At 48.1% G+C, this 64,964-nt stretch overlaps 1 protein-coding gene across 1 annotated transcript; it reads left to right on the top strand.

Annotated features, from left to right (window-relative positions):
- The first annotated feature begins 32,035 nt into the window (after nt 1-32,035).
- Nucleotides 32,036-33,115, top strand: LOC119436423 (WAS/WASL-interacting protein family member 1-like). Its single transcript, XM_037703303.1, has one exon. It carries the CDS (start codon nt 32,036-32,038, stop codon nt 33,113-33,115), a length of 1,080 nt encoding a protein of 359 aa, XP_037559231.1.
- Nucleotides 33,116-64,964: the final 31,849 nt, after the last annotated feature.

Raw genomic sequence — 64,964 nt, 5'->3', positions numbered from 1 at the left:
CCTGGCATCGCGCACGGCCTTTGCAGGGAAGTGCTGCTCGAGCGGCACCGGCAACGCATGCACACGGTAATCGCTCGCCCGACCACCTAGTCCGCGAAGGCGCACCTCCACGCGCACACTGTCCTCGGACTGTCCTGCGACCAGACCATGTAGCCGAGACCCCCTGCTCGGCGGGCAGCCAGCGGCGCACGGCCGCCGAAATCGGGTGAAGGGCGCAGAGCGGCACACGCCAGCCTGTCACCGCGGTGCGCCGGTGCTCCGCTGTCGTGCAGCACCATCGAGCGCTGCAGCACGCTGTTTGGGCCCGACAGCGGCAGGTGCAGGTCCGTGTAAAAGAAGTGTTTGGCGCCCGCCAGCTTGGCTCCCTTCGCCGTCAGGGCGCCCACGGGACATAGCAGAGGGTGCGGGCACGGCCCCGATCCCACCTTGAGCGGGTCGAACACGTCGCCGGTGCTCACGCAGCGTGCCGTCCAGTTGTAAAAGTCGCGGCCCGGTCGGCGCTCGTGCACCTTCAGCTTGTACTGAGTGGTGTCGTTGAAGCCGTACGGGTCGACTTGACGAGCACGGCAGTCTCCGACTGTTGGTCGTTCGCGTCCTGCCGCAGAAACACCTGACCGAGACGGGGTAATGGAGGTGGCCTTGCCCACCACAGTGGGTCCGGGAAAACCGACGCGTGCGCACTCGCCTGGCTGCCATCGGCGCGCGTCACGGATATCAACGCCGATGATGCGACGGGGTCCGAAGAGAACGAGCTGCGGCTCCAGTGACACCGGGGCCAACAGCTGAACGGCCGGCGCCCCACGCAGCGGTCCCTCGCAGTAAGGGGCCGGTGCACGGAGAAGCTGGCGCCCAGCAGCCCCTGGGCGCGCACCAGCGTCGGCTGGAAGGGCTCTGCTGGGTGAAGCTGAGCTGGCCGCCGTCCCGGAACTTGGCGTGGACCGTGCGTGCCTCGAGCACGCGCAGCGGTGCGCACGCTGCAAACGCCATGGTGGCCTCATCGCGGAGTGCCAAGAAGAGCCGCCGGTGGCCGAGAGGCAAGTGCGTGTCGAGCAGGGCGCGTCGCGACCCGCGAGGCGAACCCACGTTCAGGGCCCGTGTTTGGCGGTCAGGTCTCCCGCACGACAACGTTCGTGCGCGCTGCGTTCGCAGCCTTCACCGTCGGCACGGTCCGGGTCGTAGAGCATCTGCAGGAAGCGGCAGCCGGGCGCCGCGTCCAGCACGTCGGCCTCGAGCAGCTCCCACGTGTAGCGCGACGAGCGGCCACCCTGGAAGAGCAGCACGGCCAGCAGCGACGCGCTGGGCGACGCGAGGAAGAGCACGCGTCCGGCGACGCGCGGACCAGCGAACAGCGCTTCGGCCCAGTGGAGCGAGCCCTCTTCGAGCAGCAGGTTGGCGCAGGCCTGCTCTTGCCCTGCTGCAGCAGTAGCGCGCGGCCCCACACGCTGCCGGAGCCCTGCAGCTGCAGCTGGTCGTCCTCGAAACTCAGTTCGGTGCCGTTCAGCTCGAGCGGCCCGTGACGCCGGGACAGGTCGTGGCGTGCGCGGCCCAAGTCCGCACACGGCGACGCCGCGTCGAACAGCGCCGGCATCTCGCGCACGCTCCAGCTGAACTCGCCCGGGGGCCCGACGAGACGCACCGTTATGTTGACGCCGGACGAATCGGATGGGGTCAGCCGAACCTCGCCTTGCACTCCTGCCATGTTGAACGGGGCATGCAAGTCCCGGTGGTCGCTGGTGCCCGCCGCCGAGCACAGCTCGAGTCAGCAGCAAACAGCAGCATCGTGTTCGTCAACACAGTGGGTCACCTGCACTGCCTGGTCGTCGTTCGCGGGCTTCTCTCAGAAACGTCAGTCGCCGACATGGCTTCGCCGGGCCGCGTCATGCCTCTGGAGCGCACGATCTCGCGCTCGGCCGCAGCGCGCCGAGAGAAACCGGTGCGGCAAGGGGGACAAAAGAGGTCTGTCCCCCCCTCTCCGCGCGTCGGCCTCGGCGGCGCGGGAGATCCGAAGCTCAGGAATCCCGAGAAAGCGTGCCAGCAGCCTTTTTTTCTTGCCACCTCCGGCCCCAAAGTTCTCGGCACTGAGGTGGGCGCGCGCCCCCTTCTTTGATGGGCCACTGCCCTTCTGGTGGTCGGCCACTGCCTTTCATCGCAAAGACTCAAGGTGTGGGGTGGGGGCCGCTTCGTGCGTGAGAAATTTCCATTCACGCATCTCGTCGGCAAAGGTGCCCGCAGTTAAGTCGTCACGGGCACCGTGTGGAATGTCTAATTGTGCAATATCTGTTCTACCCTCGTTTCCTAGAACTTTCTAATGAAGCACAGCTTACCTATCCTTTTTTTTTCGCATTATAATTGAATGCAGTTGGAAAAAATTCGTCCGCCCGCTTCAAGGCGTCCCAAAAGCAGACAATGCGAATCTATAAAACGTATAGCAGTTGACAGTTGACAAGAACATTATAGAAAGGTTCTGAGGGAAAAGATTGGGGGGAGCCAAGGCACCCCAATCAAGTTGGTGGCTCCGCCCATGACGGAACCGGGAGGTGGTGGCTCTCGGCGACGTCGCGGGCCCTCTGGACGGCCTGTCGTTGATGCGACATGTCGTATAGCAGAACTCAGGAATAAGTTGTCATATGTAATGAAAAAAAGAAATAAATTTCTCGGTCATTTGGACAAGTACACGTAAACGCTTCGTGACTGTCTCGTTTGTGCTACCAAGAGTCGGCGAGCAGGCCGCACGATACAGCTCTATCATCGCGTCGCGCAAATGATATCGTCCCGCACCGCACATCGACTCCCGCTTGTGGCCGCCTCTGTTCAACGTGCGGTTTCCTTTTCGCGGATGAGCTATACTACTGGAGTGTGAGTTCCGCTGCCTCATTTGCGGTCATCATTCGCTATAATGTCCCTTCAGCAGCCAAATGAAGAGACCTCTGCATTACCTTAAGTTCTTCATGCACACACGCGCACATGCACACATATGAATGCTATCGGAAAATTTCAGTAAAATCGAAGCATCTAGATTGTTACTCTACAACTCCGAAGCAAAAACAGTAGGGGTGGGCGAATATACCAAGTTTTGATTACTAATGGAATAATACACACTAACTATTCGTATTAAAAAAAACTATTCTGCATTTTCGAACACTAAAAGCTAGCCAAATACTCCGCCACTACCAAATGTTAAAATCTTCTTTTCTTGTCTGCTAAGCAAAGTATCCGAAATTCTCAGAAGTGAGACAACGACAAAAGTTATCGAATCTATGCAGGAACGAAATGGGTAATGTAAGCTTTGTTTTCGGTTTTGCGGCGGAAGCCTACACGACGACCTGTGATTTTTGTTTGTAGTCTGTCATTTAGGGTTCTTGGCGGTATAGTCACGTAGCAGTTTCATTTTTAAACTACAACCATTACTGTTTTCCTTGCAACGGGCGCGCTTTATATGTGTCTGTGGCACACAAGTCCTTCAGCAGCTCCCCCCTACACACAAACACACAACGTCCGATCGTATTCCCACAGACACTTATTTAGCGCTTTCGGAAAGCTAATCATACAGAAGCCGTTCTTTCTTGGAAATCTTGTTTCGAGATTTCCACCAGAGGCCTCAGAGCGTCGAAGTGCTTGCTGAGCGTTTTTATTCAAGATAAGAAATAAATGGACGCAGCGCGTAAGCAAACCATCCTGTATGGAAATGCGCCGTGCCGCCATCAGCGCGCTCGCGCGTGAACGTCCGCGTGCCCGTTGCAACACGTCGTTTAAGCGGCCGATCGTCACACGTCGGCAACGAGTCGGCCAGGCAGACGGTTGGGTCGGTTTTCGGAACCGACTCTCCCTTCGATATGTCATCGCTTCTCGTCCGCCCGTCGGCGACTCGCAGGCCCATTCTTCTCCGGTTCGGTGACTGCCGCCACCACACAGACGCTGTTAGATGAGAAAATCTGTAGCTCGCAGAACATCCGGGCCCCTTGCTACTCACGTGTCATCCTGCGAGAACGAATGAAACGAATGAAACTGTGGGCCATCGATGACGCACCGCAATTGGTGTGCGCCCGTGGCGTGCAGTGCTTTGTTAAATACAAACTGTAATGTAAAAATCAGTCCAAGTAAGGGTTGGGGTCGGATTCGTTATGGCCGCCTCGCGGAACCCTAAAACGCCGTTCACGGAAACCCTTGGTCAACAAGCTAGAAGACCCGGCGGCGCTGACATCTCCAGTTCGGCATGCCGGGAAAAGATCCGAGTGTCACCGACGCTTCCTTGTGGAATGCGTGTCGGACCGGAAGGCCTTTCGCGTTCTTGAAGCAGCGCGGCGATCTGCTCTTGCCGTTAACCAACGGCCGCAGTTTGCACGAGACATCCATATTTGCAGCGAGCTAACTGAGACACGCGCCTTGCTAATCTTTCCTCCATATATCATGCACTACCCTTCAGATTCAATCTCTTGTGTGACACTGCCAAAACAGTGTCATTTCGTCGGCATTTAATATTTCCGGCGGCGGGGGAAGTGATCGTGGGCCCGTTGGGAGAAGCGCACTTGCAGGGGTGCGGTGATCTGCGATCGATATATCGAATGTGAACGGGAGTTGTATACACGAGTAGTACAGTCCTATACTTCTGCATGGGATGTTCAAGGGGACAACTGTTGGATATAGACAATAATTTTATATATCCGGCTAATATATATATGGGATCTGCCGATGTCCCAAAGGTAAAATGGGCAAGTATACCTCCTATTTTGAAGCGCAATTAATACAAAGCCTACCACTACAAGTGTCCTAAACATGCAGTGGTTTCTTTCGAAAGCGAGTAGAAATTTTAAAACACATTTTTTCCATGTGCGTAGTCTCTTCATGGACGCGATGACAATGTCATCGCGGTAAAAGTGAGAAACTGTAAGCGCACAGGGCTTCTACAGGAATATGGTTATTTTGTAGTAAAAAACGCTGCAGTTATGGCCCTACATATGATAGCCGTCCTCAGAACGTAATTGGTTGCATAAGTCATTAGTGCATTTTCTTTTTCTCAGTCACATATCATCTCACATGCTTCCTACACGTGCATCTGTGTAGTCTGTGTCTTTCTGTTGGCGCTACTGCCGGAATACAAGCCTTTTGTGCGACGGTCTATATTGGGCACATCGTGGTAAAAAATGCCTACACAGGTGTTTTGACGACGCCGGCACACAGCTGAGGTGACGGTACACACTGTTTCACCGTCGAGCGACGCCACATCTTATTTTACGCAACTTTCAGAGCCAAATTAAAATATGATTCCTTGCTTATGGAATAAAATCATGCTCGCGATTCCGTCAATGTGACACACGATCTTCAATTACCCAACCACAATCCAAAGACATGTTCCGAGCGGTAAACAGTCTCTTTAAAAACACAGCCAGCCATGGGTAACAAAACGCACTAAAACTTACAGGCGTTTAAGAAAACAAAGTCAGCTCCTCACTTTAAAAAAAAGTAAACTTGAATTACTACGCGAGAACATAAGCCAATAAAAGAAAAGGCTAACAATGTCTATTTCGCATATCTAAACAACAGAACGAAATCAAATCCCAAAGCGTTCTGGAGGTCTACCTTAAGCAGCGTGGTACAAATTCTTTGCTAATACAAGAGTAACTATAAATGGTTAGGTACTTTGAGATGAATGAGCTAAACTACGTGTCTGAACATTTTTTCTTTTTTCGGTCAGTATCTTTCAACCTATGCATAACTGCAACAGGATTTTACCTATAAGAAATATTCCGCCCATGCAGTCTATGGAATCTAATGGCACTGAAAACCTATTAAAGGCCATCCATGAAAGAAACGCTATTGGCCCGTATGTAATTTCGCGACGTGAATTGAAGCGTTGCACAGGACCGCGTTCCCTATATTTCACTTAATTTTGAAAAGTATTTCTCTAGAGGTATTTTACCATATGAATGGAAAACCGCTCACTTTGTTTAGTGGTGGCTCGAAAAAAGATATTTGGTAACCACAGGTCCATATCACTGACATCAGTCACATGCAAACTACTTGAGAATATTTTATATAAAGAAATAATGAAACATCTAATTGAACATAATGTACTGATCAATCACAACAACAATTTCGTAAGGGACTGTCTTGTAGAAGTTACAACACAACTAATTGAATTCTATCATGACTTGGTATTGAGCGTTGATGCCATGTGGACAAGTAGGCGGTAATATCTTAGATTTCCGTAAAAGCGTTCTATATGGTATCGCACTCACTCACTAAACATTGATGTCACTGTATTTAAATGGAAATAAAATTACTTATCTCAAAGAATTGTCAATTTGTTGTTTCGAATGGACAATGTACTGCATGGAATAAGAATTTAAATATAGAAAGTGTGCACACCTTTTCTTTACCCACCTTTCCTTTACCAATGCATAAATCCCAGTACTGCATAAATAACGTATTAACAGAGTCCTTTAATACTTCTCTCAAAAAGTATCAAATGAGTCCGGTACTATAAGGACAATAATGTAGATATAAATATCAAGGCATAAAATGTCACCGGACTGCTTGAGGAAGCCACATGTCAGTAACGTCATATAGCTAAACCTGGTAAAGCACTGAACTTCATTTAGCGGAACTTGCGATTTTTGCGTGTGTATCTAAAGGAACATTAACACTTATGTGGCTCGTATTCGGCCAATTTTGGCGTACAGCTATGTCGTGTGGAACTCCGCCGCAGTGATACTCATTACCACTCTGCAGCAAATGCAAAACCGAGCTGACAGGTTCGGCTCGTGGCGGTATGGAAGGAGAGATATTTGCACCGCATTGAAAGGTGAGCGTTGTTGGGAATCGCTTCCTGCCCGGCGTTGAAAACTGATGCTGAATTTTCTATATTTAATATGCAATCCCTACTGAAACGTTCCGTATGCCATTCAAACAATCACATGTTTTCTGTTTAATTCCTGCGGAAAGATTGGACTGCATATGACAGGTTTCAGTAGGGATAATAAGACAGTGGCGCACCGACTTGGGGGGGGGGGGGGGGGGGTTCGGGTGTTGGAACCCCAACCCTGAGGCCGAGTTAGCATCCCCCCCCCCCCCCCCCCCCCCCCCCACGCTTCCAGCCCCACCAGTCCAACGTGTACCTTCAGTGCTCTGTTCACATTGTAATTACAATTCAGGAGGTGGCTTGAGGTCGAATTGTCCTGATTAGCCAAAACACTCTATCACTGCCGTGTATTAATTTATTCCCTCTTAAATTACTTAGAGTAAACTGCTGAAGAAATAAACATCGCCATCATCCTTGGTGTCATTCTAGTATTATAATTATTAGGCATTTTATTTGCTGTTGGATTCCTCTGGCTAAAGCAAGGAAATTGCATATTATGCAAAGTGCTTGCTTCACCCCCCCCCCCCCCCCCCCCCCCCCCTGGAAGATCCTGGGTGCGCTACTGTAATAAGACATGGAATTAACAGGCACTTGTCTAAAGGAACCTCATTATATGTCAAACCGTAAGGATCATAAGCGAAAAATCTTAAAGTATATATAATGCCATACCAAGACGCACATGTATGCTAACTCATTTTTCGTAAACCTGTGGAACAGACTGACGAAAGAGCAAGTGTAGTGCGCAAACGAAGATATATTATTCTGTTCGTTGCTGTAAGCACCCTGCTGTAACGCCCTTGGGCACTGCGAGGTAATCTTTAACTAAAGAATAAAGAAAGAATTTGCAAGTGCGGACCTGAGCTAAAGCTCGAGTCTCAACCTATATATAGATTCGGCACTCATGTCTTGAAGCGACTATGCATATATAACGACAGGCGGAAGAAAAGTGCGAAATGAAAGAACCTCGTTAATAAACACGTTCCTCGCTGATTCGTTTTCGCGGTCGTAATGTTACTGAAGACCGGTCTCCGTTAGCATGTTCGCGTAAAGCATTTTTTGGAAACCGTGAATACAGCGGGGTTCTGTGGTATACGCATAATTGTGCCCGTTGAGAAGCAACCGCAGTGCCCTAAGCGAGAGCAACGCCGATTCGCTGGCCTCTGAAAGCAAGCGGCCCGAAGCTTTCGCTGAGTGCACAGAAAGTTGTGACTGGCTCGATGACACCTAGACCATATACCAGGCAACGAGGCGTCGATGGAGGTCAGGAGGGCGGCGCTATAGTGAAGTCCGGCTCACACCACCCACCCACGGTATGCGCATTTCCGCACATTTGCAGTTCGTACGGCGTCGTCTCGAAGGGCAGACGAGTACGCAACGGGGACAGGCGTTACTATCCTCCCCGCGAATCGAGTCGGGGACCTTTGGCGATGCGCCGGTGTATCCGGTGTCGCCGCGGCCCCACGGCCGATGATTGAGCCTGAAGTTGCGAGTGGGCGCACTGCCTCCGATTGCCGGCCGCGGCTGCACATATCAGGTGGCGCGGTGCAATTGCACAGTGTGTGATGGATTCGCCGAGGTTGTGGAGGTGGGTGATTGCGCCTCGGGCTGATTAGTTGGCACACCTATTTCTCCTTTGCTTTCGGGCGCTTCTCTTTTCGTTCTCGAGCTCATCGAGAAGCACTTTACAGGCGTCACCGGCAGGGACGGAGAGCTTGCATAAAATGCTGCCCTGCACGTGGCACGCTGTTGAATTGAAAAGTTCGCTGTGCCGGCGTGCGCGCGCTTTAATAAGCCTTGCCGCGACGAGCGATATGTTTGTGGAGCTCGGCCGCGGCATGGGAGGCGCGGGTGCGTGGGAGGCACGTATATAACGGCCGAGGCGGTCAGTGTGGCCGGTGATCGTGATGATGCGACGGTGAACTTGTTATACGCGGCACGTCCTCGTTGTCCGAAGCCCGTGGGACGGCGTATAACGCGGACAATAACGAGCGCGTATACGCAGACCGGGCGACTTGCGGCGCCCAGTGCAGTAACGAAGGCACAAACGTGACAACGACGGGGAAACAAAACATAACAACGTCATTGGTGTCAGAGGTCACGCCAAATAGGAGCCCAGGATGACATTATCCGCCCGCAGAGATTTTGGAGCTTTTCGACGTGATGGCGGGGCAGCGGAAGGCTCGGCAGCTGAAATGAGCAATCAGCCACGGCATATTGCGCCCTGTGTCCTGTCTGCTGCTGCATCGAATGTGTGGCACACGGTTCGGTATGTGTGTTCATCAAAGCGTCAATAAGGTCACTTGATATATAAACGATTTTGACACCTGCCGGAATGGGCGTGCATGCCCCCTCGCAAGAGAGCCTTCATCAGGTAGCCGCGCGTCGCTGTCCTTCCTAGCTTGGCTGCCTATCAAGCATCACCTTGTATACGCGTGCCTCGCACTTTGCGCTTGTGCTGCGTTTTCCTGGCTCAAGGACGTTGTTCGGTCCTTCTTCCGCGGGGACCCTTTTTATTGTGTCTGTTGGGCGTGTCTGCTCGCGGTGGCTCATTTCGGATCGCTCGCACGCCCCGTGGCTTCACCCTCTGAACCTCAGATGTTTCTGAGTCGTGCTGCAACTCAGGCCAACAGGCCGCAACCTTCGGACGTGCACGGCCCGCAGTGGCTATGATTAGCAGGCTCTCGGGAGATCAGGAAGTGCAAGTCAGCTCGCGCCGTCATAGCCTTGATTCTACGGAAGTGAGATCTAATACGTGCAACTGCCTGGAAAGTGTTTTCTGGATGTACGTACGTACAAACCACCAAAAAAAAATAATAATAATTTGAGGTCTAAGAAATGAGCTTGGGATAGCGAGCACGGATCATTTCACCCGCGGTTAAATAGATATAATGTTTTGAATGGAATGCGGAGAATTCTGCCCGCATATGTATCGCCGCCTACATGCGGTGAAAGAGCTGTGCCGAAGTATAGCATATATGCTATACTTCGGCATGTCACTTGACGTTCGCAGGTCCGCCGCGAGGCCCGCACGCCCTAAGCCGCACAACGCATCCGCATTGCAAAAGGTGCCAAATAAACGGCTACATTTTTTAGTGGTATACCTGCATGCGTTCCAGCTGCTTCGAAGGTCACGGTTTCTTTATTGAAACGCCGACATGTTTCAAGCGTGTATGTCATCGAATCTGCAGTGATTCCCAGGGCGCGAGTCGCGTTCCTTGAAGCGCACGCTGGCGAATAGTCCCCGACCAAGTGCGCTGGGATGCTTGGAGTGGTACGTCCAGCATCGGATTTGCCTTTCCCCCCGAATCCACAGCGAGTGTTGAAATAACGTAATCGGTTAGATAGCGCCTTAACCTAGCTACGGAAATGAAATATTGTTGTAGGAAGCGATCGAAACGAACGCGCGGCTAGGACACCAGCGTCGCGCATGTCTAGAGAGTATTAAAGTTTTGATGCGAAAGCATGAAATGGCCCATTGAGCGAAAAAGCCGGCGGCTGTCGTCTGGAAAAGCGAAAAACGGCACCTAAATTCCCATTGGCTGCGACGCCACGTCACGTGCGCGCCTCGACGGAGCAGAGTGGGCGAAAGGGACCACTTGCTGCAGCCACAGCGCGCCAGGTGTTGCGTGAGGGGAGAGGGCATCGCCGCGACGCCACGTCACCCTCGCGCTTGCCATCCGCGCGTTCTTTGTCCTCATAAGCTCTCGCTTGCGTTCTAACTGCGCCTCGGCAATCACTATAGAGAAATTAATCTATAAAAACAATTAATTCGAAAGGAAAAAATTTGGCGCAAATCACTTCCGAAACTACGACCCCACGCTCAGAAGCCGAGTGCCTGAGTCACTGGGCTAAGCCAATTTTTTTTTTTTAATTTCCAGCTTGGCTACAAGCAAGCCTAAAAAGGTGTTTGTGATCACAGATCACACTCGTTTTATCTGCTATAAAGCATCCAGCATTTACATCACAGTCAATTGTCTTATACACATCCGTACTTTGACAACCATTTCCACAAAGTATTCATGCACAGATCGACTTTGAACATCAGAGTGTCTTTATGCCAACAAACTACGCCATATATAGCATGCACCCCGAGTAAACCAACGCCTCCTAGATGGCAGACCTGTGCACTCTGCCTAATGACATAGTGCTACTACAGTGGCTAGAATAGGGAAGTGTGATTACCGCCCGGCGGCTCCTATGGCAACCACCGTCGCCGCTTGTGATGCATCCGCCAGAGGGCGCTCGCACTCGTTTATACGTCTAGCTGCGCGCCCGATACGAATTGGTCCGCGAGTTTCTCCCGCTTTCTGTTGGAAATTCTCGTGCGAAGTAATGTTTCGTGCGGTGCCGAGAAGTGTTCAGGGATGAGCCGCCGTCAAAGTCGCTGTTTTGTGCCTGTCTGCACGACTGGTTACAAATCGTGCAAAAAGAAGTCGCTCTTCGGGGTACCGTAAGACGAGGAGACGTACCGAAAGTGGCAGCGCAACATACCTCGGGTGGACAAGCCACTCGAACGAAATGCCGCTTTGTGCGAACTGCATTTCGATTCGCAGTTTGTGTCGCGTCACTTTGAACACATCATCAGTGGTGAGCTGGTGCGCCTGGAAAGGAGCAGGCCGGATGCGATACTGACGATCTTTCCAAACGTCCCCAAGTACATCTCCAAGCCAGTGCCTAAGAAAAGTAATCCGAAAGAAATGTTGGACCCACAGTTTGCACCTCTGCAAAAAAGAAATAGCGAATCGACGTGGCCTCTCCCGACACAATGGATGAAGCACCCACGCTTGCCGCCAACTCTGGATTACCAAAATGTGATCGTGCCTTCCAATCAGTGGGGTAAACACATTTTTTTCTGAAACTTCCCTTTTTGTCGCATATAGCGTCTGCATACTGGGGCCAATCATGAGCTTGCTTCGCGCCCAAAAGCTTGTGCTGTTTCGTTACGGGGACAGCATGATCGAACACTAAGTGTTTGTACGTGGTGTCGAGCTCTCACTTGATGAGCACTGCGATCCTCCATCCCTCCTAGAGGCTGTTGACAGCATGCAGCTCTGTTCTGACGCTGCGCGGTCGGTGGAGTTCCCTCTTGCGCGCAGCTCCAACATGACAAGCTGGTATGAAAGCCTCTACCCCACGAAGTGCAAGGGGCTTGTAAGTGGCCCTGAGAAGTGCTGCATCGCCTCCAAGTACCTCAGAAGGCTATTGCTCAACCAGAGGTGTCGACCTAGGCAGCTAAAGCGTAAGGAAAATTACGCCAGGAAGCTATAGGCAAGGACCCAAGCTACGGCGCGCCGCCTAAGAGCCAAAGCGAAAAGCTTGGACGAGGCTCTCGCGCAGCAAAAACAGGCAAATCACGCGATTGAAGAAAGTGCACTGAAGAAGAAGATCGAGAAGCTCCCACCCAAACAGAAGACAGCAATCATGCAGTGCTTTGAAGCTGCAAAAATGATCAATAATTGCACCATATTTTGCTTATAACATACCAGTTTTCAAGAAATCTTGCAAACGTGAAAATATTGAGCGAGCCAAGGCAACTCTTATGTAACATAATCATCGGTGCATGCCAATTAAGGGCAGTTAGATATATTTAAGTGAAATCCAATTGCTCGGACTCAATTCATCTTTGCAAGCAAGAACAGTTGTTTTCGTTCAAGCGTGCGTTTATAGACAGTAATTTCTGCGTAAAATAAGACCGCAGTGAAGCAAAACTCGAGGCGTGTCCGCGCGGCCTACGAGGTAAACATGCCAAGACGGCCTAGATCTCGCAAGCAAATGACATGTTGGACGCGAATTTATAGGGCTCATATGTCGCTATAATATTGCTGCGATCTTCGCGAACACGAGTGGCTGAGCAAGATGTGCCATTCGAGGTAAAGAAAAGGTAATTCGCATCGCGAATCGGGGCGCTTATCCGGCTAGTCGATCATCGGGCCTGGTCGGGCGACGTGAATACAAGCGTCAGCGCCGCCTTGCGGCTGCATCTGAAACGCGCACGCGAGCGGAAGGGGCTTCGTCACACTTCCCTATTCTAGCCACTGTAGTGCTACGTCGTGGCGTGATGTCGCGGCGATGCCCCCTCGCCTCACGCAACACCTGTCAAGCTAGAGCGGCAGCAGGTGTTCCTATTCGCCCGCTCTGCTCCGTAGAGCGGAGAGCACGTGACGTGGCATCGCAGCCATTGGGAATTTAAAAAAAAGTATTATGGGGTTTTACGTGCCAAAACCACCATTTGATTATGAGGCACGCCGTAGTGGGAGACTCCGGATTAACTTTGACCACCTGGAGTTCTTTAACGTGCACCTAAATCTAACTACACGGGTGTTTTCGGCATTTCGCCCCAATCGAAATGCGGCCGCCGTGGCCGGAATTCGATCCCGCGATCTCGTGCTTAGCAGCCCAACGCCATAACCACTAAGCAACCACGGCGGGTTTGGAAATTTAGCTGCCGTTTCGCTGTTACGGTAGCCAGCATTTTCGCTCAGTGTCCGTGGCTTTTGATGCCTTCGCATCAATAACTTCCTACATAAAACGTGAACCTACATTGTCGGCTCACATGCATCTGTAAAGCACACCTATCTGTTAACTTAATGTTGAATTATATTTAACGAATTCTTTCATTTACTTAATTTTCTTTGATTTAGCCATTCTGCATGTGTGTGTCACTGGGTGTGTGTTCTTCGCCAATCCTCCAAAATGGGCATGGCCCAATGTGACACAAGAGGTACAGAACCCGTAAATGTTGCTCGTTACGTGTCGTAGTTTTCATAATACACCTGCCGTCACCATTCTTTCCTCGACAAGAGAGAGAATTTATTTGAAGGAAGGCAGAGAGGGGTCGGCCTGAGATATATAGCGTGCTCCAGCCTGCGACTCTGCAAGAATCATGCATCGCCTTCGTCCTCAAGGCATCACTGCGTAGACGTCTCACACCATATGCATTCGCCTGATTTGGAGTTTGTATTTCGGCATAGCTTGTGAGCGATGCAGTGCATAAACATAAAAATTGCGTGATAAACATAAAAATTGCGCATAGATTCTAACGTGTGCGTTGGGTATGTTATTGATGTGTCGTGGTTTATGCTATTTGTATGCTTCATCTTTGCGTTCTCTCGTTATTTTGTATCATTTACTAAATTGTATGTTGCGTATCAGCTGATGAAAAAAAAAGAAAAAAAAACATCGCTATATTTTTTCCCGTCGACACGGTTCTTGGGAGTGGGCAGCGCTACCCGGACGAAAGACAAAGGAAGTAGACAATATGAGCGCTGATACGATACGATACGAAGTAAACGATACGAAACTTCCTTTGTCCGTCGTCCGGGTAGCGCTGCCCACCCCTAAGAACATGTTCAGTTACCAACTCGCCCAGCTTGCTGTGTTAATACGGTATAGCAGCTGTAATGGCTACAGTGTTCTGCAGTGATATGACAGTAAAATGGTATTTGAAAAATATGCAGGTTTCACGCGCTGTGTCAATCAATGTTATGCGACGCATTCTGCAGGTATAGACGGCTATATCCAGCATCGTCTATAGGGTTCTGCAAAGCGTTAGCAGATGGAGCAACGTGTTTGTGGAAGTGTATGCAGTGTCACGGCCGCTGTAAAACACAAGTGGCATGCAGCGTGTTGTGTCGAGCATGTGATAAAGCGGAGGAAACAACTGTATACATATTGTGATACAATGTGAACAACTCGGCATTCGCCATCCGAAGACGTCTCCGCCGGAGGCACTCGGACTTGAAGACGCCTCTTGGTTGGTGCAGTCAGCGCCAGTCGCTTTGACTAAGCGACGCCCTCGACCGCTGTAAAACGGCAGCCGACGAGGCGGCAGGAACCAGTCAATAGTCGACAGCGACCATATAGGCGGCTGTGTAAACGCAACTGTATCTAACTATATAGTGCGACTATGTGCTATACTTTCCCTCTTACCTGCATTTCTTGTCAGTGCGACTATACTCTGCTTTCTTTCCCCTTTATGTTTGTTACTATTTCTGTTGTGATCTCACTTATCGTTGCGTACGTAACGTTCACCCCTGCCCGCTACAAGTGCAAAACAATTAGCAGTGGCTTAGGTCGGCTATATCAGGATATACGTAGCGTTTGCCCACATCGTTCAGAACCGGTAGATTTGGTGACAAGGGCGGGTAACGATACCCATTGGAACGCTAAAGAGTGGAATATTCTGCTTAACGAGAAAGTTCTTGCACGTTGTACAAACCCGAGCCACGGTTTCACCCCACTCAGGCGGTGCCGCTAAAGTCAACGTTTCAATCATGGTACTACTTACCGGCGTCAAATATTTCATGTGCCACAGTCTTTCACACACGTCGCACACATATCCAAACGGATTGTTTACGAAGTCCGTCTCGAAGGTCCGAGTCGCACTGGCGCTTTCGCTAAGTTTCACTGTATAGTCAGTCAATCGGCGAGCCTTGACGTCATCGACGGCGTCTTGTTGTTGCTGCTCCTGAGATGGTCGGGCACGTCGCTCAGAGTCCTGGCGACGCCGCTTTGCTAGACGTTAATCCATTTGCTCCGGTGTCTCCGCAGCATGTTTAGCCTTCTTTTGTTCGTTCTTCCTACGCTCAACCGCTAATTGACAGGCAACTACTTCGGGATCCGATGAGTTAAGCTTCTCCGCTCTTCTGCGCCGCTGAGCAGCAATTTCGCTCGCCTTCTCCATGACTATACCACACTGGCAAACGCCCAGCGCAAACGCCAGGCCCAGTGCAAACGCCGGGCAAACGCCCGGCGCGCCAGCTGTGCGCCGTGTGACGTCACTGCTCCTCGCGCATTCGCAGCGCGGGTCTCCAGGAGCCACGCGAAACTGCTCAACCTCGGCCAGTGTAGCTCACGCTTCAAAACGTCGGTGATATTACTATAGTACTAAGGAATTGTAGCTACAGTGCCTACGGGGAGCGACAAGCATGGCGGTTCAGCCAGCTAGCACGCGAATGGTGGTTAGTATATAGATTTACCTAAACTAGAGTGTACTATAGCACTAGCCTAAACTTAGTCTTTGTGGCTTTAAATGGCTTTGTCGATTTGCAAGTTGCTCATGTTCAACAGAAAATTGCGTTATAAATGCCACAAATCGCAACGTTTATACATGTCCGCAGAGTTACTATTGCCTTGCGCGTTTAGAAACAACACGCTTGGTCCGAAATTTTGGCCGATAAAAGCAGATGAAGCGTAGTAAAAAAAAATCACAGCATATCCACGGGGTGAATGATGATGAGTGGGCGAAGCTCCGGAGGGAATCATCGGATCTCCCGCTTAAGGGGACGCTAGCACAAACGCGTTAGAAACGTGCAGTACTCTCTAGTAAGGGGGAGCGGCCACAGCGTCTTACGCAGCCATTTACACATGCCGGAACGTGCACCGCGTTTGCCGACGCCATCACACGACTGCTGAGAGAGTATACCCCCTGTATTCATAAACGCTCCTCGACTTGAACTTGACTTGCCACCGCCTTGGGCAGCGCGTTCGAAACGCGTTGAAGGTAAGGCGGAGAGGCCACAGCGTCTTACACCAGCTTCTTACACGGGCCGTAACGCGCTAGCACAAACGCGTTAGAAACGCGCTAGAAACGCGGCCTTTCGTTAATGTTGGGTATTTATTGCCATCGTGGTGCGTGTGTCCATGTCCGCTTCGTGGCGTAGTGGGCTAACGCCGCGCGCTTGAAAGCGAGGGGTCCCTGGTTCGATTCCGCGCTACGGACACAACTTCGGAATTTTTTTCTCATTTTTCTCAGACTGGTTACACACTACTACTACTACTACGACGACGGGGACGAACTGGTGCCGCTATAAGGAGCTTCGCCCCTAAAAGCAAACCACTACAGAACGTCTGAAGCCGCACGCTCGAAGATCGGACATACGTATATCCACGTACCAGTCATTATTGCCATATGGCAGCTGAGCGATATATAGCAGCGTCACAGTTACCTCTATTAATTTTAGTTGTAAAGTAAGAAAACTATATATATGGCTAGCAGGACGAAAGTATGACAGAAACTGGCCCCCTCTCGCCTTTATAAACAGCCCGTCGCTATATATTTTACGGGACTCACGCTGACGACGCGCCCTTGCTTTCGCCCGTGTGACGCACGTGCCATTCGTCTCAAAGAACTATATCGTTGGTGTTGGCAGCAGAAAAGGGTGCGTGCGATGGTGGTCTAATGGTTGTAGCATTGGGCTATTGTGTTGGGAGGCCCATAAGTTCGATCTCATACCTTCGGTCACTTTTTTTTATTGAAGAGGCTCGAAACGAGGTTATAATTAGGAACCTCCTATATATACTGTCAAGTGCCTGGGATGAGGCGAAGAACGAAAAGTGAAGGAAAGCCACAGAGATCAACCTGAAATACTCACTCTACGCTATAGTGGATTTTGTGGAGAACAAGGTCGTATAACATCGGGGCTTCAACCGTATTGAGGCTGTTATTGATGAAAACGATAGCTTTATTGAAGGAGGTTAAAAAATATGTATTTGATAACCCGCATCGCGAAGTTAGTATGAACGCCCTGCGTTATAATATGAGGTAATCGGTTTTCGCTCTCAAATATCGGCCACACCCTGCACTTTTTCAGAAGCTGGAACTTTTTGGCTGTGTTTTCAGACGCTACTTGAGCGCTACCTGGCGATATAACTGATGATGTTATGCTGAATAATTCCAACGGTAAAGTCTGCAGCCACGCAAAAGAATACATAAATATATTAGACACCTGCATCTGTGGCGTCTATCCCACGCGTCTCATTCTGCGTTGAGCCGGTTATACTATGTATATAAACTGTGAGCCAACTGAAAGCAACGGAAGCTTACTCCACTCAGATGAGTTGGTTGGAATACCAATGGGCATACTGATTTATGCTTTTAATGAAGCGTAAGATGATGCTTCTCTACACGGGCGTGTACTCTGTCGGTCTCAGTGAAGATTTGAGGCCTTACCTGGAAAGGTCGGTGAGCGCCTAAGCATCCAACCGTGCATGATCCTCTTTGAATAAAGTTTGAACTTTATTTTGATAACAAGAGAGAGAAAAAATTCGTAGGCCCTTCCACTCCGTGAAGATGGTTAACCAGCGAAGCTGAAACGTGTGGTCCCGCGGTGTTTATCGCTGGGTTAATCCCAAAGTGTCCCACGAACCACTTCGTGTATATTTACGATTCCTGACACGACACCATTGTCATCCACTGACGTCAGTTATGCATGAGCGGCCGGACAGCAGTTTCACAAGTGCACTCAGCTGCCATCTACCTCACATAACATCAGGCTATGCCCTTCCATATCACCCCGTCAAACCACCGTGGGTGACGGTTCAACCTTCGGTATGCGTGCATGTCCCCGGCATACTAAAGAAATCATTGGTTCCCGTTAGCGGACTACAACAACTTGCTCAGGCATACATCTGGTCAGAATACCAGACCTATGTTCATGTTTACAAAGACGGATCCGCGTCACCAAAGGCATCGACAGTAGCTGTTGTGATACCAGCCCAGCAGATGACTCGAGGTTTCATTCTAGATCATAATTATACATCAACCGCTGCAGAGCTTGTGGCTATTCTAGAAGCGATTCGCCACATCTGCGGGGAACGACCTCAAGAGTGATGCATTTTCAGGACTCAAAACCTGCGCTGCAAATTTTGGGATGTTTCCTGCGCCACACCGCATATCAGGTTTTGTCACTGCAGATCACCGAGCTATACTTTCATGCGCTCAAGAAAAACACTACCGCATAGTGTTCCAATGGATCCCGGGACATTGTGGGCTCTCAGTGGTAATAAGATGGCCGATGCTGAAGCAAGGCGCGCCCTCAGAAATGGCCTGCGAACTGTATGCTGTTCTCTAGACTGGACATCACATGCCTCCTGTCGGAATTAATGAGGAGTGCGACGAGAAGATACTGGGTCCAGCCAGACGCTCCTCGCGTCCGCCTTAAAAGGCTGGATCCCGATATGCAATTTTCTATTCTGCGTGGAATTCCACGCCCTCATACATGCCTGATACACAGACTGCGATTAGGCGTCGCTTTTACGCGCAAATGTTTGCACATAGTTGGACGGGCAGACTCCCCGGACTGTTCAGTGTGTGGCGTTGTAGAGACTATATATAAACCATGGGCTCGTGGTGTGCCCTGAGTATGCGCGCAAAAGACTGACACTGGCAGCTACCTTGAGGCATTTATACAATAGAACACTGTCGAAGGACCTCTTGCTATAGGCGCACGGCCACAGAGTTGGCAAACGATAGAGGCAATGCGTGCTCTTTCACGTTTCTTAGGCGACACGGGCCTGGACTCATGCGTGTGATAACATTTCTGCAATGTGTCCTTTCACCTCGTTTCTCCCATTATCATCACCCATTGGGACCCTCTTTCTTCCCCTCTTCCCCTTCCCATACGTAGAGTATAGCAGGCCAGATACTCCATTTTCCGGCCAACCTCTCTACATTTTCCAATCAATAAACTACTTCTCAATTATGAGGTTACACACGTTCGGCTGCGACGGAGAGAACGACGTCACTGGTGGATTTCCCGCAGTTGTCGCTTGAGTTCGATGTCTATAGAGTTTGCTCGACGGCGTGGTTAGCAGCATTCGTCCGCCATTGCCGCTTGCGATTCTTCGAAATTAAATTGCTTCAAAATTAAATCGGTCCGTTACGTAAGACAATGAATGGCTCATACCGCCTTAAGCAATGGCTCATACCCCCGTAAATTCGGCCTCCCCATTACGACGACAGAAGAGAAGTGAAATTCTACGCTGGAATGATTAGCGGCAACGCAGCCAGCTGTGGAAGCAGACGACGACAACGAACGCGGGAGCAGTGGCACGAGCGCGTGCCGAGCACGAGCGCAACCCGAGAGGCACCAACGAGCCAGCTACGGAAGAAGACGATGATGCTCGAGCCAATGCTGATGATGATAGTTTTCTGTGGACAGGCGATTTCGCCTAGACATATAAATCTTCGCTTTTAAAAGTGCCTCCGCGCCTGTAAAAGCGCCAAAAACGCATATAAACACTGCTACGCTTCACGCATTTCACCCCTGAAGAAGGAGCCGGTCGGGCTCCGAAACTTCGGGTTTTTAAAATAAATTTTGGTTGGAGTTTTCCTTCTCTAACGTGCACTCACGTTGCAGTGCGGCTTTTTTGTGTCAAAAAACTACCGGGACACAGTTATCCCACAACATAGAACGCAATACACACCTAATTATGTTCAGATGTGATTCCCGCAAAAGTTCCAATGTCCATTTGGTGGGCCGACGGGCCGCGACGCGGCCGACGTCACGTCACACGACTCGCAGCCTTAAAAACATGGAAGGAAAAATATAGGAGGGAGCATTATGTCAAGCAACCAGTCTTGGCCAGCGAACGCTTCGTGCAGCCAGCAGTGGTGGCCCAACACGTGACCTCTTGCGTCGAGATCACGAAGAATCGAGATTTGCCGAGACGTTTGGTGACCTGTATAGTTCTTATTCGGTGCACGCTCGGCCGGCAGCTGCTCACATGCAGGAAGGAAAATTATTTTTTCCTTGCTTTGCTTTTTTTTTTTTCCTTCTTTTTGTTTATTTCAGGAGTTTCAAATGGTTTCGAATGGGTATTGAAAAAAAAAATATCAACCGAGAATACTTAACCTATACCGCGCGCTCCGACGTATCCTCCGTGTTCTGACGTTTTCACCACGTGTTGGGCCACCACGTACAGTCGGCGTCAATCGCGTTGCGGTAGGCTCCCTCCTTTTTCCTTCCTCCATGCCTAAAAATGGTTCGAAGGAGGTGTTGCTATTACACCGGTTGTAGGTCCTGCATGCTCCTCGTAGCGCAATTATCACTCCCGACACACCTCGCGTATTAGACAAGAGAGCCATCTCACAGAAATTCTAAATACGTTTAATGAATGTCCGGGGCTAGCGGACTTCTGCGACGGTGTCGCCTTCTATTCAGTGGCCCCTGCGGCCGCGGGTCCCGTGTCGGACTTCTTTTCTGGACTCGGTTCTTCCTTGGTGACGATAATGTTGCTGCCGACGATTTCGGCCTTGTAGCGTACGCGGAAGTCCAGATCCCTTGGTTACCCAGAGCACATGCTTGACGTCGCTAGCAGTGCCGCGAGCGTTGTCCTGCTTGTTCTTCACAGGACCGTCGAACTGTATATGCCGGGGGATGTTCCCGAACGGCGGCGCTCGGGCGAACGCCTTGCATGTTGCCGCTGGTGTGTGGCGCGTTGCCACCTGAACGTTCCGACGGAGAATTGTTTATGCGCGGGGGCTTCTTGGGTTTGGCCCCCAGCGCGTCGGACTCGGGAAGGCCACCGTGGTGGGACAGGCGCACAGTCATGTTGCCACCTCCGGCGGCCCTGTACTTGCCGCCGCTGCCGAAAGCCCGATTCATCGGCGACACTATGCCGGGCACCTCGTTTCTCTTCGACAGGGCTGCCAATGCGCAGCAGTCGTCGGCTCCGAAGGCCGCCCTGAGCGAGGATGGTAGTGGGACGACTGCCGCGGAGTTCTTGTTCCTGAACGTAGCGGGGACGGGTGGGTGGCCCGGCACGCGAGTCGTCGTGGTCGGCGACGGCAGCTTGTTCGCCATTGCCAGGACAGGCGGCAAGTGCATATGGCCCGCGAGAGCCTTGTTCTCCTTTCGCGGAATTCTCGGGTTCTGGTCCCTGGGCCGGTACGAAGGTGGCGCCCTCGGCGGCGACGGCGAGCTGCCTACTGCTTCTGGGTACGGATCTGGTCTGTCCTGCGCGAGTGGGCCCGGCGTCCATGGCGGCGCGGGGGACCTCCGAGGGAATACTTGACGCGTTCCTCGGCGGCCCCGGGAGCGCGAGGACGTTTGATGCCACAATAATGATCTGGGCCGGCCAAACAGTGGCCGTGGAATGGGTGGCTCGCCGGGAGTATAGCCATGTGCCAGCTGACAGCTGCAGCAGCAGCGGCTCCCTTGGTCGCGGCAGGTATACCAATCGAACGTGTACCCATTCCACTCAAAAGGCAACGTCTTGTCCGTCCTCGCCGGGATGCTGGGCCCACCGCGTGCTCCTGTTACCTCGGATGGTCGTCCTCCTTGGAAGGGCACGAAGTTGAGTGAAACCAGAGGACGGTACCGCGGAGGCCACAGAGTACGCCTGCGGGTGGGCCGCGTGGCCCAGTGCGGCGGGATTCGTCCAGGGGCCGCCGTCCGGCGTCGTTTGCGGGCTCCGCTGTCCCTCATCCAGACTCCGGGGCAGAGACGGAGAGACACTCAGCGCGAAGGGCTGGTTTTTGAGGGCGCACCAACTTGGACGGGTCGTGTCCGGTGTCCGAAAAGGAACTGAGCCTCCCGGTGCTCAGTGTCGGCCGCCCCGTTTCTAGCTGCTGGCTCGAGCGTGCGGGTGGCCACGAGGTCCCGCGACCGATCCCCGCGACACCATTTTTCGTCTTCCTTCGCCTCCAGCCGCGATGTCACTTCGGACTCTCGTCTAGAACAGCTCACGGAAGTGGGTTTGTGCCATTAATTGAGGCTTCATCATCATCATCATCAGCAGCAGCAGCAGCAGCAGCAGCAGCAGCAGCAGCAGCAGCAGCAGCAGTTCCCACGCTAGAGCGGTATTGCTGAGCGGCCAGTCGCTCAGCAATTTTGCGTGTATTCGCGGCATCTTTCACGCTCGGAAAAACACTTTTATGTAGCACGTACTGAGCAACAGAAAGCTGTATCGGGAGCTTCTCATGTTGCTCTACAACTTTCCCATTGACACTATTCTTCTAATTATAATATTTGAGAAGCTAATTAAGACTAATTATATAATTAGGTGGAATGCAAAAAATAATCTGAATATCACCAACCGACGGCAAACAACATTACATTACTTCTGTGGAGCTACGTATACCGAGTAGCAGCGCTGAAGTCTGTTCTGCCCGTGCTGTTCGAGTAGTGTTGCGGGGAATTGGTCAAGTATCGGGCGGTTTATTTTTCTTTAGCTTTGTTTAGTACTTTCCTCTTATTTTGTAATTAATCTGATTGTGAGTTCCTAATGTCTATTTCTTCTCCCGGCCAGAGGTCTTTCCTCTGGACGGCTTCGCTTCCCACTATAATGACATTCCTATAGAAGCTTTCTTGCGCAGTGGCATTCACAGCGTTCCAGTGGCCCTAGTGCCGACCAATGGAGGATTCATCCGCGTGAAAAATCCAAAGGCGATTCAAGAAGAGCTGCGGAAAGCAACCCCGCACTTCCAAAGCATAACCGACGTTCGACAGTTTGGCAGAATTCGACGATGTTCGACAGTTTCGCATTATATGCTGTTCGCCGGACCAGACCTGTGTCTCCGACCGTCTGCAGTGTCAAATGTTCGCGAATCACCCGGTGAGGTCTTTTATTCCTCCTCATCTAGCTTGCGCTAAGGGGCTAGTTCGTGGAGTCGACTCGAGTCTGTGTGCTTCCGAGGTCCTGCAGATGTTCACCCCGGCAGGTGCCATCTCAGTCTACCGATGTTCACGCATTTCTAATAATCAGAGTCCCCACAGAGTCGGTCATTGTCACCTTTGCAGGCACAACTAGGCCGTCACAGATCAAGGCGTGGCCCTTATTATACAGGGTGGAAGCACTTTCTCCCCGCCCAGTGCAATGCGTTCAGTGTTGGCGATATGGCCACATTATTAAGGGATGTAGGTCAGATGTTCGGTGCGGAGAAGGCCACGATGGAAAAACGTGTTCCTCTCAGAGCGAACGATGCTGTTTGTGTGAAGGTTCTCACCCTGCGGACTGTACGAAATGCCCTGCGAGAGACCAAGAGCTTGAAATTATACAAATTATAGAAAGGAAACGGTGCTCGCGTCGTGAAGCTCGTGCCCTTGCATTAGAGAAATCATGTGGTTATGCTGAAGCTGCTGCTCATCACTCCAAAGCTATGGATGCATCTCTTGGTGATGTTGTAGCTGCAGCTGTAGAGAAGGCTATGGCAAAAGCCCTTGACAGTTTATTTACGAACCTTTCAGAGAAAAGTGGGCAAGTTTTCACTTCTCAGATGTCGCAAGTTTTGCATGTTACTGCGCGTCCACGTGTTCCTTCTGGAATCACAGTTTCTGATGACAATATAAAGAAACACCTATCGGCAGAGGCCTCGCCTCGCAGTACAGATGACAATGCAGCTCCCGCAACTCCTGTCGAACCTGAGGGCTTTAACAGTCACGAGACCGGTTCAGATACCACTGAGAACATGGATTTGGATGCTCGAACGTGTAAACGTCGTGCTTCTCCAAACTCCCCGAGAGCAACTACCCTCCATAAACTAAAACCTAAGAAGAGTCAAAATGACAGCTTAACAAAGGATGATTTCCTAAAGGATAACATTCTACAGACGGCAGTAAATACTGCCGGAATATCGTCAACATAGGAAGCTTGAAAGTGCTGCAGTGGAACTGTCGTTCCATTTTTGCTGCAGCCGCTGATCTGTTATATCTCTGTGAAGAACTTTCTCCTGATTTGATTATTTTGCAAGAAACTTGGTTATCCACAGAAAAGAGCTTTCATTTAAAGAATTATCGCAGTTTTCGTCTAGATCACCCTTCTCGTAGAGGGCGATTAGCATTTTTCATCTCAACAAAAATTTGTCATAGAGCTAAGATTAGTCACCAGTCATTCTCTGCTGAAAGTGAGATTCTAGCATTGGATTTAACGCTTCCTGGATGCGCCCCATTTTCGGCAGTCAATGTTTATTTTCCTACAGGAGTTCTCAATACACTGCAGGTTCTCTTGATGCCGCGCTTGCAGCCTCCAGAAAGGATCTATAGCTGGTGACTTTAATTCTCACCACGTATCATGGGGTTATCGGTCAGACTCTTGTGGTAAAAGATTGTTGGATTGGGTTCCGTCAAACAATCTTAACTGTGTAAATTCGAGAACCCCAACTTATGTATCCGGCAAATCGCGTTCGGTGTTTGACCTAACTTTTTCCAGTTCGGGTTGTGTAATTTTCTCCTGGTCTGCTATCACCTCGGACACAAATAGCGACCATCTTCCAATAATTTCTGAAGTCATGCGACCAATTAATTTGGTCGAAAAGCATGTCTGCACCTATGTTAACTATAGTAAATTTCAAGATTCACTGCAATCAGCTTTAAATAAACAGGTTGGCCTAAATGATAAAGTTAAGGCAGTTAATTTGTGTCAAGTGATAAGTGACAGTTACAAAAAATCCAGCTTCAGTATACAGTCAAATAAAGGGGTACTTATTCACCACGGTGGAATCCGGACTGTGAACGCGAATATAGAAGAAGAAAGGCAGCCTGGATAAAGTTACTGCATAATCAATGTCCACGTAATTGTAATGACTATAAATTTGTTGCAGCTACATTCAGGCAAACAGTTGACAAAGCGAAAGAAAATTATAACACTAAACATTACAGTTACCTATCGCAGTCTAGTAATAAAAAAGCCCTATTTAGGTTTCTATATGGTATAAAAAGATTGTTTCAGCCCCGATAAATGTAGAGTCTGTTAGCTTAACTTCCACTGAATTGGTACAGTCACTGGAGGAGATTGCAAAAGGCTTAGAGCGTCGATTCACATCACTTCGCCCCTATCATATACCAGCGCCTGAAACAGCTAATGATTATATAGCAGTCACATTAGAAGAATTAATGAGAGTGGTAAAGATGCTGTCAGCTTCAGCCCCAGGTCCTGATGGCGTAACTACAGCAATGATAAAACTATTATTCGAAATATCTCCCGGGGATTTGCTTAATTTTATAAATTGCTCAATTAAAAATGCATGGATTCATCCAGATTGGAAGGTTGCCAGAATAATTCCGCTACTCAAAAAGCCGGGTGATGGACATACACTAGACAACATTAGACCTATTTCTCTGACCTCAAATCTCGTAAAGTTAATCGAGAGAGTTCTGTAATGGTCACATCGATAGGTGGATAGGCGAGAACCAAATATTAAGTGATTCTCAAATAGGATTCAGGCCCGGCTGCTCAATTTGGTGTGCTCATGTTGACTTGGAGAGTCGAATTCAACTCGCTCGCCGCAACAACCAGTACGCGGCCTTAGTGACATTAGACATTGCGAAGGCGTATGACAGTGTCGATCACAGTACCTTAATCAACAGACTCGCAAGTGTGAGTCTCCACAGTATGTAATTGCATGGATTCAAAATTTTCTAAGCGGACGCACATTTTATTGCTATCAAAACGGTGTTTCTTCTCACAGTTACAAACAGACAAGAGGCGTTCCTCAAGGTGCAGTACTTTCCCCCGTATTATTTAATATTTTACTAAATCACATCCCGACACATCATGACGTACAGGTATACGTTTACGCTGATGATATCGCATTTTTCTCGGTATCAAATGATATACATAGCTTATATAAAACTTTACAATCGTATTTGAATCAGATTGAAGTTTGGCTAAAAGGAATACAAATGTCGCTAAATGTCAGAAAAATTGCAATCATTGCTTTTCCCTTAACTTTTCTTATCCGAATAACCCTGTCGTATGGCCAGGAGATTATTCCGCAGGTGCAATCGTTAAAATATCTGAGAATGATTTACACAGAAAAGCTTAATTGGAAGACACACATCTCGCATCTAAAGGAGCACGCGCAGTTGGTTTATTACGAAGAGTCAGCAGCAATCGTTTTGGAATGCGCAGGGAGACCTTGCTGATGATTTATTGTATGTATGTCCGCCCCATTCTAGAGTTTGGATGCGTGTTATTTTCTGGAGGTCCTACTTATAAATTACGCCCTCTGGTTCTTTTAGAACGCGAATCACTACGTCTATGTCTCGACCTTCCAAAATATGTAGCCAATAATATTCATTATCATGAAACTCACCTGCCTTCTCTTAAAACTCTTTTTCGTATATTGACAGTCCAAACATTACTGAACATATATGCTTCTCCCCAGAGACGCTCCTTCTATATGTTTATTAGAGAACCGACTGCATTCTTTGAGAATCAATGGTCCAGACTGCATTGTCCCCAGGTAGTTTTTGTGCAGAAACTATTAGAGCCATTACAAATATTAATCCGTGATGTGGGTTTTCAAAATTTCCCAACTGCGACAGTAAGCGTTGAATTCGATGATATATTTCCTAATAACGCTAAACTACTGCCTATTCGATACCTAAAGAAAGTTTGCTAGATGACCACCTCGAGAACCTCCAAATAAATGCAGTAATAGCCACAGACGCTTCTGTCAGTGAAGAGAAGGCAGGAGTGGGTATTTTTTCGGCATCATTAAATTGGTCTTTCTCCCTTCGACTACCCGACTTTACGCCAATATTTCAGGCGGAGTTATTGGAGATCATCCTAGCTCTACGAAAACTTCCCACATCTATTACTTCAGCCGTAATCTTAACCGACTCCTTGTATGTTTGCTTCCCACTCGATGCCGACTATGTGGAGAAAATCATGGCAGCTCAGACTGTAAATTTCAGGAAGAAAAATGTTGTCTGTGTCATGAAGCTCACGCTGCAGACTATTCGAACTGCATGGCGAAGGAACAAGAATTAAGAATACTTGAAGTGGTGGAACGCAGGCGATGCTCACGTAGAGAAGCGTTTACTGAGGTTCAAGGAAGATCCCAGGGCTATGCAGGTGTAACAGCTCGTCAACCCGCTGGCTTAGATATTTCTGTATCCAAGGCCATAGCACAGGCAGTAGAGAAGGCTACAGAAAAGGCCATGGAACGTCTTGCAACAACTATTTTTGGATCCTTGGCACAAATGCTGTCTAGTCAGCTGGCGCAGCTCATTAACACAACCTCTACCCAGGTTCAAGCATCCCAAGTTTCGAATATTCTAAATCTAGCTCAAAACCAAACATCGTCACCCAATCCGGTAACTTAACTCTCCTTGCGCAGGAACGTCTACTCATATAGAGACGGAACCAGAACCCCTAACCGCAGATTATGAAGAATTTCAGGATGTAGACATGGAACTTAAGAGTCTGAAACGCACCAGATCTCCTCCCCCCAAAATTTCCCCTAAGTCAAAACCTAAACAATTTGTAAAAGAGAATCTTTCCAAGAAAGACTCCTTGAAAGAGAGTATTTTAGAGCAGGCGGTTTCCGCTACCGTTCTATCTTCACCATAGGCTGTCTAAAAATCTTACAGCGGAATTGCCGTTCGATTGCTTCTGCTACTACAGATTTATCATATATTTCTGAATTTTCCCCAGACATAATTGTATTACAAGAAACCTGGCTCTCAAATGATCAAAAGTTCTTCCTAATAAATTATCGATTATTTCGTTTGGATCGCCCTACCAGGCGTGGTGGCGTTGCTTTCTTGATTTCAACGAAATTTTGTCACAAGGCCACGATATCGTATCAATGTATGTCTGCTGAATGTGAAATTTTAGCATTAGACATAACACTTCCAGACTGCTCCCCTTTTTCCCTAGTTAATTTATATTTCCCGGCAGGAGTGCAGGATACCCGATATCTAGACATCGCATTAGTTTCGTGCAAAAAAGACATAATACTCGCTGGTGACTTCAATTCTCATCATGTGTCTTGGGGATTTAAAACTGATTTGGGTGGAAAACGCCTGTGGGAATGGACTCTTGACAATAACCTTACTTGTCTAAATTTAAAAGTTGTTGCGTTTGTTCGCGGCCAGTCTCAATCAGCTCTAGATCTCACTTTTTCCAGCTCATATTTAACTATATCCTCGTGGAAAACTATAGACTGTGCAACCAACAGCGACCATTTTCCTATTATCTTTGAGATTGATTTCTCGGTGATTTCCTTCAGAAGAAAACATCACACATTTGTAAATTATGGCAAACTTCAAAAGGAGTTGAAGTCTACGATGCTCTCCCGTATGAATATGCAAGAGGATATTAGGGCTATGAGTCTCTGTGCAGTTTTAAAAACATTCCTTAAAGAGTTCAGCTTTTAATGTAAACTCCGCACCAGGTAAATCTTTCAGTCCGTGGTGGAATTCAGAATGCACGCGGGCTCACCGAAAACGGAAAGCTGCCTGGAAGAAACTACTCTGTAATCAATGTCCGAAAAATTGGAATGATTACCAATTCGTTGCTGCATCTTTAAAACGTACGATAGCTAAAGCCAAATATGAGTATGACGAGAATAAATTCACTTATCTCTCTAATTCTAAAAACATGAAAGCCCTTTTTAGATTTTTACGCTCACGAAAGATGATTCCGGTTCCAGCAAATATTGACTCTTTCGTCCTTTCGCCACGCGAATTGTCCGAATTATTGGAAAATATTGGAAAGGGCCTAGAAGACAGGTTTTCTTCAATGGTTCCACCATACCAATTGAAATCACTACCGCTAGAAGAATTTAAGGAAGTTACGTTTCAAGAATTGGCGGCTTCGCTCTCTGCCTTCTTCAGCGCCAGGACCAGATGGAGTTACCACAGCCGTGATAAAAATTCTGTATGAATTGTCCCCGCACGAAATTTTGAATATGGTAATTTATTCATTAAAAAATACCTGGATACCCTCAGAATGGAAAATTGCTAAGGTAATTCCGATATACTCAAAAAACAGGGAGGTGGATATTATTTAGATAATATTAGACCAATTTCTCTCACATCCAACTTGGTTAAAATAATAGAAAGAATTTTGAATGGCCGAATGACAACATACATAGCTGAAAACTCAATACTTAGCCCCAGTCAAATTGGCTTTATATCAGGGTGCTCGATATGGTGTGCGCACGTAGATTTAGAGAGTCGAGAACAACTTGCACGTCGTAGGAGAGAATATTCAGCGTTAGTGACTTTAGATCTAGCTAAAGCTTATGATTCCGTGGATCATGGACTTCTGATAAAGCAACTAGAGATGTACAGATTTCCGAAATACATCACGGCGTGGATTGCAGAATTTTTAAGGGACAGATAATTCTACTGTTTTCAACGCGGATGTTCATCGTCTAGGTATAGGCGGAAACGCGGAGTACCAGAAGGATCAGTGTTATCTCCTGTTTTATTTAATATATTTTTAAGTTTCATTCCTTCGCTCCAGGACATTCATGTGTACGTTTATGCCGATGACATCGCTTTTTTTCGCGTCCAATGATGATATAAATTCATTGTATCAATCGTTACAAAGTTGCTTATGCATCCTTGAAACTTGGATTGATAATATACATATGTCTCTGAATGTTAGTAAAAGTGCACTTCTTGTATTTCCTTTAGATGTTCCCATTAATATTTCATTGGTGTATCGTCAAGAGTTCATTCCCCAGGTGAATTGCCTTAAATATCTGGGAATCACGAATGATGGGTCACTAAACTGGAGAAGCCACATTGAAAGAGTTGCGTCTAAGGCAACTCGTGCTGTGGGATGGCTACGTAAGATCAGTAACCAACGATATGAGCTGCGAAGGCATACATTGATTATGATATATAAAATGTATGTCCGACCCATCATGGAATTTGGGAGTGTCTTGTTTTCTGGCAGCCCAGCTTATAAAATTGAACCTCTGATAATGTTAGAAAGGGAAGCTCTACGATTGTGCCTTGGACTCCCTAAGTTTGTTGCCAACACCGTGCTGTATATGGAAGCGCGAATACCAAGCTTAAAACGCAGATTAAGGAATCTTACAGTTCAAACATATCTAAAAAGTTACGAATCTCCTCAAAGAAGATCAATGTATATTTTTATTAACGAACCAAGTTCATTCTTTAATAGTCATTGGTCGCGATTACACACCCCTCAGATCGTATTCGTACAGGCACAGCTATCACCATTGAATGTGCAAATTCAACGCATTCACCCAACAAGTCAATCAAAAATAAGCCTCCAGATAGAATTTGACGATACTTTCCCCTCAAATGCTAAACTAATGTCATACCAATATTTAAATGATCAATTACAAGATTACCTTTCTCACCTGGAAACAAACAACATCATAGCCACTGATGCTTCAAAGTCCGAAGAGAAGGCTGGCGTAGGCATTTTCTCTCCTTCTCGCAATTGGTCCTTTTCTATTCGCCTTCCAGATTACACGCCTATTTTCATAGCAGAACTATCACTGGCCATTGTTCTAGCGCTACGTAAACTTCCTCCAAATCAATCAACAGCTGTCGTAGTTACAGATTCTCTATCGGTATGTGTGTCGCTTTCCACTGAAACGAATTCAGCTCTCCTTAGCTTGTTTCACGAGTTAGTCCCTAAAAGTTCACAAAACATTAACTTGCTGTGGGTTGCTGGCCACCGCGGTTTATATCTAAACGAAATGGCAGATTTATTAGCAAGAACATCTCTAAGTGGACCTTTGATCCCTGTTTTACCGGATACTTCTTACGTCACTGCATCGAGATACAGAAAATTTTGTTTGCAAAATGATTTAAGCAACTTACCGCTGAAACCATCTCCAGACTTTCAGCATCTCGGTTTTTGCTGGAATAAGCAGTGGTGCTCTTCTCGGCAGTTGGAAGTTACTTACACAAGACTACGCTGTCGCATACCACAATTGAATTTTTATTTACATAGAGCTGGTCTCACGATGTCCCCCCTATGTCACAACTGTAAGGAAATTGAATCAATAGAACACTACTTTTTATCACGCAGACGATATTCATACCACAGAAAGTTATTACTGGAAGCTCCACTCTACAATATTGGATTAGGTTTAAACATACCAGTATTGTTATCATTTGGGGCCTCAGCACTAGGCTATAGTCACAGAGACGTGTGTTGCGCAGTAGTTCATTTTTTAACTGAAACAAAACGGTTACCCTGCTAATGATTGCATTTGTATTCTACACATCAGATGCATTCATAACACCTAAATTGGTTTCTCCAATTTGTTTTGTTAATATTACCTCCCCCTGGTTGTAACAGCTTTTCACTTTCACCTTTTCAGTTAGTCTGACTGCTCGCTCGCATGGTAATCCAGTTATTGCAACATCTGCCTTTTTTTTCTTTTACTTTGCGTTTCTTGTTTTCAAATATGAATTTTCTTTAGCATACCCACTGCCGCTCGATTCTTGGCCTATCCCACTTAGTGGGTGCGAGCCATGACATAGGTTCATCATCATCATCATCGTGGCCACTCGCACGCTCGAGCCAGCAGCTAGAAACGGGGCGGCCGACACTGAGCACCGGGAGGCTCAGTTCCATTTCGGACACCGGACACGACCCGTCCAAGTTGGTGCGCCCTCAAAAACCAGCCCTTCGCGCTGAGTGTCTCTCCGTCTCTGCCCCGGAGCCTGGATGAGGGACAGCGGAGCCCGCAAACGACGCCGGACGGTGGCCCCTGGACGAATCCCGCTGCACTGGGCCGCGCGGCCCACCCGCAGGCGTACGCTGTGGCCTCCGCGGTATCGTCCTCTGGTTTCACTCAACTTCGTGCCCTTCCAAGGAGGACGACCATCCGAGGAAACAGGAGCACGCGGTGGGCCCAGCATCTCTGCGAGAACGGACAAGACGTTGCCTTTTGAGTGGAATGGGTACACGTTCGACTGGTATACCTGCCGCGACCAAGGGAGCCGCCGCTGCTGCAGCTGTCAGCTGGCACGTGGCTATACTCCCGGCGAGCCACCCATTCCACCGCCACTGTTTGGCCGGCCCAGATCGTTCGTGTGGCATCAAACGTCCTCGCGCTCCCGGGGCCGCCGAGGAACGCGTCAAGTATTCCCTCGGAGGTCCCCCGCGCCGCCATGGACGCCGGGCCCACTCGCGCAGGACAGACCAGATCCGTACCCGGAAGCAGTAGGCAGCTCGCCGTCGCCGCCGAGGGCGCCACCTTCGTACCGGCCCAGGGACCATAACCCGAGAATTCCGCGAAAGGAGAACAAGGCGCCCGCGGGCCATATGCACTTGCCGCCTGTCCTGGCAATGGCGAACAAGCTGCCGTCGCCGACCACGACGACTCACGTGCCGGGCCACCCACCCGTCCCCGCTACGTTCAGGAACAAGAACTCCGCGGCAGTCGTCCCACTACCATCCTCGCTCAGGGCGGCCTTCGGAGCCGACGACTGCTGCGCATTGGCAGCCCTGTCGAAGAGAAACGAGGTGCCCGGCATAGTGTCGCCGATGAATCGGGCTTCCAGGAGCGGCGGCAAGTACAGGGCCGCCGGAGGTGGCAACATGACTGTGCGCCTGTCCCACCACGGTGGCCTTCCCGAGTCCGACGCGCTGGGGGCCAAACCCAAGAAGCCCCCGCGCATAAACAATTCTCCGTCGGAACGTTCAGGTGGCAACGCGCCACACACCAGCGGCAACATGCAAGGCGTTCGCCCGAGCGCCGCCGTTCGGGAACATCCCCCGGCATATATAGTTCGACGGTCCTGAAGGACTTCAATGCCGCCAACAAGCAGGACAACGCTCACGGCATGGCGAGCGACGTCGAGCAAGTGCTCTGGGTAACCAAGGGATCTGGACTTCCGCGTACGCTACAAGGCCGAAATCGTCGGCAGCAACATTATCGTCACCAAGGAAGAACCGAGTCCAGAAAAGAAGTCCGACACGGAACCCGCGGCCGCAGCGGCCACTGAATAGAAGGCGACACCGTCGCAGAAGTCCGCTAGCCCCGGACATTCATTAAACGTATTTAGAATTTCTGTGAAATGGCTCTCTTGTCTAATACGAGGTGTGTCGGGAGTGATAATTGCGCTACGAGGAGCATGCAGGATCTACAACCGGTGTAATAGCAACACCTCCTTCGAACCATTTTTAGGCATGGAGGAAGGAAAAAGGAGGGAGCCTACCGCAACGCGATTGACGCCGACTGTGGTGGCCCAACACGTGGTGAAAACGTCAGAGCACGGAGGATACGCCGGAGCGCGCGGTAGGTTTTAGTATTCCCGGTTGATATTTTTGTTTTTTTCAATGCCCATTCGAAACCATTTGAAACTCTTGAAATAAACAAAAAGAAGGGAAAAAAAGCAAAGCAAGGAAAAATCCTTTCCTTCCTGCATGTGAGCAGCTGCAGGCCGCGCGCGCACCGAATAAGAACTATACAGGTAACCAAACGTCTCGGCAAATCTCGATTCTTCGTGATCCCGACGCAAGAGGTCACGTGTTGGGCCACCACTGCTGGATACACGAAGCGTTCGCTTGCCGAGGCTGGCTGCCTGACGTAATGCTCCCTTCTATATTTTTCCTTCCTTGTTTTAAGGCTGCGAGTCATGTGACGTGACGTCGGCCGCGTCGCGGCCCGTCGGCCCACCAAATACACATTGGAACTTTATCGGGAATCACTGTGAACATAATTAGGTTTGTATTGCGTTCTAGGTTGTGGGCTAACTGTGTCCCGGTATAGTTTTTTGGCACAAAAAGCCGCACTAGTTGCAACGTGAATGCACGTTAGGAATAAATGAGAAGGAAAACTCCAACCAAAATTTATTTTAAAAAACCCGAAGTTTCGGAGCCCGACCGGCTCCTTCTTCAGGGGTGAGATGGCGTGAGGCGTAGCCGTGTTTAGATGCGTTTTTGGTGCTTTTACAGGCGCGGAGACACTTTTAAAAGCGTATCTTTATATGTCTAGGCGAAATCTATACAGAAAACTACCATCAACAGCATTGGCTCGAGCGTCGTCTTCTTCCGCAGCTGGCTCGTTGGCTCGTGCTCGTGCTCGTGCTCGGCACGCGCTCGTGCCACTGCTCCCGCGTTCGTTGTCTTCGTCTGCTTCCACAGCTAGCTGCGTTGCCGCTAATCATTCCAGCGTAGAATTTCACTTCTCTTCTGTCGTTATTACTCTTTGGCGCAACGCAGGCAGCGACGCACAAATCGAAGCAAGCCTTCAGGAAGCAATTAATACAGTACAAAACTTTTTAAAGCCCACGGGCCTCAGACTCTCAGCAGCTAAGTCCGAGTTGCTGCTTCTGCCACCGCTACACGGCCGCAACAACGGCGAACCAACTATACACCTCTCCACAACGGACGGCTCGGATATCCCGATAGTGTCGTCGGTTCGAATTCTGGGCGTTACCCTGCAGGAGAATGGCAAAAACGACTTAACAGTCGCACATCTCATCAAAAAAGCTGATGCAGTCATTCACCTCGCCCGACGCGTCGCTAATAGACACGCGGGACTCACAGAAGAGAGCTTACTACGCATCTTTCACGCGTTCTTAATGTGCCACGTTCACTACGTTGCCTGCGCTCACCCGTGGAGCAAAGGCGATGAAACTAAAGTGGACAACCTCATCCGCAAATGCACGAAACGAATACTTGGTCTACCCATGACGGCAAGCACGCAGCGCCTGCTAGGCCTTGGGGTACACAATACGTTCAAAGAAATCACAGAAGCACAAAGAATGTCCCAGCTCATACGCCTGTCCTCGACAGCTGCGGGCCGGGACCTCCTCTCACACATAAGTCTTCCTATCCCAACTCAAGTCAATGACCCAACACCATTACCGCAACACCTTCGTGCTAAAATCACAGTACTACCCTTCCCCAGGAATATGCACCCGGTGCATAATCAGACTCGAAGAAGGGCACGCGCTCAAGCCTTACTAAAAGCGGCCACCCTACACGCGACAGACGTGGCTTTCGTAGATGCCGCTAAATACGCAGACAAACCCTACTTTGCGGCTGCGGCGGTCGCCCCAGACGGGACAGCCCTTAATGAATGCTCTTACCATACAAACAAAGAAAGCCTGCGAGGCCGAACAAGTGGCTATTGCCCTTGCTCTAGCCCTCCCTCAGCGCGACACAATATTTACCGACTCCAAACCCGCTGCACTGGCATACCGCCGCGGTACACTATGCCAGGCGGCCTTAAGCATTCTAGCTTCCGCTCAAATAAACGAAGACAAGCACATCCACTGGTTTCCGGGGCATGAAGGCCTCAACGTTCAACCAGGGGTCCCCAACGGCAATGAGCTGGCCCATAACCTCGCGCGAGATCTTACGCGCCGCGCGGGGACGCGGGCCGGCTCACCGACCGGGAGCCCCAACACGCACCCGGAGCCACTCCTCTCCTATCACGAGATTTGCTCGCACTATAAGTTATCGAGAAAGGAATTCCCTTCACCTCACCCAACACTAAATAAAGCACAACAATTAACGCTTAGATCGCTGCAAACGCACAGTTACCCCAACCCCTATATATGCAGCAAATACCTCCCAGATATAAGGCCAGAATGTCCTAAATGCCAAAATCCAAAGTGCGACTTAGATCACATGCTGTGGCAGTGTCCCGCGCTAAACGCTTGCTTCGGGTCTCCTGCCACCGAGGACGACTGGATCAACCACCTCAGGAGCCCCGACAGGGCCCTTCAACACCAGGCCGTCCAGAAGGCCCAACAGGTGGCTGGCGAGCTCCGACTCCCAGTCCCCACATGGGTGGAGCCACCGGGCCGGCCCCCGTAAGGGGTGCCCAGGCCCCTTCAGGACCATTAATAAAGTTAATTCTCTCTCTCTCTCTCTTCTGTCGTCGTAATGGGGAGGCCGAATTTACGGGGGTATGAGCCATTGCTTAAGGGGGTATGAGTAATTCATTGTCTTGCATAACGGACAGATTTAATTTTGAAGCAATTCAATTTCGAAGAATCGCAAGCGGCAATGGCGGACGAATGCTGCTAACCACGCCGCCGAGCAAACTCTAGGCATCGAACGCAAGCGAGAATGGCGGACTTCGGGCATACCGCCAGTGACGTCGAATTCTCTCCGTCGCAGCCGAACGTGTGTGTACACAACCTCATAATTGAGAAATACTTTAATGAACCCTCGGAATTAACCCAGTGATAAACACCGCGGGGCCACACGCTTCAGCTTCGCTGGTTAACCATCTTCACGCAGTGGAAGGGCCTACGAATTTTTTCTCTCTTGTTATCAAAATAAAGTTCACACTTTGTTCAAAGAGGATCATGCACAGTTGGATGCTTAGACGCTCACCGACCTTTCCAGATAACGCCTCCGATCTTCACTGAGACCGACAGAGTACACGGGCAGAGAAGCATCATCTTACGCTTCATTAAAAGCATAAATCAGTATGTCCATTGGTATTCTAACCAACTCATCTGAGTGGAGTAAGCTTCCGTCGCTTTCAGTTGGCTCACAGTTTATATACATAGTATAACCGGCTCAACACGGAATGAGACGCGTGGGATAGACGCCACAGATGCAGGCAATAGTCTGCATATTTATGTATTCTTTTGCGTGGCTGCAGACTTTACCGTTGGAATTATTCAGCATAACATCATCAGTTATATCGCCAGGTATATAGCGCTCAACTAGCGTCTGAAAACACAACCAAAAAGTTCCAGCTTCTGAAAAAGTGCAGGGTGTGGCCGATATTTGAGAGCGAAAACCGATTACCTCATATTATAACGCAGGGCGTTCATACTAACTTCGCGATGCAGGTTATCAAATACATATTTTTAACCTCCTTCAATAAAGCTATCGTTTGTATCAATAACAGCCTCAATACGGTTGAAGCCCCGATGTTATACGACCTTGTTCTCCACAAAATCCACTATAGCGTAGAGTGAGTATTTCAGGTTGATCTCTGTGGCTTTCCTTCACTTTTCGTTCTTCGCCTCATACCAGGCACTTGACAGTATATCATCATCATCATCATCATCATCATCATCATCATCATCATCATCATCAGCCTATATTTATGTCCACTGCAGGATGAAGGCCTCTCCCTGCGATCTCCAATTACCCCTGTCTTGCGCTAGCGTATTCCAACTTGCGCCTGCGAATTTCCTAACCTCATCATCCCACCTGACTTTCTGCCGTCCTCGACTGCGCTTCCCTTCTCTTGGTATCCATTCTGTAACCCTAATGGTCCACCGGTTATCCATCCTACGCATTACATGGCCTGCCCAGCTCCATTTCTTCCGCTTAATGCCAACTAGAATATCGTCTACCCCAGTTTGTTCTCTGATCCACACCGCTCTCTTCCTGTCTCTTAACGTTACTCCTAATATTTTTCGTTCCATCGCTGTTTGTGCGGTCCTTAACTTGTTCTCGAGCTTCTTTGTTAACCTCCAAGTTTCTGCCCCATATGTTAGCACCGGTAGAATGCAATGATTGTACACTTTTCTTTTCAACGACAGTGGTAAGCTCTCAGTCAGGATTTGGCAATGCCTTCCGTATGCACTCCAACCCAATTTTATTCTTCTGTAAATTTCTTTCTCATGATCAGGGTCCCCTGTGAGTAATCGACCTAGATAAACATATTCCTTTACAGACTCTAGAGGCTGACTGGCAATCCTGAATTCTTGTTCCCTTGCCAGGCTATTGAACATTATCTTTGTCTTCTGCATATTCATCTTCAACCCAATTCTTGCACTTTCTCGATGAAGGTCCTCAATCATTTGTTGTAATTCCTCTCCATTGTTGCTCAATAGGACAATGTCATCTGCAAACCGAAGGTTGCTGAGATATTCGCCGTCGATCCTCACTCCTAATCCTTCCCAGTCTAAGAGCTTGAATACTTCTTCTAAGCATGCAGTGAATAGCATTGGAGAGATTGTGTCTACTTGCCTGACTCCTTTCTTGATAGGTATCTTTCTACTTTTCTTGTGGAGAACCAAGGTAGCTGTGGAATCCTTGTAGATATTTGTTAAGATATTCACGTATGCCTCCTCTACTCCTTGATTACGCAATGCCTCTATGACTGCTGGTATCTCTACTGAATCGAATGCCTTTTCATAATCTATGAAAGCCATATAGAGAGGTTGATTGTACTCCGCAGATTTCTCGATTACCTGATTCATGGCATGGATATGGTCCATCGTAGAATATCCCTTCCTGAAGTCAGCCTGACAGTATATAGGAGGTTCCTAATTATAGCCTCGTTTCGGGCCTCTTCAATAAAAAAAAAGTGACCGAAGGTATGAGATCGAACTTATGGGCCTCCCAACACAATAGCCCAATGCTACAACCATTAGACCACCATCGCACGCACCCTTTTCTCCTGCCAACACCAACGATATAGTTCTTTGAGACGAATGGCACGTGCGTCACACAGGCGAAAGCATGGGCGCGTCGTCAGCGTGAGTCCCGTAAAATATATAGCGACGGGCTGTTTATAAAGGCGAGAGGGGGCCAGTTTCTGTCATACTTTCGTCGTGCTAGTCATATATATAGTTTACTTACTTTATCTACTAAAGTTAATAGAGGTAACTGTGGCGATGCTATATGTATCGCTCAGCTGCCATATGGCAATAATGACTGGTACGTGGATATACGTATGCTTGTGGCTTTTTTTTTTTTCTACGCTTTATCTGTATTTATCGGCCCAAATTTCTGACCAAGCGTGTTTTTCTAAACGCGCAAGGCAATAATACTCTGCGGACATGTATAAACATTGCAATTTGTGGTATTTATAACGCAATTTTCTGTTGAAAGTGAGCAACTTGCAAATCCAGAAAGCCGTTTACAGCCACAAAGACTAAGTTTAGGCTAGTGCTATAGTACAGTCTTGTTTAGGTAAATCAATATATTAACCAGCATTCGCGTGCTAGCTGGCTGAACCGCCATGCTTGCCGCTCCCCGTAGGCACTATGTAGTTACAGTTCATTAGTACTACAGTAATATCACCGGTGTTTTTGCACTTGTAGCGGACAGACGTAAACGTTACGTCCGCAACGATAAGTGAGATCAAAACAGAAAAAGTAAAAACATAAAGGAAAAAAAAAAAGCAGAGTATAGTCGCACTGACAAGAAATGCAGGTAAGAGGGAAAGTATAGCACATAGTCGCACTATATAGTTAGATACAGTTGCGTTTACACAGCCGCCTATATGGTCGCTGTCGACTATTGACTGGTTCCTGCCGCCTCGTCGGCTGCCGTTTTACAGCGGTCGAGGGCGTCGCTTAGTCAAAGCGACTGGCGCTGACTGCACCAACCAAGAGGCGTCTTCAAGTCCGAGTGCCTCCGGCGGAGGCGTCTTCGGACGGCGAATGCCGAGTTGTTCACATTGTATCACAATATGCATACAATTGTTTCCTCCGCTTTATCACATGCTCGACACAACACGCTGCATGCCACTTGTGTTTTACAGCGGCCGTGACACTGCATACACTTCCACAAACACGTTGCTCCATCTGCTAACGCTTTGCAGAACCCTATAGACGATGCTGGATATAGCCGCCTATACCTGCAGAATGCGTCGCATAACATTGATTGACACAGCGCGTGAAACCTGCATATTTTTCAAATACCATTTTATTGTCATATCACTGCAGAACACTGTAGCCATTGCAGCTGCTATACCATATTAACACAGCAAGCTGGGCGAGTTGGTAACTGAACATGTTCTTAGGGGTGGGCAGCGCTACCCGGACGACGGACAAAGGAAGTTTCGTATCGTTTACTTCGTATCGTATCGTATCAGCGCTCATATTGTCTACTTCCTTTGTCTTTCGTCCGGGTAGCGCTGCCCACTCCCAAGAACCGTGTCGACGGGAAAAACTATAGCGATGTTTTTTTTTCTGTTTTTTTTTCATCAGCTGATACGCAACATACACTTTAGTAAATGATACAAAATAACGAGATAACGCAAAGATGAAGCATACAAATAGCATAAACCATGACACATCAATAACACATCCAACGCACAAGTTGGAATCTATGCGAAGCCAAGTTTTAGCGAAGCGGTTAATTAAATGCTTTACCACTAACGGCGATGCGTACAATTTTGTTTACTTTCACGCTATACAACGAGTAATCTCAAGGAATGTTTACGTTTATCCACCACAAAGGCCACAACTTTATTGTCACGCAATTTTTATGTTTATGCACTGCATCGTTCACAAGCTATGCCGAAATACAAACTCCAAATCAGCCGAATGCATACGGTGTGAGACGTCTACGCAGCGATGCCTTGAGGACGAAGGCGATGTATGATACTTGCAGAGTCGCAGGCGTTAAGAAGGTGCACGTTAAAGAACTCCAGGTGGTCCAAATTAATCCGGAGTCTCCCACTACGGCGTGCCTCATAATAAAATGGTGGTTTTGGCACGTAAAACCCCATAATAGTTTTTTTTTTAATTCCCAATGGCTGCGATGCCACGTCACGTGCTCTCCGCTCACGGAGCAGAGCGGGCGAATAGGAACACCTGCTGCCGCTCTAGCTTGACAGGTGTTGCGTGAGGCGAGGGGCATCGCCGCGACATCACGCCACGACGTAACACGATGTCATTAGGCAGAGTGCACAGGTCTGCCATCTAGGAGGCGTTGGTTTACTCGGGGTGCATGCTCTAAATGGCGTAGTTTGTTGGCATATAGACACTGTGATGTTGAAAGCCGATCTGTGCATGAATACTTTGTGGAAATTGTTGTCAAAGTACGGATGTGTATAAGACAATTGACTGTGATGTAAATGCTGGATGCTTTAAAGCAGATAAAACGAGTGTGATCTGTGATCACAAACACCTTTTTAGGCTTGCTTGTAGCCAAGCTGGAAATTTTAAAAAAAGTTTCATATGAAGCTTTTCAGATGGGTGTTAACAAAACTCTGGAAAATAATTAACAGCCACCAAGAGTCCAACACGTACAGTACCGAATGAATAGGAACACAAAGTGTCCAATCGTATTTACCCGTGCTGGTCTTGTGCCGGACGATCTCGGTGTAGCTCGAAGTAAATCTCGAAGGACGAACTTCTTCCGGAAATGCAGACGCTCGAGGAACTCGTCGGTTAGCTTGCCGGGGAATCCCCGTCTTCTGCAGACGGTCAGTCTACACGTCACATCTCTTCACCGTCGCGGTCAGATCCCCGTACAACGCTTTCATCGCCTTCGCCGGCGTATCTCGAACTTTATGATGGATTCGGGATCCCATAGCATGAACAAAGCCTGGGAATCTTCTAGACATTTCTCGCGTCTTCGGACGCGGCCGCCGAAGAGCCATCGAGGAGGGTGGTGACTCATCCGTAGGCGCCCGCCGGATTGTCGTCCTCCTTCTCTCTTTCTCTGCTCCCGTGCGCGGAGTCTGAGAGGGTGTTTCGGCGCTCTCTCTCTCTCTCGATACCGTAACCTTCGCGTATCTTGTCGAAGCTTCTAGTCTCCGTTGATCGCGTCCGCTGTCTGTGGCGTATGCACTCTCTCCCTCTGTCGAAGCTGCCGCGGAGCCGACGTGCTCCTCCGCTGGCTTGTGTGGCACGCGACGCGCGCTTTGATTTAGCGCACTTCTGTGACAGGTATATTTCTCTTTACTTGCTTTGCAACGCAGTGCTCAAGTGTGAGTGTGGCCAATGGTGCGACGCGCTGTACACGGGGAAATACGATCGAGGCTCCGCAAGAATTAGGTGCGCAAATCACCGATGAGAGTACACCGCTGCCCATATCCTTATCGCCATGCAAGAATCGAGTTGTCTGCGTCATTTACGACTGCGCAATAGTGTCGTTACGCATTGCCGCAACTGAAGCGATAGAGGTGTAAGATTACACAAGCTGAAGTTATTCATTAAATTGTGAATTACCTTACCATATCATGCCATTTAGAAATGCCGCTATGATGCAGTATTTGTTTTTGAGCGGCATGAAATAACGGCGATTAATGAGAGATTGCAGTGATACGGCACGACGTTTAATGAAATCCATAATCGGTGTGCATCGACAGGCTATCCAAAATTAGACCACTTTCGTTGATAACATTCTAAAACAATTATTAATGTGATACGGTTATCACTAACTTTAATTACAACATATATATATATATATAATAAAAAATTCGTCGGCCCTTTCACTCCATGAAGATGGTTAACCAGCTAAGCTGAAACGTGCGGCCCCAGTGTTTATTACTGGGTTAATCCCGAGGGTTCATTAAAGTATTTCTCAATTATGGGGTTACACACACGTTCGGATGCGACGGAGAGAACGACGTCACTGACTGTAAGGCCGCAGTCCGCCGTTGTCGCTTCCGTTCGATGTCTCGAGTTTGCTCGGCGGCGTGGTTAGCAGCATTCGCCCGCGATTCTTCGAAATTAAATTGCTTCAAAATTGAATCTGTCCGTTACGCGAGACAATGAATTGCTCATATCCTCTTAACCAATGGCTCATACCCCCGTAAACGCGGCCTCCCCATTACGACGACAGAAGAGAAGTGAAATTCTACGCTGCAGTGATGAGCGGCAACGCAGCCGGCTGTGGAAGCAGACGACGACGACGAACGCGGGAGGATCGGCACAAGCGTGTGCCGAGCACGAGCGAACGAGCCAGCTGCGGAAGAAGACGACGACGCTCAAGACAATGTTGATGATGATAGTTTTCTGTACACAGGCGATTTCGCCTAGGCATGTAAAGATTCGCTTTAAAAATACATTGTTGTCGCGAGGCTTGACATAAAGGTAAATGACGCCTAAGTGTCAGGACCCCTTAATTATATTATCAGTTAAGCTTCTCGAAAAAAAAAATCAAGCAGTGTAAAGAGTTACTGCTAGTTTCACGCAAGCCACTGGCTAAAATACTACTACTACTACTACTACTACTACTACTACTACTACTACTACTACTAATAATAATAATAATAATAATAATAATAATAATAATAATAATAATAATAATAATAATAATACGGTGTAGAAGGTCGTCGACACTCTTTCGGAGGGAAGCAGGCGAATCAACCAGGCGAGCGTGTCGGCACGCACCTTCTCGTGTTCGAGGCCTTCCCCTTTCGTTCGGCGAGCAAATCAGTTGCAATCATCTAATTGTTGTAATTAAACAGCGAGTTTGAAATCAGCTACAAATAAACCGTCATTTGTCCCGAATGCCTTGCTGTGGCGATCTGTAAAAGTGGGCGGGTTACTATAGCTAGGCTACGATTCTTGAAGATCCGGCATTAAACTGTAAAAATGTGGTCAGGCACCACTGTCACACGTGACGAACCACTCATCGACTTTCGATTCGCTCTATAAGGTCACGTCGAGCTTGCCACGATAGTTGCTGATGGCTCTGAAGGCGTTACGATAGACAAGCTTATTTGATTAGAATCCATTAGTTGTAGTATACGGATTATGAAAATGGTTCAAGCTCACCACACGTGCGCGCGCTAACTCCATATAGCCCTCACTTCAGGCTTCGTTCTGGTCCCATCGGAAATCCCATGTGCTTTATATACTCGGGTCGCTGGTCATTTACTCTTCTGTGTGCGCACCACGTGGGGTGCCCGGAGTATCGACTAGAGTTGCTGTATATGGCTCCCTAAAGGGAGCCTATATATACAGTAACTCCAGTCGATCCCGCAGGCCCCGCATAATTACTCCTAAAGTTTGCTGTCGCAGTAAGCTTTGGAAACCTTTCGGGTACGGTCACGCTAGCGGCAAAAAACGCGCGCGTCATGCCGCGAGCGGCATGTTGCCGCGCGTCAGCGCCTTGCCGCGAGTCCACCGTGGCAAGCGCGTCTCGCCGCGCGGCAGCGCGATAAGATCTCGCGCGCTCTCGGAACGCTGAATCACCGTGAGCAGAAAGGGTACGATCGGACAGCGTCCACAAATCCCTCCATGGAACCGCGAGAGACGACGGTCGTCGATTGGAAAGCCGGCGCGGAGCGGCGGCGGTCCGGTTGCCATGGCTCCGTGACGTCACCCTCGTCGCTCTTGATTGGTTCTTCATCTCGCCGCACGCGGCAATCTCGAACCCATTTCGCGCGGCACGCCGCAAAACCCCCTATTCCTGCCGCTTTTGCGGCGCGTGGCATGACGCGTTGCCGCGCGTTCTTGACGCGCGTTTTTGCCGCGTGTTTTTGCCGCTAGCGTGGCCGTACCCTTACACGGCGTTTATCGTGCAGAACTCACTTGTCAGTTATTCTATACATTAGTTAGAATTCGATGTTGAAAACATCGATTTTGAAACGAGCAATTCTCTCAAAAAAAGAAAAAAAAAAAAGAAAGACCACCCAAGCACTCCATACAGATCGTTAACCAGCGAAGCTGAAACGTGCGGCCCCTTTGTTTATCACTGGGTTAATTCCGACAGTTCATTGAAGTATTTCTCAGTTATTGGTTACGTATTTGTGTTTCTTAATGAGGCTACACACACGTTCGGCTGCGACGAAGAGAACGACGTCACTGACGGTATGCCCGCCGTCATTTTTTTTTCTTCGTTTCACCTAGCCATATATAAGGCTTCGCTTTAAGGAAAAAAAAAAAAGGGGGGGGGGGGGGGGTGCTTCATCTTGTGAGCAAGCGCGGCATTGCGTGGACATTTCTATAGATTGCGTCGCAGGTGGATTCCCAACAGTTGGTATAGTGTAAATTAACTGCGACAAAATTTAGTTGTCTCTGTTTCCTTCCAATCTCGTTCTTCGAAATCTTCTAGATGGCTTGAGATACGCGGCTCACTGAACCTGTACCTGCTATATATATCAAGAACACCAAAGCAAGGTTAATGAAGCCTCTCAAACGCCGCGTTCATGCAGAGCCGCGTATCTCAAGGCAAGACATCCAAAAGATTTCGAAGCACGAGATTCGAAGGAGAGAGAGACAGAGAACTAAATTTTGTCGCAGTTAATTTACGCCCACCAATCGAAATGAGATATTTCCCCGCTATACACCACGCTGCACACTTGAAATCCAGGCGCAGTGGCGAAATCGCGAGGAAATCTTTTTGCGCTTTTCGAGCACAAAATACTTTTTCGGTCGGCTCTGGCCAACCAAATATAGAGAGCCGCAATGCGAGTTTCCTTGCGCGAGCGGTGTGGAGAAGATTAATTAAGCGAACCCATATTCAAGGTGCATGCGAAGCCGAGCAGCATGCCGCGCGGAATTATACCAGACAGCGAGCCGGAGCAATATCGTCCTTCTCGAGCTGACGAATCGACAGTTACGCGCGACGATGTCTCTTTGTTTCTTGTTGTTTGCTTATTTTGTTCTTTTCTTTTTCCTTTCCGGGCGTCTTCGCGAACGCGCACGACGGCCACCGATTCTTATTAAAAGCGGGCGCCGTAATACATGTTTGAAAAGAAAGCAGACCGTCCTCGTGCGCTCTTCGCTATACCTTGAGAGGTCAGTGGCCGCGCGTTTTATTTGGCCATTACAACTTAGCGAGGGGAAGAAGAGAAAAAAAAATCAAGAGAGAAAGAAACGGAGGAGGACGAGAGAACAACGGTCGGCTCTTTGCTACGACATCGCGCAGTTATCGTGGGATGCTCTCGGAACCTGAATTCAATAGCGTCGAGGAAGCTTCCGCGTTCGACGCGCTCGCGCGGCTGTGAGGGGAAAAAAGCGCGTCCCGAGTTGGGCGCAGTTCAGCGCAGCGCAAACGTCGGCTCACCGGAGGACCAGCGGGCAAAGGGCTGACCGTCAAACACAGGTTCTCGCATTGCCCGGATCTGTGGGGACTTCTCTTCTTCAACCATTCGCTATATAGCCGTTTAACTGTTAGCGGTTGCTGAGTGGCACTACGCAGCTACTATTGGGTTTGTTGGAATGGAGTATTGTAATTCCCGTCTGTATTCAACTTTCAGTACCAGAAAACCAAAGAAACAGCTAAGCATGAATGAATGAATGAATGAATGAATGAATGAATGAATGAATGAATGAATGAATGAATGATGAAGAGTGCACGCCTTGCTTTGGCTACGTCATCGTGTATGTGATCTCTACTCATGCTCTGATCAACAGTGGTCGTACAAGGAACGTCTCTTGCTGGAGCCAACGTTTCGACAAGGGGGCTTAATTGTCTTCGTCCGGGCAGTATAGTTGCTCTGACGAAGACAGGTCCCCTTGTCGAAACGTTGGTTTCGCACTGCCACATTCGAGGCACGTTGCGTGTATTCGCGGGTTTCTTTTACGCTCGGAAAAACACATTTATGTAGCACGTAGTGAGCAACGGAAAGCTGTATCGGGAGTTTTTCATGTTGTTCTACAGTTTTCTCATCGACCCTTTTCATCGAATTATACTACTTGAGAAGTTGATTAATTAATTAAGGCTAATTATGTGAATTAGGAGTAATGCATTTGCATATTGTTAAAGTTTGGCTAAAGTTACGTGGGACACCCTGTATAGTGACGTCATGCGCTGTCTTATATGTCAGCCTCTAGATTCCTCTGCATGCTATATACGCTGCAAAATCAAGCACACGTACCGGCAAACACAGGTAAGGTGCAAACTGCCGGACCTTTCCGATCTTGAGTCCAGCAACGCGCAACCGTATTGACCCTTTTCGCGACGATCCCGTGGGCGCTGCCATGTTTGATCACGTGGTGACGCTTCCATTTTGTGCGTGCGTGTGTGTGTGTGTGTGTGTGTGTGTGTGTGTGTGTGTGTGTGTGTGTGTGTGTGTGTGTGTGTGTGTGTGTGTGTGTGTGTGTGTGTGTGTGTGTGTGTGTGTGTGTGTGTGTGTGTGTGTGTGTGTGTGTGTGTGTGTGTGTGTGTGTGTGTGTGTGTGTGTGTGTGTGTGTGTGTGTGTGTGTGTGTGTGTGTGTGTGTGTGTGTGTGTGTGTGTGTGTGTGTGTGTGTGTGTGTGTGTGCAGTTTAGCCCGAAATCACTACATAAAGCCTGTATCGGCTCATGGATATCTCTAAAGCACAAATACGTTCTTAATGGCACAGCGCGCATGATTTTCTTCTATTTCTTATATTTGGCCTATACCCCGTTCTTGGACCACTGAGTATGTGCTGTGGGGTATACGTTTCATTGTGACTCAAGGGGTATAGAAGCCCTAAATGTATTTACGCATGTGTCGCACTTCCCTCTCCATGCACCTCTCCTCACCATTATTCCCTCAAAAAACATCAAACATCGTTTACGTCCTCGTGACATCTCTGCGTCGGTGCCTCACATTGTGCACCGGCATGAATTCTGTTTGCATATCGGCATATACAAGATGTTTCATTTTTAACTGCACCAAATTTTTAAAAATTGCCTGTGGCAGATAGCACAATTATAATCCTCGATCTAAACTACTCGATGAGGCGGCCATTACTTCCACGAGAAATCAAAACGCCTAATTAAATCATTAACATAACTACGCTAATTAACTTTTTAATTAAACATTTTATGGCACATCTTTCAATCTACGAATTATAGCTGCTGAGTTCGCAAGGCGTATCCACCTGGAACCTATTCTCAGGACTGAAACAGTTTCGAGATATTAATTTTCGATGTGTCCGACGAAGTGCATTGGTGTTCCAGTTACTTCTGTGCTTCAATGCATAAAACAGCGTTTTCCTAAAAAACTGCAGGACCAGTTTGAGCATGCCCTGCAAAAAAGAAAACGTCTGAAGCCAGACGCCGTTTTCTGTGGGTGGTAGGGGACTGAATGCACTGTTGAATGGCGTAAACTTTCCCTGCCGCTGATGCGATAATCGCAAAACTTTGTAAGATAGCTTTGTGGCGAAAGCCTAGTTTTATTGACTTGACTTGAATTCTGTCACTTCTAGGCTCCAAGAACCAGCACTCTTGCACTGTTGCCAGCAAACATTGGTCATCGATTCCCTTGTACGAAATAAATTTGATCTAGAAGCTCCTGCATCTTGAATCTTTTTATACATGCAGATTTACTGCTACGAAGCATCTGTTTAGTCTGCTATATAAATGAATCGTAAAAATAAGCTTTGCATAAAATGTGAACATTTGAAACGCGTTCAAGTCTACGTGTACATGCACCGCATATATCGAAAACGTGCACCTGCTGTGCACGACGGTTAGTGATAAATGACGTTCTGTTGACGGTCACTGACGTAAGTGCAGGCGCGATAGTTCTCTTCGCGTCGATCATTAATCGGCCGGTTTGGGCAGTCAAAATGCGCTCACATAATTGTCCACCCTACGTCTGTGAAGTTATCTTTAAACAACCTTTGAAACATTTCTTGCCTTCCGACCTCGGGGAAAAAACTTCATGTGCATGCTGAAAAATATTGCACCGCTTTTTGTTGCAAGGCACTGCGCGTTTGCACGCGAACTGAAAAGAGCAACATGAAAGACTCCCAATACAGCTTTTTGTTGCTCAGTACGTGCTACATAAAAATGTTTTTCCGAGCGTGAAAGAAGCCCGCGAATACACGCAAAGAGCCTCGAGCGACCAGTCGCGCGGCAATTCTGCGTGTATTCGCGGGCTCCTTTCACGCTCGGAAGAACACATTTATGTGGCACGTATTAAGCAACAGAAAGCCGCATCGGTAGTTTTTCATGTTGCTCTACAACTTTCTCATTGACACTTTGATAATTAGGACAGTACTTCTCGAGTTAGATAATTAACTACAATTACCTAATTAAATCTCAGTAACGAAAAAATTACTCTTGGCTACTCCACTGTACTGGAAACAATACGCAATAGGTTTGCTTCACGTAACGCCGTTCCTCTTTTTTAAAATCGTGCTGCGGGATAGCTGGGACACCCTGTATATTTACTAGAGCATGCGTTGACAAAAGTGACATGCGTATTCTAGGAAAAACATGAAGTCCGTGCAATTAATTGCGGACGCTCGGGCATATTCACTGGTGCTTGACTATAATACGTATCGTGGGAGCGCTGACGTGAATAGAGGTGAATGGTTGCACCCGTTGTGCCGACGACCAACTAAACCACCCGCCGCCGACTCGTCGCGTAATTCTCCTCGTTGTGTGCCTTGCGGTGCGCTAGCTGTGACGACGTGCCGCAGTGAGCGAGCGATTTTGCAAGGCGGAGCAGCAGTGTCTGTGTGTGTGTGTCTTTCGTTGTTGTGCGTCTTTCGTTGTGATCGTGGCCGTGCTAAGCGAGCGCGTATAGCGTCGTCGCCCATGGCGACTCGGCATCTTTCGTCGTCCGTGCCGCCGGGTTCGACCGCCGTGTTGCCAGCCAGTACCGTCAACGCCCCCGCAGAGGGAGGGGCAGTGTGGGAACGCTGACGTGAATAGTGGCATAAGAACCTACTGTGGACGAGGAAGGCGACGGAAGCGCGAGCGGTGGCGCGAGGAACGCGCGAGCTGCGGCTGCAGGCGCCCTTGGGCGCGGCCTGCCACAGCCTCCCACAGTATGCAAGATGTATTATGCGTGAAGAATATATATATTTTTTTGTTTTACTATTTGCATTGTTCCATTCATGGGCGGAACGTGTACACGTTATCCGATTTTATAAGATATACTGGGAATTTCAGTAAGATACTGAAAAGTCCGCTGTAACCGCGAGGCAGTCCCCCCCCCCCCCCCCCCCTCTTAATGTAAACCGCTTCAGAATTGACGCGCGAACACCATTTTTTAGTTATTTTTACTCTATAGGATGCCTAGTCCTCTCTCGTGGGCATCATCCTCTAATCGTACCCAAAATTAAACGACAAACGAAAACCCGCCAAAAACCATCAGCAATTTAACAAATGAGGAGGGTACATTAGGTTTAACGTCCCATGCAATGCAACTCTGGGGCTGTGAATAAAGCTGTAGTGACATCTTGCATCTGTAGCGGCATTCATTTGCGAGTATTTTAATCACGCGGGCATGGCATACGTTGAGGGACGAGTCGTTTACGAATATGCGCGTCGCGCGAGCCAAGAGCGTGTCTCATCTTTCGAGGGCGAGGTGCGGGTGGCGCTTGGAAGTTCAGTTGTCGCAGTGGTTAATTATTAGACTTCTTCCGAAATGTGAGGGCTGCCCCTTCGTCACGGAATGGAGGGCAAAAGAAAAGAACATCCGGGAGATGACATGTTCCTCTCCACGGAGTACTCCACGCTCAGCAATCGTTTTATACGAGGTCGTTCCTGTTCCACATGTGCGAACACAGTTTTCGAGTCGCGCACAAAGTGCTATCGGATTTCTTTCTTTCTTTCTTCTTCCTTTCTTTCTTTCTTTCTTCTTTCTTTCTTTCTTTCTTTCTTTCTTTCTTTCTTTCTTTCTTTCTTTCTTTCTTTCTCAATGAAACAATCTTGCGTTGCGGGTCCAACTCTCGACGCCATTCCAACTACACGACACAAAACCAGCCATCTACGTATATCCTGATTACGGAACATATTTTTTTTCTATTGGTAAACATATTTGTTTTCTATTGGTACCGTAGACATTCTTCAGGGATGTGTCTTAAGCCACACCTATTCATCCTGTTGATGATAGGCTACTCCTAAATCTTTCTCGCTTGCACCTCAATCTTCTTGTTTAGACTGGATACGTAATTTCTTGACTAACAACAGTTCGTACCTCCTCGATCCTCTAAAAGATCCGTTCTCTCCGGAGTGCGCCAAGGCACAGTTCTGGGGCCCCTTCTCTTTATTATATATACTAATGATTTACCGGCTAATCTTTCTTCTAACATCTGCCTTTTTGCTGACGGCTGTGTCATTTATCGCCCAATACTTACTGGTACCGGCAACCGCGCATTGCAAGATGATCTTGAGAAAGCTACCACTTGGTGCCACATATGGCTATAGTGTCACTGAACACTACAAAGAGTTTACTGGTACCTTTTTATCGGCGGAAGCTTCACCATACTCCGAAGTACGTTCTATTCTACGTTCTATTATAATCTGTGGAGTCATGCAAGTACCTTGGCCTTACACTTTCAAATAACCTTTCTTGGTCTTTTCGTATTAGGACCTCACTAACGAAGCCAATCGCACGCGTGTCAGACCTAAGCTAGAATACGCACGCTCCGTTTGGGACCCACACCAAGCCGCCCTTTCTAACACTCCAGAAGCAGTTCAAAATCGTGCAGCTTGTTTTATTTATTCTGATTATTCATACCACACTAGTCTCTCTCAGCTAAAATTAAAAGCAGGAATTCCCAATCTAGATATATAGCGTCATGTTCTTAGTCTGTGTCTTTATCACAAATTTTATCATTCTGCTCCTACTACTTCATCCATCATTCCAGCGCACGGTCAATCTTGCCGATTACGTCACGAAAAACCTGTGTGCCCTCCGCCTGCCCGGACCACTGCCGCACTTTCATTCTTTCTGAAGACTGCCCGGGACTGGAACGACCATTCCACCGACGCCGTACACCACTCCAATCCACATCATTTCAAGGCTGCTATTGAGTGCACATTTCACTGAAGTGATCACCCATCCCTCATGTAATACCCCACACCGGGGCCTTTGAGAAATAAATAAATAAATAAATAAATAAATAAATAAATAAATAAATAAATAAATAAATAAATAAATAAATAAATAAATAAATAAATAAATAAATAAATAAATGGTGACTGTATTTTGATGGGGAGATTTCAAAAGATGGCACGTAACCCCTACGAGGGATGTGCTAATTAAGAATCGGGTGATTCTACGCACATATATTTGCAAGAAGAATGAAGAAGTGGTAATGGTAAAGTTTGGAACCGTAGACTAGCGTATTTTTTATTTGTGCGGTGATATTGCTACACGGCTTGAAAATGTGCGCTTCATTACGCGCAGGTGATTGAGCTGCGGAGGTGCTGATGGCTGAAAACGATGATTGTCTCATCCATAAGTTATATAGGGTGTCCTGGTTACTGCGAGTTACACGTTCAGCATAAAAGCACATCCCCGAGACCGGCGCGTCGAATTGTATTGTTCTTTTATTACGTCAAATAGGTCCACTAACTACTATATGGGACATTATACGCGGACGCTCCCGAGACGGGAGCGTCCATTTATGCAGAAGCTTCAGGTCCTGTTAACGTCGTCTCGTTCAAGCACAGGCCGTGGCAGCCGCTTCACCAGCCTCCACAGAAGGAAACCCAACCGTCGTGGGGCCCACCCAATGAAAGACGGCACGACCGAGTCTTCGAGGTACTGCAGCACAGTGACTGGCGGGGTGACTACTTCCGACCCGTCAGGGGGCGCCGGCGTCTTTCCTCTGGTTGTGTGGGAGCCCATACGGAGTCTTACGCCGCGTCGTCTTCAACTTCGCCGTTCAATGAGTGCGTGGATACATTCAGGCTGCCGTGTTCTTCCTGCTCGACGTCCGCTGCCTATGGCTGCGTTACTGCATTCAACCTTTTACCATCACGCTCCGTGTATTCTGCGACCCTGCCAAGGAAAAGCTCGAGACTGTGCATAATGAGCCGCGGCGCAAGTTGGAGTGCGGCCGGGACGCTCTTGCATGGGGCCTCTATGGCTGGTTGCGAGGCTGGTTGCTAGGAGACGGTGAATGGAAAGATGGTTCCGTTGAAGCCATTGGTTGAGCAGGTCGAGACCCAGGGCCAGCAGCAGATGTTCGCCCAGCTGGCCTATCTCCTAGGCCAGAAGTGCAATCACTGGGAGGGCCTGAACAGCGTCGCCATTGCTCACCTGCGCACTCTCTACGTCGTCCTGGAGGAACGCAAATGCTGCAGCACGGACCAGCGCGACAGCCACGCAGCTGTTGTCGAAAAGGCTAGAGGATCTGATGTCAGCAGCAGGAAAGGGAGGAGATGCAGGTGTGCTGCAGAAACGCAGTCGCGCTTGCGGCTTGGAGTGCACTGCAGCTCCTCAAACCCATGCGCGTTCACGCTACGTGAAAGGCGACCGTGCATCGGGGGCAGCGAACTGCAACCAGTGACGTCATTTCGGCATCTGGGCGCGGAGAAACTCACAAAAAGCTGCGGATTGATGCAAGTCGCTGCGAACCAAGCCGAGCACATGTGCACAGCCTGTTGTAAGGGCCGCACCAATTCTCCGAATGGCTTGGCGCGTTCCAAAAGCTGCCGTATGGCCAGGATGCTGTCCGGTGCTTCATTCCTTTGGTGATGCGGAGAGCGTTCTGGTTGTCGAGGAAGCCGCCGCTCATTGCGCAGGATCCACAGCTGCAGCAGCTGGTCGCCCTTACTTGAAGAGGCCTCGACGCATACGGTGAACTGGATTCCAGTAGCTAGTTGCGCTGCGTCAGCTCGATGTTGATGCGTTAACGGGGATGTTTTTCGTTGCCGAGAACGCTGAGATGACATTTTGTCGCCCTTCACAGGTAGTTGCGGGATAGGGCCCAACGCAGAAGCTGCATGTTCTCCCAGCTTGACATGAAGACGCGTCGGACGTCCTCGTTCCTCGTGTATATGGGCAGCGGCTCCGGTAACGCCGGTACGTCTTGCCACGGGGCGATGTTCAGGTGTTGTGGATCCTCTGGCCATGGAAGTCTTGGTTTCCCTCTGTAGCGTTGGCGTGCGACGCCAGACAAACGGGGATAACTTCTTGTCCGTCTCGAACGATTGCTGCCACTGGAAAATGGCGATTCGATGAACGAGCATCAGCTGCGCGAGGACACGCGGGAGCACTTCTTTATCATCGTGCAACGCCGCGTGTTCGGCTGTGAAAAAATAAAGAAAAATAAGAAGCTTCGCAAATTGCTTACTCTGTATCTTGTACGATGTCCTTGTAGAATTGTTTAATTGTGTGCTTTTTTTCTTGAAGACTAATAATTTTTTGGATTACCACACGATAAAAAAGAAAGAACAAACAAACACGCAAACAGGGTAACGAACAAAAATACCATGTGCCGTCTCTGATTTGACCCTATATGCGCACGTGCAGCGTCAACAACCACGGTGCTGGTCAGATGCTGTGCGGTCAGACATCTGTTTGCGTGAAACAGACATAAGCCATAAGCGAAGACAGACATGAGAAACAGTACAAAAAAAAAAAAGCGCAAAGCAGCAGTCGTGGCTTCTTTTATTAGATTGGCGCGTCACTTCGAATGCTTTTACCAACTCATAGTGTGCGTCCAAACTGCGGGTATTATTAAAGCTCGTAGTAATGAGCTAGGTGTCGCTGTTACGACTGCGATCTTCGCGGGAATCTGAAGTTCCCTTATTGTCGTGTGAGCAGTTTAGTGCAGTAGGAATCTGTTGTACGTACACTGGCGTGATTTGAATTTTTGTTTTATTGTGGCCTGTGCATTTGTCACTTACTTGGTAAATGAGATTCACGTGGGTAAATGACGGTTTAAAATAAACAATTTTGGACAATTGTGATAGTGTTTTCGTACCCCTTACCTGCTTTAGAGTTCTTGTCTGAAGGAACAAATCTTATATGGAGTGCTGAAAGGCAGGTGATGTGAAGCTGGTGCTGTTTTAACGCGAAGCTTTATATGTCTATAGGTGATCGAAATCGTATATGCGTGGCAAGGCGAAATCGCCTGCGTATACAGTAAACTATGACCATCAGCATTGGCTCGAATGCCATCGTCTTCTTCCGTAGCTAGCTCGTTGGTTCCTCTCGGGCAGCGCTCGTGCTCGGCACACGCTTGTGCCACTGCTCCCGCGTTCGTCGCCGTCTTCTTGCACAGCTGGCTGCGTTGCCGCTCATCATTCCAGCGTAGAATTTCACTTCTCCTCTGTCGTCGTAATGGGGAGGCCGCGTTTACGGAGGTATGATCCATTGCTTAAGGGGATATGAGCCATTCAATGGCTTACATGACGGACAGATTTAATTTTGAAGCAATTTAATTTCGAAGAATCGCAAGCGGCAATGGGCGGGCGAATGCTGTTAACCATGCACGCCGCCGAGCAAACTCGAGACATCGAACGGAAGCGACAACGGCGGAATGCGGGCATACCGCCGGTGACGTCGTTCTCTCCGTCGCAGCCGAACGTGTGTGTAACCTCATAATTGAGAAATACTTAAACGAACCCTCGGGATTAACCCAGTGAAAAACACTGCGGGGCCGCACGTTTCAGCTTCGCTGGTTAACCATCTTCGCGGAGCGGAAGGGCCGACGAATTTTTTTCTTTTTCTTTTTTTGCCCAATTGCTTTCTTTGGGTCGTTTACCCGTATTCGTGGTAAATAAATAAATAAATAAATAAATAAATAAATAAATAAATAAATAAATAAATAAATAACTTGCTCAATCAATCAATTTCTTTTTGTTACGAGGCAACGCTGGATCGTCATTTAGGGCGCCCAAGGACGTGCTACAAGGACTATACACGGCGAACAACTAAGGGGCAACAAGTTTAGTACCGGTCGTTACCGATCGACTTTCTCCAATCAAAATATATAGGAAATTGCAGACAGAATGATAATTATTGCTGGCCAAACTTTATAGCAGTTTTGGACATCAAGAAGCGTGCGATGATCGCAGATTAGTTCTTTAATTTTGTTTTGATTATTTGAAGGAACATTTGAGACACATAGATAATTGTCTCGGGTGCTACGGTTAAAGGCAAAAGAATATGCTTGCCAAAGGTCGTATGCACCGAATTGTGAACGTGAAATAAGGTACACGCGAACGTGAACGTAAAATTAGGTATTAAGTAATTATAGGTATACTAAATTACTAGTTTTATGAATAAATAAAGAATGCTTAACAAGCTGCGGGGCTTGTAGCCGTTGAATGCAATATGTGCTCTGACGTTATATATCACAATTAAGTAATGCATTTTTATTAAAGAGCTGATATAATGGCTAAGATACGAAATACGAATGTTCACGGCTCCTACTGAATCAAAATTGAACTGTGTAGCTTTCTGCCTACAGGCTTCCTGTGTTTTAAGGGGCATTACTTTTACGGCCTTTGCACATGCATTCGGCAGCCTCCGAAGTATTCACGTGCATTCAAACAGTCTCGAGATGTGACGCGACTGCTGTGACAGCCTGCAGCCGGTTTAGCTTTCCGACGCTGATTTTGCGTTATCTTAATACATTTCTCGTCATATATTGGTCTGTTTTGTGCTCGGAGCGCACTATACACAATATCTTTTACGTTAGAGCGTTTCTTAATTTGCCGATTAGCCGACGTGTTAGCGCATCAAAACTTAAATGACAGCGATGGGCGTACGAAGGGATGTGATTGTGAATACGGGCTAAGAGGGGATCATGCAGCCGATGCCGGACATGTCGAAGTCGAAGGGTGCGCGTCCAAATGGTTCGACGCGGCGATAATTTATACAAATAAACTGATGTAAGGTCTAAACGTAGCTTCTCCGCCCGTCACTGATTACTTTTATCAATCGCAACAGACCGCAAACCGCGGCGGTGCTAGTGGTATGCAAGTGACCGCCGCTTGCATGCGCGCGTCGTGGTCAGTGTGCAGTGTGCACGGCATTCGACGCGCGACCCGAGTGCAAGGTGCGGCACGCCGTTGCGCGACGTACCACCGGGTGCCGAAAGGCTGCGTGCAGTCAAGTGTCGCCATGCGTGACGATCGATGGTTGCTGCAAGGCGCCCGAAAACAGCGCAGGCGCGGTGATAATTTTTACTTTGCCCGTCACGGTCGAAGTCAATGTACCACTTTATCGTTGCGACAGTCGCAGAGTTCCCATGTTCGTGGCAAAATGTCTCCGCACACAAGAAAATGGTCGGCGCCTGCTCATCGAAAGTGCCGAGGGATAAAGCGCACCTTACGGGGGAAGGGGGCCCGGAGGAGGGTGGGGAGAGTTCATGCAGGATCTTTCCATCATTTAGGGCAAGACGTTGGCATCGTAGAATATTTATCTCAGTATATTTTCATTAGCTCAGAGACGTTCTCGTAATTGGTGGTCGGAATTCGCGCTTTCACCGCCTATATAACGGCCTCCGTGCGAAGGGCTCGCGATACCGATCGTGCTGTGGAGCGCGTTCTTCGTCGCCGAAGGTTATAGCTGTTTGAGACGCAGCTGCCGTCTACCTCCGCTACAGATTTATTGGTTAATGACTGTGCTGTCTATCGAATCACGCAATGAAACAGCAAACACTTCCTAAATATCTTCATCACAATAAGTTTACGCCTCAAGCGTATCATTCTGTTAATAAAGCCAATAGCTTTCTTGAAGCGTATCGACTAAACTCTTACATTGAAAATCGTCGTGGAAGGTTCCTGCACTGTTTTCTTCGCTCTTGCAAAAGGGGAAAGCTTGCGCGCAGCTTGTATACGATTGTAGCAATTTATGTGGATGTTGTGTGCTGCTACGGTGCTCAATTTTATGTTTCGACTTCGCGGTTGGCGAGACCTATCGGGCTAAAATAAAATGTCTGGCGAACTTAGACGTTGAACGGCGGCAAACGGCCAGCCAAATGTATTTCGTTCAGCTGCTCGTTTGAGGTTGTACATTGTAAGATGTCGAAAGTGTGTAGACTTTTGTCTGAAGCACCAGCTTCAGAATCTCGTTCTGTGCGTTTGACAGTTCATGCTGCGCAGCCAGGGAGCCCGCTATTGAATAACGCCAACGTTACGTTTTCTAGAGAAATTCAGAGTAAAATGTAGCAAGGAACTTCGTATGAGCCTTTTCTTGACAGAATGATACCGCGAGCTCGGTGAGGACCTCATAACAACAATCTATGATAGCGGTACGCCTTTGTGAGTTACAAGGAACGACAAGACTTTTTTTTTTATGCGAAAGCGTCAAATGGCTCATTGAGCGAAAAAGCCGGCGTCCTGCATCTATAGCAGCGAAACGGCGCCTAAATTCCCATTGGCTGCGACGCCACGTCATGAGCTCTCGGAAGCCTGTGTTATCCGCGCGTTCCTTGTCTGTGCAAGCTCTCGTCTGCGTTCTAACTGCGCCTCGGTAAGGCCAAAGCAAAACGCGCCAAGCGTCTCAACGCGCTCGCTTGCCCGCGAGGAGTTCATAACTCGAAGGACCGCTCAGCAGCGTCCAGGTGGACATTAATGCTTTCGCATTCACAAGTCATAAGAAGCGCTGAGGTGCCCTCGGATATTTTTTTTAGTTGCTCAGCAGAGGGGGAGGGGCGCTTTTTTGCAACCACGGTGAGAGAGAGAGGGGAGATCGAGAGTGCTCTTTATTGGAAGGCAGATATATATTTCGACGTGTATATGACCGCTGGCATGCTATGTATACTCAGTATATGGAGCGGGAAGGGGATTTAAATATTCCGGAAGAGAATAGAAAACGAAGAAAAAGTAAAATAAAAAATGACGTGCGAGAAAACGTTCGTTCGAATACACCATGGTGACAATTGTAATGAATCCAAAGGACAGCGCTTTCGCTTTGTCGTTGAGAAGCGAAATTGTGGCGCATTTGAAGAACGCTGCACATGTTTGCCAGTCCACCATAATTATATATATATATATTTTCCGCAGGTTGGCCCAAACATGCGTGGAGATCGACGCGGCAGGGCATCTATCACAATTCTTGCAAAGCCAGTTCTTTTTTCTTCTTCTTTTTTCCCCCGAGTATCAGTGAATGAGAGAGAGAGAAAGAGAGAGAGAGAGAGAGAGAAACATTTAGTTGTTGCTATGTTTTGTCCGCATCACCAAGATGTTGGTGGTGAAGTGTGTGGTCGTTGAATGAGAATGCTACTAGGACCGCGCGTGTTTCCTGTCGTTTTTTACAAGAGAGTTCAAATGCTGAATCCCAGTAGCAGATTCGGAGCAAAATTTTCTGCTCTTTTCAAAGCATATCTGTTCCAATGGCAGATCGGTGGCCCGGACCACCTGTTCCAATGGCAGATCTATAGAAAGAATATGTAGCCGAGATATCTCCGTTGAGCAGTCGAGACCCCTCCGTCGAAATCCGCAGATTAAACCGGAAATCTGCCTGTCGTAGTTCCTCCAGCAGCCGTTGACTGGATGGTTCAACGTGTAGAGGACGATATAAAGTAGCCAGGGCAGACAATACCGTGCAGACAGAGCGCGAGCGATTGTTTATTCCATTGATGGAAGGACAGGCCGCTCGACAAAAAGGAGATTATTATTGCCACACTTTTTCTTCGTGAGGAAATCACGATTGCCTATGCTACTTCTCGGCTTCAAGCGGTTAGTAAACCGGCTCAGACGACGACAAAGGCACTAGCTATTGCAAATGCGCGTTTCGCGATCTGTTCTATCGGCCGAACTAAGAAATGCAAAATTGTGAGCCTTATTACCGCGACATAAAAAGGTAAGAGAGACCTTGCTTCTTTTGGGAAGCTCAAACTTTCTCGTTCGCTTTTGAGCTTTTATCCACCAAAATGGCTGAAGTTCCGCACGCAGTCATGTCACGGGACGCTGGTACGGAGCACCAACTGATAGCCATGGAGGTTTGTGCGGATCCGTTCGGAAAAGCATGACATGGGTCACTGGAATTCAGTATAACAGGGGATGCGCCTTGCTCACACCCCCGAGCCACTAACCTGGCTCCCTACTAACGCCACAGGCCAGCGCGCTATTGTTACAAGGATTAGAATTCAATAGCTCATCCGTAAACGATCGAACCCTGCGACAAGCGATGGATGGCGAGCTTTGTCGTTATAGAGGAAAGAAACTTTGGAGCTAGCGCACCTCTTCTGACATAAAAATATGAGATCAAATGATGGTTGGCATGAATGTTTACACTCACAAAGTCATCCCAATGCCGATTTCCCACGATTTACCCCGATGTGGCCCGTCGTACCAGATAAATTATGACTTTTGGCATGCCCCCCCCCCCCCCCCCCCCCAACACACACCTTTTATGCTTTCGCATTTATATGAGGCCGCATCTATAATTTCACGCCGGGCCTTGTGCATAAGGAAGCAACAACCTAAATAGACCTTTCGTTTGGCTCACGCCAAGCAAATGTCAGAACACAAAAGTGCTGGTCAAGACAGAGTGTATACTATAAATAGAAATCTGCACTATAGATTTCTGAAGACGTATTTATTGTTAGAAATTGCGACGCGGTTTCTCGTGCCACCACGAACAGTCCTTTAAGACTTTGTGTTTCTGGCTTCGCAATTTCGATTTCTATACTATATAATCGCATACTCGTTAAATTTCCCACTCCCGCTGTTTGATATATGCAACCAACAGAGTGGGGATTCCGGCCTTATACGACGTGCTCGCTGAAGCAAAGCTTTTTCCATACATGTGCTTGTGTGTAAGCTTGCAACGTACGACTGCAGCAGCCGAAGATTATTCTTACTCTTATAAATAACACAGCCTTTAACGTGACCTTTCTGATGCAGCGCGGTTCTTTCTATTTCTTATTTACCCTTTATAAGCGAATTCATGCTGGCTCTGGAAACTTCTGCGATCGCGTTTTGAGACGTGTTTTTTCTGTTCGGGCGTGCAGTTGTGCGAAAAGAAACAGCAAAAAAAAAAAAGTAAAAGAGAAATGAATTTCGGCGCCATTACGGTGGGCTTATATGAAAAATAAACTAGAGGCTTTATATATATATATATATATATATATATATATATATATATATACATCACCATTAAGCTCGCGTGTCTTCGTAGTAATGCGTCGACGAGCACGCCATTTCGCAAGCTGACAGACAGTAAAATTTCCAGCATATGACGCGGCGCTCTTCAGCCAGTAATCAATCTTCAATAGCGCCTGTCGGTGTGTCATGTTCGAAAGAATCAATCTTGTGACCGACAAGGGCAGCAAAATGCGGAGCTGCTCTTTTTTATCGATCAGTTCTTACGTCGCCGAAGCTATATATATATCCGCCGCTATACAAGGAATGCATTATAGTGGTGTGTTCCGTAATCATTTCTGGCTACACAGGGCTCTTTATTAAGCACCGAAATGCCAAAGCGCGGACGTTTTTCGCAATCCACCCCCGCTGGAAAGCAGCCGCCGCCGCTAAACATCGAACTCACGGAGAAAATGATTTGGTGCTCAGTCGTCGCACAACGCCGTTCGCACTGAGAAACCGAGGCAGCTGAGTAACATAGTTTTTTTAGTTCCAACACCTTATTTTCCGCCCATAGTTTTATGACTACTCCATTTTATTGTGCATATATTTTCTTTTCAACCAACAACTACCGGCAGCGTGACCTCAAAATGCGCCTCATGCGACGGTGATTGAGCCGAGCGATCGATACAAAGTGAAGCAGGACACTTATATAGCTTCCAGCACATAGTGGGCATGACCATGTCACTGTTGTGTGAGTTAGACTTCACCCAAGTTCACGTAAACAGCGTAAACATTCTAAGTAAAGTGTATTAATCTGCTTGACGCCTCTACAGTTTGCTGTTACAAAATCGGGATACCTAGTTTAGTCGGACGGACGGACGGGACGGACGGACGACGGACGGACGACGGACGGACGACGGACGACGACGGACGGACGGACGGACGAGACGGACGGACGGACGGACGGACGGACGGACGGACGGACGACGGACGGACGGACGGACGACGGACGGACGACGGACGGACGGACGGACGACGGACGGACGGACGGCGAGGACGGACGGACTGACGGACGGACGGACGGACGGACGGACGGACGGACGGACGGACGGACGACGGACGGACGGACGGACGGACGACGGACGGAGGACGGACGACGGACGGACGGACGACGGACGGACGGACGGACGGCCGGAGGACGGCCGACGGACGGGACGGAACGGACAGACAGACAGACAGACAGACAGACAGACAGACAGACAGACAGACAGACCAGACAGACAGACAGACAGACAGACCGACAGACAGACAGACAGACAGACAGACAGACAGACAGACAGACAGACAGACAGACAGACAGACAGACAGACAGACAGACGACAGACAGACAGACAGACAGACAGACAGACAGACAGACAGACAGACATGACAGACAGACAGACAGACAGACAGCAGACAGACGACAGACAGACAGACAGACAGCCAGACAGGACAGACAGACAGACAGACAGACAGACAGACAGACAGACAGACAGACAGACAGACAGACAGACAGACAGACAGACACGACAGACAGACAGACAGACAGACAGACAGACAGACAGACAGACGGACGACGGACGGACGGACGGACGGACGGACGGACGGACGGACGGACGGACGGACGGACGGACGGACGGACGGAACGGACGGACGGACAGTGTCTAATTATACGGCGGCAGTAGAAAGTTCAACGTACAGCGAGTCATCGAAATTGCGAAATTGTTTTGAAATTTAAAGATTTTTATACTTTTTTTTCTGAGATAGCTGAGGGTTTAAAATAAATCCTGCTCATCAAAAAATCTAAAATGTGAGTTTTGCTTTTAAATGCAACAAACTCATTTATTCGAACGAGCTCAGCGGTCGCCAATGAGAGGACAGACATGCTTCTACGCCAACATCTTGGAGTATACCGTAGGTATGATGAGCACAGAGACGGAGCATAAGACCCGTATGTAGACGCAATAGGGTCTTACACAAAGCCGCCAGCCCTGTGCTTAATGAGGCAGCGCTGTTTTTAAGTGCCACCATTGTGAGGACGCACACGGGGCAGTCTATTTATCTATCAAGCAGTCGGTCGCGTGCTCCACTTCGCGCTTTTATGTTTCGTGTCGTTTCTCCATGTTCCTTCCCGAAATTCGCATCCTGACCTACTGCTACGCGCAAGCAGTGTGACTGTGAGGCTGCGTGGATAGTTCCGGCCGTAAGGTTTAAGAGGAAACTTTAGCCCGGCCCCACACTCCGGGCCGCCTATTTAAATACATGCAATACACACAAATGCTTTTCTGAGGTAAACTCTGGGCCGATTTTAATTAACTTTATTTTGCATTTAGAGAGAAAGGTCATTGTAGTGACTGTTGAAGCGAATTTTTTATTTAGAGTCTGATTTTTTTATAAAGATTTTTAACACTTGTAAGAAAAAAAAAAAAAAAGAAGCACGAATTTACAAATCTATCTCTGCAATAAAAACAGATATCGAAGTCCTGTTAACTGCCACATTAAGCATCCAAGGCGGACAAATTTTGATATCTTAATTATATCTTACTTGAATATGCTACAATGTTCACAAGTGTTTTGCAAAAGTCATACTCACTTACTAGTGGTGTACGTACTTATGAGCCGTGTATAATATATCAATTTTTCCGCTTTAGACGTACTATTAGATGCAATTTAAACAATTTTATATCATTTTTCATCGCTTAGTTACAGAGTTGTGAACTTGATTGTTTAGTTTTCCTGAAATTTGCGTTTTCAACATTTTTGTTGAAAAATTGACGACCTAAATAAAAATTCGTTTACCTACAGTCACTAGATTTTAACTTTTTCTTTTACATGCAACAAACGTCATTGAAATTTGGTGCGGTGGTTGCTAAAAAAAAAACGATTTTTTACTTACTTGCCTATTATTAGATGACAGGAGCCCCCGAGCTAAAGCTAACGTACGTACATTCCTGAGCAAACGTATGCAGGCCATGGGCTCGCCGAAAAAAAATAAGAAAAAAAATACTGACTTTTTTGTAATCCAGTCACACAAACTGAAATAACGAGTGTACGCGAAGTTCGCAATGCCTGGTTGGACTGCAGTCCTCAATTGCAAGTTACATTCATAGGGGTAAAAGAAATAGTCGCCGTGCAGGCGCAAGTATTCCAAGATTTTCATCCCATCCCGTCGCCGGGGAACGAAGTTTGCATTGCAGGGCCGTGTTGCGCGCGGCGAACATGCCAGAACACGATACGTACGCATACGTATGACAGAACTCCGTAGCAAACTGAATGAAACCTGTAACCAAGCGCGTGCGGCCCAACGAACCGTTCCTAAACACGCGTCATGCATGCGCTATAGCACCTGGGAGGCCTCGCACGCACGTCTATATCCGTCTTATCTATTCTTCCCCCTTTCCCTCTCCCATGTGTAGGTAACCACCGGGCAGCGTGTTTCTATTTGCGCCCAAACACTGGCTGGGCGCAAATAGAAACACGCACCCGGCACGTCCTTTTTCAAATTAAAATCAAATCAAAATTTATTCCAACATACAACAGACGATGAGGACCGTGGACAAAAAGCCAGCAAGGCTTGACGTGGTCCATGGCCCCGTTTTAAAGGCAGCAACAAAACAACAAAGGATAAACACAGTCTAACACAAGAAAATAGAAAAAGCTGAATGTCCACACTAATAACTTTGAAGCCATTATCAGTATTACCATGAGGAAATAAAGCACATAAAGCAAATCATATGACATACATATTGAGTATTTTTTTTAGAAGTACAGCTAGTACTTGCAAAATACATCGCAAAAACAAAACAGAAACTTAACAACAGTCAAAACATGCAACACTATATACACAACCTTTATACAAAACCTTTATAAAGCTTTATGGACACAATGTATGCAATAGTTTATACAGCTTTATATAAAAAAGGTCTTGATACACATAGTACAAAGGCAAAACAAAATAATTATTATACAGGAAATACACCGCATCAAGAAAGAACGTTTGCATACACACTTGCATTAGATACATCATTATACAAGCATTAAAAAAATAAAGCATTATGTTATGTTTGCCTTGTTTAAATGGTAGGTAGTCGAAACGTAGCATTTGATAGGTATAATTTGTTGTAGGCCTCGGTAATACCCACATTCCGAGCTCCTTGTATTGAACGTTTTACCAAGTTAGATGTTTTTGTACCAAGGAATATAACGTTTTAGCTGTCGTTGTGTTTTTTAATACTGGTCTAAGATAGACGCCTTTTTTCGTAATACAATTGATTTTTGCCTTAATATTTT

This window comes from Dermacentor silvarum, chromosome 1 (genome assembly GCF_013339745.2).
Source record: "Dermacentor silvarum isolate Dsil-2018 chromosome 1, BIME_Dsil_1.4, whole genome shotgun sequence".
Lineage (NCBI taxonomy): Eukaryota > Metazoa > Arthropoda > Arachnida > Ixodida > Ixodidae > Dermacentor > Dermacentor silvarum.
Note: the sequence above shows the minus strand (reverse complement) of the source record. Positions and strands in the feature narration are given on the sequence as shown.

Excerpts from the sequence above, each read along its gene's own strand:
- LOC119436423 (XM_037703303.1), top strand. The coding sequence starts at position 32,036 with ATGAGGGACAGCGGAGCCCGCAAACGACGCCGGACGGTGGCCCCTGGA.